General features: G+C 41.6%; 4 protein-coding genes across 6 annotated transcripts; 3 read left to right on the forward strand and 1 right to left on the reverse strand.

The window, feature by feature from the left end:
- Positions 1-6,487: 6,487 nt before the first annotated feature.
- On the forward strand, positions 6,488-14,395 carry mrpl37 (mitochondrial ribosomal protein L37). The gene is made up of 8 exons (XM_030075259.1): positions 6,488-7,023; positions 9,049-9,232; positions 9,772-9,887; positions 10,126-10,311; positions 11,097-11,251; positions 12,552-12,683; positions 12,981-13,055; positions 14,043-14,395. The coding sequence occupies exons 1-8, from the start codon at positions 6,639-6,641 to the stop codon at positions 14,118-14,120; spliced, it is 1,311 nt and encodes a 436-aa protein (XP_029931119.1). The 5' UTR covers positions 6,488-6,638; the 3' UTR covers positions 14,121-14,395.
- A 1,180-nt stretch (positions 14,396-15,575) lies between these two features.
- acot11a (acyl-CoA thioesterase 11a) lies at positions 15,576-31,009 on the forward strand. 3 transcript variants are annotated; one of them, XM_030075421.1, is made up of 17 exons: positions 15,576-15,787; positions 18,226-18,435; positions 18,639-18,708; positions 18,821-18,881; positions 19,599-19,703; positions 20,980-21,115; positions 21,659-21,750; positions 22,115-22,176; positions 23,527-23,646; positions 23,757-23,895; positions 24,803-24,858; positions 25,640-25,706; positions 26,529-26,612; positions 27,689-27,822; positions 28,607-28,774; positions 29,058-29,184; positions 29,569-31,009. In XM_030075421.1, the coding sequence occupies exons 1-17, from the start codon at positions 15,775-15,777 to the stop codon at positions 29,755-29,757; spliced, it is 1,833 nt and encodes a 610-aa protein (XP_029931281.1). In that variant the 5' UTR covers positions 15,576-15,774; the 3' UTR covers positions 29,758-31,009. The 3 variants fall into 3 exon arrangements, with proteins under 3 accessions (XP_029931281.1, XP_029931282.1, XP_029931283.1); XM_030075422.1 differs by having other exon boundaries at positions 15,578-15,666; positions 29,569-31,008; XM_030075423.1 differs by lacking the exon at positions 15,576-15,787 and adding an exon at positions 16,170-16,184.
- An 8,971-nt stretch (positions 31,010-39,980) lies between these two features.
- pter (phosphotriesterase related) lies at positions 39,981-44,623 on the forward strand. The gene is made up of 5 exons (XM_030075351.1): positions 39,981-40,096; positions 40,617-41,074; positions 41,789-42,054; positions 42,765-42,905; positions 43,110-44,623. The coding sequence occupies exons 2-5, from the start codon at positions 40,643-40,645 to the stop codon at positions 43,318-43,320; spliced, it is 1,050 nt and encodes a 349-aa protein (XP_029931211.1). The 5' UTR covers positions 39,981-40,096; positions 40,617-40,642; the 3' UTR covers positions 43,321-44,623.
- A 460-nt stretch (positions 44,624-45,083) lies between these two features.
- c1ql3b (complement component 1, q subcomponent-like 3b) lies at positions 45,084-46,179 on the reverse strand. The gene is made up of 2 exons (XM_030074708.1): positions 45,568-46,179; positions 45,084-45,263 (listed from the first exon to the last, which is right to left on the reverse strand). The coding sequence occupies exons 1-2, from the start codon at positions 46,177-46,179 to the stop codon at positions 45,084-45,086; spliced, it is 792 nt and encodes a 263-aa protein (XP_029930568.1).
- Positions 46,180-53,373: the final 7,194 nt, after the last annotated feature.

Genomic DNA, 53,373 nt, shown 5'->3' on the forward strand with positions numbered 1-53,373 from the left:
TTTTATGAATGAAACACATGAATGTCAGGAAGCTGATTCTGAGCTGATGGGGGCGGGGCTACCAGGGCAAAACTCGTAACTCGTGATGTCATGGGTCACAACATTATCATGGGTCAGAATTGCATAAAACAGCCCTTGGACAGCCCTCAACCGTCCCTAACCTTAACGTTAACCATGACTTCCACAAACAATACCTGCAGTCAAAACATGGAGGCGCTGGAACAGCAACAACATGTGATGACTTTACAATACAAGGCCTCTGAGGCAGGAGCATTTGTTCCCCGCCCAGAAAGAAAAGGCCTGTCCACACAAAGAAAGACAATTCATCAAGAAACAGAGGAGCTCATGCTCCGGAAAAAGAAGGCCCTGAGGCTCATAGCCCAGAAGGCCGAGAAGGCACCCCAGCAAAACCTGGAGGTGCAGCAAAGCCTCCAAAAAGATCTAACCTTGAGAAACCAGGAACTTTACAGTAAGCTCAAGGCAGAGATGGAGGAGAAAAATGCCATGGAAAAACAGAGGCAAGTGCTTCATCAAGAAATAGACAGGCTAAAAAACCGTCTGGCAGAGACAATCAAGTGCAACAATGAGTTCAGTATGAAACTCAAAGCAGAAATGGACACGAATGAGGACCTCTACTGGAAAAACCTTGTACTGGAAGAGAAGGTAAAAATCCTGAGAAAGAAAACAGGAAATAACAATGAAGAGCAGAAAGAGGTTACAGAGTCCACTGACATACACCAAAAAAAGAGAGAGGAGGTGGATAAACTCCAGGAACTTGACAACAACCTCAAGGCACAGATGGAGGAGAACCAAGCGCTCCACCAAGAAATGGAGAAGGTAAAAGAGATTCTGGCAGAGAAAACCCAGAATATAGAGAAGCTCAGTGTCAACCTCGAATTGGAGAAGGAAGAGAAAGCAGCTCTGCAGAAACAGATGGAAGAGCTCACTGACACTCTCCAAAAAGAGAGGGACATGAGCAAGAAGGAGCAGGCTGCCATGAACATGGCATTGGAGATGGAGGTGGCATTTCGTAAAGAGATAGGGGACCAGAAAATACTCCTTAAGGAGAAGGATTTGAAACTTGATGAGCTGACAACAAAACTCAGCACTGAGACAGAGGAGAAGGAGGCCATTGGCGAACTGAAGGCGACCCTCTGCAGACAAATAGATGATCAAGCCAACAGGCTGAAGACATCTGAAATGGAGAGGGAAGCTCTCAGTCAACAGGTAGCTGAGCTCCAGGAAATTAAAAACAAGCTCCAGACAGAGATGGAGGAGAAACAGGCCCTGGAACACGAAAGGCAAATGCACAACCAAGAAATGGAGAAGGTAAAGAAGATTCTGGCAGAGACAAGCGAGAGAATAGAGAAGCTCACTGTCACCTTCAGATTGGAGAAGGAAGAAAAAGCAGCCCTGCAGAAAGAGATGGAGGAGCTCACTGAAACTCTCCAAAAAGAGAGGGACATGAGCAAGAAAGAGCAGGCTGTGATGCACATGGCATTGGAGACGGAGGTGGCACTTCGTAAAGAGATAGAGGACCAGAAAATACTCCTTAAGGAGAAGGATTTGAAACTTGAAGAGCTGAGAACAAAACTCAGCACTGAGACAGAGGAGAAGGAGGTCATTGGCGAACTGAAGGCGACCCTCTCCAGACAAATAGATGATCAAGCCAACAGGCTGAAAACATCTGAAATGGAGAGGGAAGCTCTCAGTCAACAGGTAGCTGAGCTCCAGGAAATTAAAAACAAGCTCCAGACAGAGATGAAGGAGAAACAAGTGCTCCACCAAGAAATGGAGAAGGTTAAAAAGATTCTGGCAGGGACAACCCAGAGCAGCAAGAAGCTCAGTGTCAACCTCGAATTGGAGAAGGGAGAGAAAGCAGCCCTGCAGAAAGAGATGGAAGAGCTCACTGAAACTCTCCAAAAAGAGAGGGACATGAGCAAGAAAGAGCAGGCTGTGATGCACATGGCACTGGAGATGGAGGCGGCACTTCGTGAAGAGATAGAGGACCAGAAAATGTTCCTTAAGGAGAAGGATTTGAAACTTGAAGAGTTGACAACAAAACTCAGCACTGAGACAGAGGAGAAGGAGGCCATTGGCGAATTGAAGGCGACCCTCTCCAGACAAATAGATGATCAAGCCAACAGGCTGAAGACATCTGAAATGGAGAGGGAAGCTCTCAGTCAACAGGTAGCTGAGCTCCAGGAAATTAAAAACAAGCTCCAGACAGAGATGGAGGAGAAACAAGTGCTCCACCAAGAAATGGAGAAGGTTAAAAAGATTCTGGTAGAGACAACCCAGAATATAGAGAAGCTCAGTGTCAACCTCGAATTGGAGAAGGAAGAGAAAGCAGCTCTGCAGAAACAGATGGAAGAGCTCACTGACACTCTCCAAAAAGAGAGGGACATGAGCAAGAAAGAGCAGGCTGCGATGCACATGGCTTTGCAGATGGAGGTGGCATTTCGTAAAGAGATAGAGGACCAGAAAATACTCCTTAAAGAGAAGGATTTGAAACTTGAGGAGCTGACAACAAAACTCAGCAGTCTGAAGACCTGTGAAATCGAAGAACAACGGCTACAGAAAAAGTCAAAGAAACCCTCCTTCTTCAAAAGATGCATCAAGGCCTTGACTCCACGAAGGAAGAAGAAATCAGGAGAAAGACAGAAAGAAGAGCTCTCTAATCAGCTTAAATGTATGTACAGCAAGGCAGAGGTGACAAGCTTTGAAGAAGAAGATAACAGAGATGGAGAAAAATGCCATGAACAGATCCAGAAAAAGACAAACAGGCCCCCCTTCTTCAAAAGATGCGTCAAGGCCTTGACTCCACGAAGGAGGAAAAAATCAGGGGAAAGACAGAAAGAAGAGCTCTCTAATCAGCTCAAATGTATGAAAACTGAAGCAGAGCTGACAAGCTTTGAAGAAGAGGATGACAAAGATGGAGAAAAATGAGAGACCCTCACTTTTCACATCTTGCTACAAGGCCTGATTCCACAAAAGAAGAAACACAAACGGTTCATGTCCATCGGAGACACACTGACAGCTTCATATTCACTCCCTCCCTCAGTTACCTACCCCCCCCACCCCCCACCCACCCACACACACACACACACACACACACACACACACACACACACACACACACACACTTACCTCTGTTTTTCTTCAATTAAAAATACAAACAAATGCATCTCTAAAATAATTCACTGCCTATTGTTCTATGTCTGTCACTATATTGAATGGAATGAATGAATTGCATTAATTCAAAGTGTTGGGAGTAAAGCTTTACATAGGAATGTTTTACTACTACGACGTTTCATATAGTGGGGCGGCTTAGCTCAGTATATCACAACAATCGTTCATTTTGTGATAAAAGCCTAAAATTTGGTAGATGTGTTGGTGGATATATTTCAAACAAATCTTATTGGGCCATCACAAAATCACGCCCTAGTGGCCATAGCACACATTTGATTTGTTAAAATGAATAAAAATATTAAAATGATTCATTATTTTAAAAATGTAAATACACATTAAATTTAGAAAAAATACAGTTATACACACTCAGTATCTCAAACACTTTCTGCCCCACCACCACAACCACCACTGCAAGCCAGCTAGCCAACGAGCTAGCTAGCATATGCTTCCTGTGACAAGCAGTGCAGTGACAGTCCATCAAGGTAGGCCTAAACACTTTATTTCAACTGTAATAATTATTAATAAAATATGTTAGTTTTTGGATGTATACATTTTGAACATCATAGATAAAGGCTAAAGGGAAAAAGAATTATTGTGGGGAACAGTGGAGAGGTAAATTTTCAAGCTAGCAAAACTAGGTAGTTAAGCTAGGTCGTTAGCTTGGAGCATGTAGCTAGCTTGGAATGCAGCAAAGCTGAGTGGGAGAGTAAGACACTGTAAAATGATGTACTGTAGAATGTAGACATTTCAACAAAATTACATTTTGATAGATAGTACGGGTGTAAGAAAATATTGATATTCTTTGAAATGCTGTACTGATAATGCTAAAAAAAAAAAAAAAAAAAAAAAAAAAAGCCATGTCGTTAGTGACAGCAAACAAGCCATATTTATTTTACTGTAGCTTTATGACTGTTTGAGCTAAAAACAAATTTAAAAAAAAAAAAAAAAAAAAAAAAAAAAAAACAGTTCCTGAAAGCAAGAAACTTAATTTACTTTCATTATGCTTTTTTAGAACTTGAATGTCTCCTTTATACGGAAGGGTGGTGCTGCCACATCGAGAGAAAAAAATGGGGGCTCATTATCACGTAATTACGTGAAAGGTTTATTGTTATAACAATATAGTTTCACGATATAACGTAAAAAATATCACGTTATTTCATGATATGAAGTTTTCACGTTATAACGTGAAAGTATCACGTTATTTCAAGATATATTTTCAGGTTATAACGTGAAAATATCACGTTATTTCATAATAGGTAGTTTTCACGTTATAACGTGAAAGTATCACGTTATTTCGTGATAAAATGTTTTCACGTTATAACGTGAAAATTTCATATCTTGAAATAACGTGATACCTAATCATCCACGTCATACACGCCTCTCCTCAGTGAGCTTGAACATCGCCATGGACTCTCCACTGTCCAGATTTCTCCGAGGTCGTGGGGTGTCAGAGGACTGTCTCCAACGCATGGAACAACATGTAAACAAAAACACGTTTCACGAAATAATGTGATACTTTCACGTTATAACGTGAAAATTTCCTATCTTGAAATAACGTGATACCTATCACGTTATAACGTGAAAAATTCGTATCACGAAATAACGTGATACCTATCACGTTATAACGTGAAAAAGTCGTATCACGAAATAACGTGATACTTTCATGTTATAACGTGAAAGCATATCATGAAATAACGTGATATTTTCACGTTATAACGCGCAAAAATCATATAATGAAATAACGTGATAATTTCACGTTATAACGTGAAAATATATTGTTATAACAATAAACTTTTTACGTAATTACGTGATACTGAGCCTCTCGGTTTTTATTTTCTTGGTCTGGCAGCTCTACGCTTCCGTACCTTTACCCATGTGGTTCTTTTTTATTTCTTTATTTTATCACTCCATCACTGTCATACACCTCAGGACAAGGATTTTGCCCTTGTAGAATTTTTAAAATACAAGATTCATAGACTGTGAAGGGGAATGTGAGAGCCTATTAAAGTTTATGTTCTGTTCTGTTATATTGTAATAAAGCTTTTTCCCATTTTAAAATGTCTCTAAATTATATTTGTGGTGCTGAAAACACGAAGCAGCAGCTGTAGGGTAGGCAAAGCATTCCATGCCAGTAACCACTGGCGGCCAGTTTTAAAAATGGCTGCCACAGTCATCAGAATAAAAAATTGCAGTGGCCCAGTATCCAGATTCATTCAACATATATTCAGCAATGAGTGGACCAAATTTGGTGCTTTTATCACAAAATGAACGATAGTTTAGTTATGCCGCCCCACTAATAATAAAGCAACAGAAGAGATCATGTTTTATATGATGTTTTAATTTTAATTTTCAGTTATTACCTTACAGCTCTAATAACAGTGTTACTTCACTAAATACATGTTTTATTGTATCTTACACTGTCATACTGCTGTAGGAAAATGATATGAACTACGGAGCCTCCAAATATGACAGTCAAAAGATAACTCTTTTTTAAAGAATATTAATCATAATCATAACTATCATACGACAATAACAATAAAAACACTGATAATAGTCTAAAGAAAACTCTTGTTTCAAGAATATTAATTATAATCACAACTGCCACCATCAGGACTATTGGCTTGTGTTTGCATCTGAGGTAATCTGGCATGGGACTGGACCTTTGTGCAAAGTTTGGTGAGTTTTCGCGCATGGGAAGTAGGACTTCCTCGGAAGAAAGAAAGAACGAAGAAGAAGAAGAAGAACAACACGCAGAAATACAAGAGGGACCTGGCAGCTTAGGCTGCCTGGCCCCTAATAATAACTATGATGATAATGATAATAATAATACTAGGATGTCCACAGGACATTTTCTGAACATCACTGTTAGGTCCCAGTACACACTAATGATTTCTTGCTCTCTGCTGCCCTCAAGTGCTCCTTCAGGGCATTTTCTTCTCCTGGCAGCACCACTTAAAATACTCCCCATTAACTTCCTCTCTCATCCTACTGCCGGACAAAGCATAAACAGTGACTCTCTGAATCAGAGAATATATGAGATGAAAATCAGACTGTTTCATCAGTCGGCAGATCTGTCTGGCCAGAAGGGGAGGTTCACTCACTCACTCTCTCTCTCTCTCTCTCTCTCTCTCTCTCTCTCTCTCTCTCTCTCTCTCACACACACACACACACACACACACACACACACACACACACACACACACACACACACACACACACACACACACACACACACACACACATCTATAATCTGTTAGCGACCATGGTCAAAGAGTGGGGGTAAACTACGTAGTTCCACTCCTAACCTACTAGGGGCGCTCTGTCACGGAACGAAAACAACGGTGGATTAAACATGGCGGCGCCCTGCAGCCATATAATGTGAAGATAACTTAGGTAACAACACTGTTTTTTGTTCAACCTCCTGCTTGGCTAGACCCGGAGGCGACATGTTTCCCGAGACGGCACGGCGTCTGAAGACCGCGGCTCCGTTGTTTTGTCAGACTATGACACTCAACGAGCCGCTGCTGTCCTCCGCACATGGGGCGAGCCGCAGCGCCCAGGCCCGGCGACACCTCAATGTCAGCTGCTGTCGGACAGCCAAGGTCCCCCCGCGGCCCAAGCCCAGGGTCCGGGTGGAGATCCCCGGGCTCGAGCTGGTCACGTACGGGGAAAGGATGCACTTTGTGCCGGGGCTGTCAAAGCCCGTTTACCCCGCCTGGGAGAGGGAGTGCAAGGACCCGAGGTACTACAAGTCTCCCCCGGCTCAGGACATGCCGCTGTACAAAGAGAAAACATGCTACGTGTTCAACCAGAGGACTAACGTACTGGAAGGTATTTGTTTAATTAGCAAAGTGCAACCATTAAGTAAGTAAGTAAGGAAGCTTTTCTCATGCTGCATTCAGAAATCTACCAGAGCTGACATGAAATGGGCTCAAGATAGCTATACAGCACACATAAAAATAATTATGAGCATTATACTCAATATTTTGGGGAAAATCCTTTGCAATCTATGACTGCTTGAAGTGAGAACTCATGGACAACATCACCAAATTCCTCCCTCGGGATGCTCTGCCAAGCCTTTCCTGCAGCTGCCTTCAGTTACTGCTTGTTTGTGGGTATTTTGGTCTTCAGTTTGGTCTTCAGCAGGTGAAAACCAGCTCAGTTGAGTTGAGGTCAGGTGTGCTTTCAGTAACTCTTGGGCTGCTTTCGCAGGATGTTTTGGGTCACTGTCCATCTGCACTGTGAAGTGCCGTTCTATCAGTTTTGTGGCATTTGGCTGAATCTGAGCAGATGTTATAGCCCTATAAACATCAGAATTCATCCTGATTCTTCCATCAGCAGTCACATCATCAACAAACACTAGTGAGCCAGTTCCACAGATGTTTTCTGACTGTAGATTTGGACAGTGATACTCCTTCCTCCTCCAGAGGGTTTTTGATTTCCCTAGACAATGTGAATGGGTTTTTCTTCACCAGGGAAAGAATTCATCGGTCATCCCCTTTAGATGTCTACTGTGGTCTCCCAGGCCTTTTGGTGTTGCTGAACTTATCATTCCTTGCATTCCTTCTTTTTCAGAATATACTCAACCGTTGATCTGGCTACTCCTAAAGTTGTTGCTATCTATCTGATAGATTTTATTTCCTTTTGGAGCCTAACAATGGCCACCTGCACGTGCACCTCTTTGGATCGCATGTTGAAGGTTCTGATAAACAGCTACCAAATGCAAATGCAAACACTTGGAATGAACTCCAAATCTTTTATTTCTTAATTTGTCATGAAATATTGAGGGAAAAGGCCACACCTGGCCTTAAAACAGCTTTTTAGTCAAGTGTCCAAATACTTTTTAGCCCCTGAAAATGGGGTGACAATGTATAAAATTGGCTGTAGTTCCTAAACAGTTAATGCCATGTTTTTGTTCAACCCCTGAAGTTAAAGCTGGAAGTCTGCTCTTCAATCACGTCTTGATAACTCCATTTCAAATCCACTGTGGTGATGTACAAGGGCAAATGTGTGTCACTATCCAAATACTTATGGACCTAATTGTGGCGTCTAGGGGAAGATGTAGCTATAGACAACTGTGATGCATTTTAACTATAAATCATAGTCATACGCTTTTAACATGCCTCTCTCTGAGGGAGTTTAAAAGCAGTAGCAAACAGTGACACTGGCACTGACCAGATGTGATGTAAAATATTCTAAAAACAAATGACACATCATTAGAAATAAAGAAGCTCAGCTATAACAGGCCACAGCCACAAAATAAGACTCCCTGTCATCTATGGCATGGCCAACACAATTCTAATGAGGATATTTATGAAATTAAAAAAAAAAAAAAAAAAAAAAAAAAAAAAAAAAAATATATATATATATATATATATATACACACACACACACACATATATATATATATATATATATATATATATATATATATATATATAGTGCACATACTAAGTCAAGTACACTTGAAGTCTGATTGATTTAGATAGTCTGAGTCATGGCTTTCATTTTGTCCATTGTGGTCAACATCATCTGTCAAAGCTGCTGAAACTTTAAGGTCCATTATGGGACTGACACTCTGGTGATATTTTCTGTTATGGGTCTATCTGAATAAGCCCATCAGTGTTTTCAGTATAACCACAAACAATGTTGAAGTAGTAGCTCACACTTATTCATCTGGTGGTCCTGTCACTAGTATAATTAGAGTGAAGTTACAGCTGTAACACGAGGGAAAAGGAAAGGCGGTTCCCCATAGCTTGTCATCTTACAAAGCTTGATTCCCTTCACCTCCAACTCTGTCGTCCCTTATCTCACTGAAAATTTCAGGCAAAATGTCTCTCTCTTTCATTTTCTCAGGTGTGCGTCAGGCTCTGTGGTTGACCAAATCCAAGCTTATCACTGGTCTGCCCCCTCAGCTCCTCTCTCTGGCCCAAAGTCCCGCCAATCAAATCCCAGACCAGGATGAGCACGTGCAGAACGCCATCAAGCATGCTCGCTTCTGGGACACGACGGAGCAGCGGCCACGCAAAGCCACATACTGGTAACAGTACAGATAGAAATCTTATTACGTTTCATGTACCTGTCATATCATCAACAATCAACCATCATAATCACAAGAATTCCATGTTTTACCTATATGCATGGTTTTACTATCATATTATGAGATACTGTTTCAGGATTTGGACTTGGTTTTATAATAAACACATGCATTAATGTAAGACTATACTTTCCCTTTTAAATGTGCAAAAAGACAAAATAATTACTTCTAATATTATTTGATATATTAAAAAACATTGACAAACTAACATGCAATTTGTTGCATTCTATCAGAATTTTGAATGAATCAATTCAGGCCAAAGTCAGAGTGATTCATCCTGTTTATCAGTTTTTTTCTAACCATGGCGACAGAAAATTTTTCAAAATGAGTAAACTGTCCCTTTAAGGGAGTGGAACGAAGGTGCACACCCGGCAGGAATGGATATGCATCTGTGGTTCTTGTTCATCTAATCCAGATAAACTAAAAAAAACGTTTGTGTGTGTGTGTGTGTGTGTGTGTGTGTGTGTGTATAACTTCCCCAGCTACACTCTGCTGTATAACCTGCTCCATCTATGTGGCCGTCTACAGACCAGTCACCCGGCACTCGGCAAGAGGATCCTGGCAGAGAAATACACTCTGGCTGCTTCATGGAAAAGAGGTATAATATCCTCACTACTACTGCCACCCAGTTACAACCATATTATTGAGGATTACTATTCTCACCAACAACAAGTGTAAAGAATTAACATTGTATAGGTAAATGCTGTGAGAAGTACATTATTTGAAATGTTTAAATGTTTACATCAGGGGACCCCTTGGCAGTAAGATCAATTAATTTTAAACAGGTAATTTTTTCCACTTATGATCATTTATTTGTGTGTTTTTTTTTGCCTCAGGTGAGGACTTGTTCCAGGTCAGGGGTCAGAATGGATTACTGCTGAACAGCATGACTCCTCTGCCACAGCTCGCTGGAGGAAATGAAGTGGCCGGCACGGCGGATCACATCCTGGAGACTTTCTACCCCGTGTCCCCTGCCATCGACCTGCAGAAAGTGCAGCTTTACAAGATGGAGAATTTCACAGGTGACAAGACACCCAGTTATGGAAGCAAAGCGATGAGTAGTAACACCATGTAATGCAATTGTCTTTTGCTGTTGCACTTTCATGGTGTTTTTCTGCTCAGGAAGTGTATGGGAAAACGAAGAGTAGCTGGATTCTTTAAATTTTTTGCACCTTGAAGGGGCCACGAGAGACTAATCCTACAAGCAAAACAATGATTTTTACATGCTGATTTTACAATGGAAAATGTAACTGGTAGTTCTCTCTGTCAAATTTCAGGCCTACTTACATAAGTGTTAGTTTGGTTTCTTATCTATATAGTGGTATTTGTAACTCCATACAAGAGTAATAGATTCTCCAAGTCTGACTCGTTAACGCCATACCTCTTGTGAGGACAAGCGCTTCACTTGGACTGTTCTTCCTCAAAATGAATAAAGTCGATCCCGCCCAGTAAAGGGCACAATTTAGAGCAGCAATCTAAAGCTGAAAATATGTTTTCAAGGAAGCACAACACACATTTGTTTGGGAATCATTATTGATGCTCTTTTCTAGATGGCTTGCCAACTGGTGGAACTACTTTGTTTCTGTATCACTGTGCAGCAGCTCCCCCCAGTGCTCTGTTTGTCAACACACCCGCCACGTGAAGCCGTTGTTTAGTCATACTGGTCTTGGCCCTCTTATCCAATCAGGTTTCAGGCAGGACTGGACTGTTAGTACCGAATGATGGGACTCCTGTCCAATCAGATGTGAGGACTTACAGTTAGCAAGCGTTCAGTGCTAATGAAACAATGTCTCTCTCCTTCAATCAGGTTTCAGAGATGACTACCCCTACCCTCATGCACACACGCTTTATTTCACGGAGGCGCAAGATGGACCCTGTAAGCTTCTCCCAGAACAGCTCAGAGCCAAGATGATCATGTTCGCTTTTGGCAACGCTCTGGCCCGTGCCCACACACTTTATGGGGTAAGAATACACTCGTGTGAGTTAACTGCCTCAAGCTGAGGAGGCCCTGGGCCAGTAGCTAGTCTGCTGTGGAGCAATAAGGAACAGACATATCTATTGTATGTATTATCTCATAGTTACTAGTTTATAAAGTAGCTATTTACATTTCTTTTTATTCAATTAAGTGATGTCAGTTTTTGTTTTGCTTCTAAAAGCGGCTGTTTTTCTACCCTCTGCATACACACACTGCAACAATGTTGATATGACTTTCAGCAGTCAGTTCTGAGGTCACACCAAAAACAAAAAAAAACAGCCATAAAGACTTCTGATAATAATCTATCCTCAATAAGCACCTCCACACCCATTCACTATCTCGCCCTAAGACAGGTTCAACCACTCCGGCTCCGCTGTAACCCGTCCCCTTTCTTCCCCTATATCAGCCAGTGATGCTCTAACAACGGCAGAGCTTTCCCACAGTCACAAAAAAACAAAACAAAACTGAAGTCCTGTGCCCATCGGTCACTCCTGTACAGTCTATAAAAGTAGGCAAGGCTGTAAGTCCCACTGCAGGCGTGCTGGAAGTGCTGGCAGCCACAGGAGATGACATGGAAGATAGTGACCTTTTGATTTTGGGGGCTGACAGAGTTAGCAGCCACTTAGTTACTGACCGCAGTGGGACTGAACTGAATTCTAGTGCTCAGTAGAGCCCCAAAAGAATCATTTTGAATTATAAAAAATCAAGTGGAGTTTGTTTTTTTTTGTGTTTATGAACTGATTTTTTGTAAGTGAAGGGAATCATTTGTACTTGTAGGTGGACAGATTGAGTTTTTTGTTTTTGGACTGAGATATGGACTCTCATATGGACATTGACTGCATGGTTTTGGGGCATTTCTCAGTATAAAATTGATCAAACTCATGATCTATAATTGATCTAACTCATGATCAGCCACATATTTTTTTTTAGACTAGACATTTTCATTCTACCATTAAAGAATGCAAGAATGAAGAGTTTTCTCATCTGAGCATTCATACAGCTATTGCATCACCAGCAGTCAGATTTGCTCGGGTCTTTCAATTGAACACACTCAAATTGTGGATTTTTGCAGGGGCACCATTAGTCTTGGTGTGAATCTTTGATGTGATAATGATCTGAGGAGAAAAACCTCGTTCACCTGTGACTGATGGAGGCTGATGAAGACACTTTGTCCCTCATAGAAAGGATTATAGTACCTTGAATGTTTTGTCTGACGCCATTCTTCTGAATAAGTTCTCACTTCCTTCACCCTCATCCCCTCTTTACTGCCCTGTTTCTCTGTGTCAGACCAAGCCTCAGCCTGTATTAGACCGTCCTATCACAGTCCAGGCAGTGGGGACCAACGGCAGAGTGTTCCAGTTTGTCGTTTTCCAGCTCAACACCACTGATCTCTCACACGATGAGGGCGTCAAGAACCAGGTGCAGTATCACTCTGTTTATAGCTCTAATTTAGCCTTTGTGGTGCACTTTTGTGTTTTTTCCCCTCTCTCCGTTCTTCATCTTTTGATTTTTATTGTAAGATCAAAGAGAGGCTCAAAGTGCAGTGCAGCTCTCAGTGTTCAAATGTTGAGCTAAATGTCTCTGAAAATGAAAATGTTCCAAAATAAGGAGAGGTGTGGCTGATGCTTTTTTAAATCTGTTTTAAGTTTTAAGTCTGTTTTTCTGCCTCTGCTGTCTTGCCTGTCTGAGTATTAAAATTCTGTCTGCCACTGGCAGGTGTGGGTGGATGAAGATGCTAACCTCTATGAGTTTGCAAAGGTCCGACCGCTCATCAAGAAGAAACAAGTGCAGGTAAGACTTTGTGTCTACCTGGGCTGGTGCAGCCTCGTAACTGGCCCTAAAATCCCTGTCACCTGCTGCTCTACAGCTCTGATGTCTTCAGATCAGCTCTGTTGTGATGGATGAGGACTTGAAGCAAAAATTCAACTGTTGGGTTGGGTGTTGGGTTGTACAGTTACCTGGGTATAATGCTCCATGGTGGTGAAATATCCTCATTAGTTGCTCCACACTCCTCTTGGCTGCTAATCCACAATATTTTATTTATGTCTCTCCATTCTCTTACATAGTGAAGCAAAACAGCTCCCAAAATAACAGTTTTAGTGCATGAATAATCTCCAAAAATGCAGATTATGCCAGTATAAACAAGTCCCAGTACCCATTTTTTTAAGGAAATGATACAACTTTTTTCTTGTTATTGTTCTATTTGAATTAGAAAGAAGATCCGGCAGGTAGTATGTGCAGTAACCTTCCACATAGTAACGTTACGCTGGGAAGAAATGACACACACAGAGAGGACCCATTGTTTTTTTTATTTTTTTTTAAAAAAAATTTATTGGTATAATCCACTTTTTCCACTTTTTTCCATGTGCATTTATACACTAAAAGAGTTATTTTGGGAGCTGTTTTGCCACACTATGGAAGTGAATGCATACAAAAATAAGGTACTGTAGATTAGCAGCTCAGGGGAGACAGAGCAACTAAAGAGGATATTTCATCACCATGTGGACTCGCATTACATCTAGGTAACTATACAACCCAACACTCCATTGAACACCAAAGTTCAATTTTGCTTTAAACATGTGAAAGCAAAATAAGCCCTGATACTTTGTTGAAATTTGTTGTTAAATATAACCAAGATCATAGTGTCTTCTAGTAAATTTGGAATGCAAGTGGTTCACCACTGAGCACATGATAGCAATAATTTGGTGTTTACTGCTGGATTTGTTGTTGGAGGATGAGTGTGATTGGTCTGACTGGCTGCTGTGTGACTCCCTGTAGGTACCAGCCGGTCTGGCAGGATACCAGCCTGAAACATTCAGCAAGTTCCTGGCTCTGTACCTAAACGGAGCTGTTTAAAACCACATACCTGACTGTGTGTGCACGCGTGTGGACGGACGCTCTCTGTGCAGCCTGTCATCAGTCAGAGACCTGGAACAGCATCTTACCTGAAAACTGGAGCTGTGTTCACTGTGGTCTTTTCCTTTGACCTTTCAAGTGATTCATGATCTGGTCCATAACCTGCGGCAGAGGAGTCAACTCCTTCACGGACTAAATGAGCTTCTTTGTGTTCACATATTGGCTTCTTGCCGCTGTGATAGGTCACTCAATAAAACAAAGCTGTTCTAAATGTATACTAAAGTGTGCTAGAACTTTTTGTGCCTTGCAGTGATGGAATGTGAAAACTGTGTTGCGGACTCATCAGGATATTGGAAACGATCATTTCCCCGGGGGGGGTGGTCAAATTTTTCACAGATCGTCTAGTTTGTTATCAGTTGATGAGAAAATAGACACAAAATCACCCAAAAATCAAAGTTGTTACTCACCAAAGTTTCACAGCACTGGATTATGTGTCTTCATCATCAGCGAGGCATAACTTGTAAGTGCTCAAAACAGATGAAATTTTCAGAGTAAGTGATAAAATTGTGTCTTGAATGAATCCAAGTTTATCCCAACAAAACAAGATACAGCATATGACCATTATTTCACCACATAAGGGTGACTCTTGACTTCACTGGCATTTCTTAATCGTGCAGTGTGTCTGCAACTCCTTAAACAGTATTCAAATTTTTGAAATTCAAGTCATAAATAGTTTTAAATTTGTATTTACTTGGCCTTTTTGCAACATGAACATTTCATCCAGTTTAATTTATCTTTTTCTCCAAGGTCTTCAACATCGGATCAGCATGTTTTGTGCTGTTCTCTCAAGATAATCCTGCCTTTATACTGAGCTGCTGGAAAATGAGCCATTTCGGTTTATACTGACCTGAGACCAAGAAACTCCTTGGACTGACTGGTAAAAAAAAAAAAAAAAGTCCTGGTTTAATTTTATTTTAGCAGCAGCTGCTGGCTAACTGTTAGAATAATAACATTAACATTAATAACATATTTCCTCCTACAGCTGACCTTTATGCAGACCTGTGGTGAGGATTTGAATAAGAAAATGTTAAGAGTGATAAAAAAAAAAATCTTTAACCTGTTTTAAAATGGTTTTAAAAAGTATTAAATTTGACTCTGATACCAACAGATACCTTGTCTGGTATCCAGTGACGTACAACAGTCCACTCAGATTGAGTTTATCACATGAGTGTCTGTGGTGTAAAATACCACCACTAGGCAGTTTTTCAGGGCACAAAATAGGAAGCCCTGTGGTAAACTGACAGACTTGACTGTCAGCATGTACTTTTACAGTGTGGATGGACCGTAGCAGACATGAAAACACTGCTCACACCAATGTGGCAGCCGGAGCCAGTCCACGCCCTTCAGTACACTCAGAGAGGAGTGGCCAGCATGAAACTCACTGTCCAAACACACTCCTGCCCACACTCACTCTCTCTCACACACACACATTGTACACAGGACTTGGAGCTCCAGAAGAAACCCAAAGCATTAAACGACTGCAGAGGTAACTGAATATATCAGTTAAATTGTAGTTTTCTAGACTTTGGGGCTGCGCAGTGTTCATGAAGAGCGTCAAGCTAGACAGAGATACTGAAAAACACCGGAAGTACGGATGGACTTTCAAGGTAATGGACTTGGGTGAAGGCTTTCAGTGTATGCTTGGTAGCCCTACAGTATGGATTATAAGATAGATGCTGTTGAGGTATTTTCTGGCCAGTGAAGAACGGTGGCATGCTACTTAATAGTGTGTTGTGTTACCATTTTCTCTAGGAACAAATGCCATTCCAACATAAGTAATAACATGTTATCAAAAACCCAAAATATTAATAACAACGATAATTAATAATTAATCATTTGAAGTTTTTTTTTCTTTTTTCCCCTTTACTTAGCTACTAACACCTGACAGTTGACTATTTGCGTTATAAACAAATATGAACGTTGCAGCCAATAAGACTTTTATTTTGAAAAGTGACCGGAATTCGTGTCGTATATTCCGGCTCACTTGACGCTGTCGCGCTTCAGGTTAGTAAATACCAGGTAAATACCGATACGTGTAACGTTATGCTGTATGTTAGATTTAGCCTGCTGCATGTTATCAGAACTAAACGTTACTTTTATCGGTTTACACGGCTCGTCACTGAGTTCAGCCTGTGATTTCAACTAGCTGTTTGTGAAGTTGGGCTACTTATGGCACTCTGTCAGTGTGAGTTGTACCAGGAGTTGTACTCGGCGATGTGACATGGAGATGCATATTTGATTCGCTGCTGGCATCTAATCTACGTTTTAATCAGTCTATACAGCTTCCATATTAAACAAACATTTTTCTCTTTCGCTTGGCAGTGTCTTCACCTCCTCACCATAGTGTTTGTTAGTTGATGTTTTTTTGCCTGTCTGTTCGGTGGTCAGTAGTCAGGGGCTGAGGAGAAAAACTACTACTGGTCACACCAGGCTCTGTTTAAAAGTTGAAGTTTTACCGAAATAAGTGCTGCTTTGTGTATTAGGTTCATGCCGAAATAAAGATTTACCTTTACTGACTCCATATGTCTAAATTCGTGCCAAAGTAGTGCCTAGTTTTGCTAATAATCTAAGTAACAGCATAACGCCATATTTTGCCATGGAGTTTGGTACAGAGTTCTTCCGCTTCAAGAGAACGGGGCATATCGGAGGTATGACGCCGCAGAACGGGGCAGGGAACATGCTGCGGTGTCCCCCTGGGGGCAAGTGCAGTTTGAGGCATAGCTACATGTTGCAGCTTTTGATACCAGTTTGTCCTCAAGGTTGGAGACACATTCAAATCTTTTTTTTATGGTCCTGTCAGATTTTCAGAGCCGTTATCTATATTTCAATTCATATGTAAATCAGAGAAGCAGGGAATACTATAGTGGTACCAAATACCGCTGATGTTTAATAAAGACACTATAAAGTCACTACATAGTAATACATGCATGCTACAGGAGCAGTCTGTTTTTTCGCTTAAGTTGCTGAATATTAGGGCTGCAAAGTGGGGAAAAACGGCGTATTGAAGCTGAAATTAGGTAGTCTACAGGAAGCTGTAGCAATATTCTGTGTCGCCATCACTGGCTCTGTGACTGTAACACTCACAAACTTTACCAACTCAGTAAACTACCAAAATACTGCTGCTGTCTAGTGTACAGACTACACCCTCTGTACACACAGCTGAGTCACCAAATAACTTCTCAAAAAAAGTGGCACATGTTTCTGGTCAAAATGACAAGTCACTGAAAAGAAACCTAGATTTCCATCACTTACTCTAACAATCTTGCTTAAATCTGACAACAGCTGTCTAAAGCTAGAGATCAGTAACTGAGAGCAGTCAAAACATAAAATATGTAATGTAATCTATAATTGGAATCCAGCTTTGTGGACTCTTGTGTTCAAGAGCTCTTCTTCATTGCTGCAGTAAAATGAAGCACTGTAATACAGTAATATGTACTACAGATCAGGTTTAAGTCATATCTGCAGGCTTTGGTAATGCCCACCATGTAAATATCTTTCCCTTTTGTCAACTTTTGTGTTTCCTTGTTCATAGTCACATGTTGTATGAAATTCCAATGGAACACTTCACAGAAATCAGTGATGGCTCGATAAACATTGATGTCACTGTAAGTTGTGGATGGAATCTGTGGTCGGTTACATCACATCACAGCTGTTTTCACAAATCAAGACCAAGATCAAGTAGCATTCAAATACAATTTAAAGTGGACTCCCTTTTATTTAAGACTGGATTTGGTGTCAGGGTGCCTTCAAGTGCTGTATGAAATCTTGAAATAAGCAAACATTCTCCCACTTTTGAGTTAATCCTAGTTGCCTACTACTACTCAGTAGATTGTATGCTAAAATATTATTGTGGAGCCTGTTATTGCTCAATATTATTTGTGCTCACATATCAACATGGAGCCAACGATCCACCGGGGACACTTGGATGATTCCTGTGTTCTCGTCACTTAAAGGGTATTTTGACCAACACAATCTCCCCAAGGCTCAGTGAACTAAATGCATAATTTAGTTTGTCCCTAATTAATAAACACACTTCTCCCCACAGCTTCAGAGATGAGTGGCAGGACTCAGGCAGACCTGACGAAAGAGGAGGGAGTGGGAGAGGAGGAGGAAGAGGAGGATGAAGAAGAAGAGACAGTCAACTCGACTGAGGTGAAGATGAGTCAGATTGTAATGCCCTGCCACAGCAACCATCGGCAAGAGCTCAGCGTGGGACAGCTGCTCAAATGGATTGACTGCACTGCTTGCCTCTCTGGTAAGGAGTGTGTGTGTGTGTGTGTGTGTGTGTGTGTGTTCAGCTAACATAGCTGTATGACATCAGAGAATATTAGTCATGTTGAAATGCTGATGTTTTGTGTCTGTGTGTGTGAGGGTGATTGGACATGTGGATATGTCCAGTGTATGTCGTAACCTGTCTAATCAAACAGGAAGTGACATGTCTCTGTTTCCTGTCGGCAGCGGAGAGGCATGCTGGGTATCCCTGTGTCACAGCCTCTATGGATGACATCCACTTTGGACGCACCATCAGGTCAGTGTGTGTGGGAGAAGGCGTGGGGAGTGTGTGTGTGTGTATGTCTTAATGCTTACAAATCTTATTATTCCTCCTCTCTCTCTCTCTCTCTCTCTCTCTCTCTCTCCAGGGTGGGTCAGGTGGTGAATATCAAGGCAAAGGTCAACAGAGCCTTCAACTCCAGTATGGAGGTCAGAGTGACTCATACTGCATTCATTACATGTGCGCACACACACACACACACACACACACACACACACAATAAATCAAACACACAAATCAAGAAATCAAGTGTGCTTTGATATATGTTTTATAAGTTTATTCCTGCACTTTCTTGCCAAAAAAATTGTTTAATACAAAATCATCAGTTCTTCCATCAATTTTCCATCCCTACTTATTGCTAAGTAGAGGGCTGGAGCTGATCCCAGCGTGCCTTACATGAGAGGCAGGGAAACCCTGTGGACCAGATGCCAGGCATACAGAGTCACTTCACTGCAACTGGCCTCAGGAGTTAATACAGTGTTCACCAGATGTGGGCAAAATAAAACCTAAAAAAGATTATACTGTGTAATAACGTTATACAAAGGATTGTAAAGCAAAACACTGCAATATGAAATTCATCAGTCAACATTACTAAATATAATGCTACAAGGATGTAATTATTTTAACCGTAATGGTGACCTATAATTTGGTTTACATATTGGAATTACACTCCATTTAACTCTTTATAACTATTTGGTTAATAATTCATATCTATTTATCGAATGTTATCAGTGACTCCTGTGTTTACCCTGCTATTTCATGTCAAAATGGCTGCTGTGAAAAAGCTCCCTTGCACCGTGCCGTATAACACAGAGTAGTGGACCTTTGCGCCAACATGCATTTGACCCTGTTGTGATGGATTGCAGGTGGGCATAGTGGTGAGCTGTGAGGACTTGTTCTCTGATCGCCGCTGGAGGGTTTGTCGTGCCTACGCCACCTTTGTCACCCAGCGCACAAAGACCGGAAACAAGGTGGGGGAGTGTGATGTGTCTGCAGTGTATTAATTAGCACAAATGCTGATGTTACCCACTGAATTAATGCAAAGTGCTGTAAAATACATCAGCATGCTTTGGTGTCCTGGTGAGTCTGGGGCTATACGACATTAATTTGCACCATGAATGAGATGTGTTTCAGATTTGCACGGCTTCTTTTGTGATTGAATGATTAAAGTTAACTTTCTAACGAAGTCACTTACGCCTCAGTGATCAATATGGCATGAAAAAATTTTGTTTTCAGATGCAAACAGTGTAAGCGGCTTGCTTTATCTATTGACCTATGCAGAACCACAATGACTTGCCGATATTATTATGGAAAGGATCATGGTAACATAACCAAGAGCAGCAGCATTTTGTTGATTCTGGCACTTTTTTTTTCAGACAAGCCATTGATTTAACAGGGAAGACATTAATTACACTAATTTTCAAAGTTATCCCTTCTTTTCTCTGTTAAATAAATGTAGCATTTATAAATGTACCAAGAATATTAGTAGCAAACAACAGTCCATAGATTTTGACACAAAATTAACAAATCTATCCCATCCTCCCTCTTAAGTATCTCAGGCCCATCTAACTAATAATTTTCCTCCTCAGAAAAATCTAAACTGTGTATTACTCCTACCTTCCCTCACTTTTTCTGGCCCTGCCTTTCCAAAAATAATATATTTATATTGATATCTTTATTCTCCTGATCCACAATATGTCATAATACAAGTTATTCAGTGTGTATTTGCAATACAGAACAATTGTATGCACTCTGCACTAACTAATTCTTTGAAAATCATATACAAATGTGATACAAATGTGAAATCTCCTTCCATCTGCTGATCATAAACTATTAGTGGATGACACAAAATTAATGCTACATGGCAAACCAGGACATCACCTGCCTGTGGGCGATGATCTGAGCAGCCGGCAGTTGACGTTTGCATTGGTAGTGGTTAATACCATGATGGAAGGCAAATTATGATGCTTTTAGCTTTCCATAGGGTGTGATTGTGTAAGTGTGTGTGTGTGTGTGTGTGTGTGTGTGTGTGTGTGTGTGTGTGTGTGTGTTTGGTGGAGGTGAAGGGCCGTTTGGAAGAGAATTAACTCTTCATGTCATTACTGATGAGGCAAAAATCTAATTTATCTTTGCATATGATGTATGTGGAACAACTGAAGATGAAAGTAAAAACGTATTCAAACCATGCCTTTTAAACTATTGTTGAACTTTGTATGTATGTGTGTGTGCATGCGCATGTGATTTCAGGTGCTGCTGAAGCCCATCACAGCTCACACTCAGCAAGAGCAGGTTGAATACAGTGTGGCGGCCGAGAGACGGAGGATGAGGATGATACACGATGACATCATCAAGGATCTGCTCTCGGCTACTTCCTTCCAGCAGTGTAGGTCTGACACACACAGCGCCCTGATACCATAACACAACCCCGTCACCACTTTACATTCTTTACTATGGAGTAACTGAGAGCACCTGAGGACAAGGCTGTAAAAAAGAGGCTGCTGATGTATGAAAATGTGCTGTCAAACAGGTTTTACCACCATACTTGCCGTGACTTGATGGGATCAGTGTGAGTTTTGAATTTCTCAGCATGTTAATCTGGATAAAGTAACAGATATAATAACTGAACATTCAGAGGTGTAGGTCTAGATTTTTTTTTAAAGCTTAAATAGCCCTTTCAAACCTGAACAAACTCACTGGATTTCTTTCAAAAAGATGATGAGGAAATTTGAAAACAGCAATGACAAACAAACAGAAAACTTGAAAAGATTTACCAGAAAATTTGCACAAAAAAAGAAAAATTAAAAGTTTTTTTTTTTTTTTTTTTTTTTTTACAGTTATTAAAGTCAGATTATTGACAAGGGATTGACATCAGATTCCTTATGGTATTCAACTCTAATGTGTGTGTGTGTGTGTGTGTGTGTTGCAGCTGACAGCTTGGCTGTAGACAATGCAGTGGCAGCAGAAAGAACTAAAGTGGAGAGTGTTGAACTGGTGCTACCCCCCCATGCCAACCATCAGGTTACTTATTTATTTGTCTGTCTGTTTTTTTTTTTTTTTTTTTTTTTAAAGTCTAGTTTTTAAGATTTGGAATCACCAGATATTGCATCCTGATATAATAATATACTTGGTACTATAATACTCATGTTGTTGGGTTAATAATACAATATAATATTGTGTTTTGTGCCTTCTAACTGCAGTAAAAGCCTTATGGATGATGCATGTGCCTATAAATGTATAAATAAACTCTTAGATGAAATCCAAGCCTATGTAATATTGCTGGCACTCTTTCAGGGACTGTTTCGTTCCATTTCACATTAATACTTAATTCAGTGTATCGTGGGCTCAGTTTGTTATATCATATATCTCCTTGCCTTTACACCAGGTGAACACGTTTGGAGGGCAGATCATGGCCTGGATGGTGAATGTGGCTACTATTGCTGCCAGGTATCTCTCTCTCTCTCTCTCTCTGTCTCTCTGTCTCTCTCTCTCTCTCTCTCTCTCTCTCTCCCTCTCTATCTCTCTCTCTCTCTCTCTCACACACACACACACACACACAGAGTCATGCATGTACACACAATCACTTGCACGAACGTAGATATCAGCCATATATATATTTTTTTAAATCAGACATCATTCCAGTGTGGAGTGGTTTCAGTCTGTAACACCGTCAGTCAACTCACTCACCAATAATAATTCCATTAGTCTGACTTTCAGTGGAGAGTTTTATGTCCTATGTTGGTCTAGTGCTGTTTCAGAGATATTTCCACCATAACATTTTGGTGGAGATACTGAATATTTCCTCTTTTTTTAGTTTTAGAAATGAAAAATGTTAAATTTATAGCTTGGTGCAAAGGATCAACGTAAAATACAGATCCACCAAGACTAAGCAAGTCTCATTGAAGCTGGGCCGCTACAGATTGAATCACTGAAACATGTTTTACTATTGCGCATGTTCGTCTGTATGTGCACCAAAATGAAATTCCACGAGATCAAGTTTGAAGCAGAGACAACATTGCCTGCTGTAAGTTGATCGGATCATTTTAGCCCACCAACCAGCCCCTCTGCAGTTTGGTTACCTCCCTGTGATAAAGTAGAGCCTCTGAGCAGTGGGTGCATGTGGTCCTGTCCCAGGAAGTGTGGGAAGACGGCCTCCAGCTCCTGGGAATGCAGCCATTCTGTCCTCTACCAGCTCCCAGGACCAGAGAACTGTAGGAACTATACAGTTTGGACTGTAGTCATGCTATTTTTAGTGAGTCCTTGTTTGGCTTGTCTCTGCCTTATGAGCCCACCCAAGTACAAATAAACTGAACTGTTTAATCTCGTAAATTAATGCGGTCATGGAAAATACTGCTCCTGAATAAGCTGTAAATTCTCTCATCCGTACCTGAATACATGCCTACGCATCTGTACATACAAACTAACACCACACAATAGACGAAATTACAGCTTAACTCTTGTGTGTCAAGTTAATGAGCCAAATACATTTCAATCCTCAAGCTCATTAGCTTGATTTTCACAAATGCATGTTTCAATAGGAGGTCAGTGGTCAACAGAGAGGGCTAGGGACATTCAGCGTTTTTGGCTCATCGCTCAGGTGGTCCAGCTAAAACATTCATAACAGCTTTCATCAAATTCTCACCCTACTTAAAATAATTTTTGTCTTAACATAAAACACATTCATTCTTGCATTCTTGTAAGCACAATACGCTGATTTGACACAAATATGCAGTATCCCAAGCAATAGCTTTTATCTTATTTCTGCATCTGTCTCGCTGTCTCTCTTTGTGTCTCAAGTCGTTTGTGTCAGGCCATGCCCACGCTTCGGACCATCGATATGTTCACCTTCAGAGGACCATCTCAGGTTGGAGATAGAATCCTACTAAGGGCTATTGTCAACAACGCCTTCAAGAACAGGCAAGAACCATAAAAATACCTTCAAGGGTAGCTATAAACCTGCATAAGATGAGATAACATGAGATATCTATCGGGAAACTAGATTGTAATCGCAGGAAAATGTGTTGCAGTATGGAGGTTGGGGTACGAGCAGAGGCCTACGCAGGGGAGGGGCCTAACCGACACATAAACTCCGCCTTCATGACCTTTGAGGTGTTAGATGAATGTGGGACACCACGCACATTACCACGGATCCGACCTGAACCCCTGGTGAGTCCACCAACAGCGGGCAAGGGCAAAACGCTATACATGGCTAATCATTTTCCAGCTGTTATAAAGTGTAGTCATATTGCTCCGATGGTGTTTATACTGCCCCCATGTAAGCACTCTCACCAGATTTTCCGTGCTGTGATTGGAGAAGACTTGGTGTGAACAAAGATCAGAGCTGTAAATCTGATTCATTCAACAAGTGGGAGGAATCTGGGTGTCAAATTTCAAAACTCATAAAAACATTGAAGTGTATACACATGTCCAAATAAGCCTTCAGTGATTGAACTGGTGTCACAGAGTGTAAGATCCAGTGTAGAGCCTGCTAGTGTCCGCATGTTGGATTATAGATTGAGGAGTCCAACTGCAACCTTAAATATGTATCAGCCTCAACATCAGTCATGACTCAATTTTGTGACATTAGTATAATTATCCTAAACAATCAAGACCATTGCTGAGGGGACTGTAAGCTTCTAACAGCCTCTATAATGCATTTTGCATTGTGAACCACCAGCTCAGATTTGGAGGGAGATCTGCTGGATTGCTTTATGGCACAAAATGGGAAAAGGGTGCTGTTCTTCCAAAGCAAACAGAGCTGAGGGTTTCAATGATAGATGGTGGAAGGACAGCAAGTCTGATGGAAAAATCATTTCCAGTCTGTACTCAGGAAGGGGTTGGAAATGTCTTAATTTTGAGAAACATTCACATTACCACTGATGTCAGACAGAGACTCAGTTGTCTGCACTAGCACCTTATTTATGTCAATTAGACCAAGATACCAAAATTTATTTGAAAATGATACATTGATGTTTAAAATGTTTCACATAATAACTTAAATTGAAACGACAACTTACAGCGACAACTAACAACTTACAGATTTCATATACAAACATGAATTCTCTCTCTGTAGGAAGGCAGGAGGAGGTATGAAGAGGCCATAGCCAGGAAAAAGATCAGATTGGACAGGTAGACAAACTGTACTCTTGTGAAATGTATGTGCTGTGAAACATGGGGATTACTGTATGTACTATAAGGGGCTGTAACTCTTTATTGTTCACTGAGTTGTCTGAAACTGCTATCAGATTAAAGTAATAAGCCGACATTATAGCAATTCAATTCAGAGCCAGTGTATGAGACTTAAACTTAGAAAATCAGCTTTGTTTCATGCTTTGGAGTTCTTCCAGTGGATTTGAGATGGAGTCATCAGCTGAAAGTGATAGATCGGTTCTTATACATATCTTGATATTTGCTGCTCAACTTGGGTGTAATAGATCCTCCAAGTCTGACCCGTCAGCTCCTTCTCTGTTGCAAGAACAAGAATGACATACCTGGCCCAACAACAACAACAACACGCGTTTGTTTGGGATTCATTACCATTGCTCTCCTAGAGCTGCCACTGTATCAGTAAAGAACACTCCTATGTCTAATATTCATTCTCCTACCTGCTGTGTTTATGCACAACAACTGAATATGGGACGTAGCGCTGTAGTGATACATAGTGATACAGTCCTTTCCTGCTGAAGGAGTTGAATCAAACTTGGAGTGTCCATCACATTTGTATGTGGAGTTGCAAAAACCACTATGTGTAAGAACCCAAATTATCACTTTAAGGATCAGAGTTTATTTTTTAAATGTAGAGCACAGTGTTAAAACATGAAAAGCACCACAACTGCAATGGCAGGGTTTCACATAACCGTGCACTGTTCATTTACTAATTGCTCCTTTCTGGTTGTTGTGGTTGTTTCAGAAAGTACATCATTTCCTGCAAGCAGACTGAGGTCCCTCGATCTGTCCCCTGTGACCCCAGGAACCAGGTGAGGACAAGGTTTAGAAACACTTAACACCTAGACAACAATAAAACAAGTTACATTAAAACAATAAAACAAGTTACATTAACCGTGGGTTGGATTGGATTGGATTGGGTTTGGTGGAAAGTTCAAATAAATACATGCACATTTTGCTCCAGGGTAGGCCTGGGTGACATGGACAAAATCAAACATCACAATATTTTTGACCAATATTGTGATGATATTGTCACAAAATATTTACACTGTGACATTTTTGATAAACAGTCATTTTATTTTAGATATGATGTCTAAACAGTTGGAGACAAATTATTCAATGGCTATAACAGTTCAGAAAATTTCAGAAAATCACGCCATTTAACTGTAGTGTAGCCATTAAAACCAGGAAAAGACATCACTTGATTTACATCACATTGTCACGATTCTCATTTGGACCAGGATGTTATCAGTCAGTTCTACGAGCCTGGCTTTTGATTAAACATGGAAATCACTGCTGATAACAAGGTTCAAGAGAGCCGGTCAGTAAACTACTATAAATAATGCAGCCTTGGTCAAAGGTTTGTGTATGTAGTGATTCATTACCATGGCTGTTGAATATTTGTTGAAGCGGCAGGAGTCTTTTAAGTTTAAGAAGAGATTGGGAATGAATGACATGAAGGTCATTTTGACTGTGGAATGAAAATTGGAAACTGAATGGTTGTTAATATCATTATTCAACAGTATGCTCTCACAAATATGGTGATATTAGCATAGATGTTTGTGCATGTGTGTGCGTTTCTTTTGCTGAAAGTGTACAGTAATGCGTTTGTCCATGTTGCGTGTGTTTACCAGGTGTATCTCAGCTACAACAATGTTTCCGCTCTGAAGACGCTGGCTGCTAGAAACAACTGGCTCCTCAGCTCTGAGAAAGACAAGGTACGTGTCTGCTGTCCTGCTTTTTTATTTACTTTTCTTTTTCATTCTAATTGTAATTGTATGAAACTCATTCAGTCATGGGTTTATATGATCACTGGGTTGGTTTTTATCCTGAGGCTAAAAATTATGTTGAGTTTCAGGGTAGGGGCAGTGGTGGTTTAGCCTGGGAACCAGACAAATCTGCGAGCTCATGTTATTTGCTCTGGCAGATTTGTCTGGCCTCTCTGCCGTTCGGACAGATTTCCACCCAACATGGCCTGCGTCGGGTCAGTCACAACCGTTTATCTAATATGGGGCGGGACTGATGACAGGTGCACTGCTGAGACAATTTCATAAAGAACCAAGATGGCTGCCGCTGATGTGGAACTATCTGTTGAATCCACTATTGTGGCAGCATTAAATGAGCTGGACAGAAAATATTCCTGTTCACATTTTCCCGCCGCTCAGCACTTCGTCACACCAACTATATACATTTTGTAAAATTTTTACATTTTGAAATTTCCCCACTGTGGGCCTAATAAAGGAATATCTTATCTTATCTTACCTTGTAGATATTACGCTAAACTTGCAAAATCACAAGCATTGTCCTTCAAGCCAGAAAAGCAAATGACAAAGTAGTACTGTTTTTTTTTTTAACACACCCAACTTACAAAATATGACTGTTTGTTTGTTCAATCATTCTCTAATATTGTAATTGATTAAACACACTTTACATTGTAAGAATGTGACTTGTTCGTGTCAACTGCAGATTTGCCCACATTTCTGCAATTTCTACTAGTCGCCTATAAGGGTCAAATAAAAATAAAAATCACACCTCTGGGGCACCCCGGTAGCTCACCGGATAGGAGTGTGTACCACTTATTAAGGTTGTGCTGTCAAAAAAAGCACACTGACCTGACTGTTTGTTGTAAACATGTGGACATGTAAAGCCTTTGTGACGGTAAACAGTGATACTGGGCTTTAAATAAACTTGAACTTGAACTTCAGAGTCCATGTTGATCTTTAGTGGACAGAGTGGCTCTTTTGTCCTGTGGTCATTTAGGAGCTTTAGTTTTTATATAATTCCTTGTCACCAGGTTCATCTTTACACACTGGAGCAGAAATCCACGCTGTGTTTCAGAGTGGAAGCAGAGGTTGACGTTCCTGCCCACAGAGCCTTCTGTCTGCTGGCTGAGCTTCGCAACAGAACGAACTGGGACAAGCATTACAAGTAATGCTGATACACACATGATGGGCCACTCACATCATAACCCTGTCTCCCTGCAAATCCCATTTTATTTAAACTCACTTTTATTCTATTTCTTGTCTTTGCACTTTGTTTATAAATGACCTTTCTATGGATTTTGTAAAAGCTGTGACATGTACTCTTACATGTCTTAAATTTGATTTAAGCTTGGTGTAGTGTTGCTCTCATTTTAACTCATTCTGGATAAAAGAGCTACATGCTTAAAATTTAAATATATCAAAAGCACCTAACTGCTCCATGGTTGATACATTCACAGGTGTTTGTGGTTCCTTTTAATTAAAATGTGCTAAATGCACTGTTGGAGAGTGTTTTCTAATTTCTTTTTTTTTTTTTTTTTATTGTAATTAAATCAGTAGGTAAGCTTGTTTTCTCATAGTTTTCTCATTTTGAGGCTGCAACTGCCAATTATTTTTGTTAGTTAGACCTCACAATGCATTTATTTCTTTTACTTTCAAAGTTAAAATTCTATCTAAACCAGGTGTTGTTATGTGGTTCGGTTTGAGGTCTAGACTGTGAGTGTAAATGTAGCAGTGATGGATGTAGTATATCATCCAATAGACGTTTAACATGGTGATGAATCCAGATAGGCATGTTGGCATGGACTGGTTTCTTCATAAGCAGCGTCAGAGCACCGTCAAGACTGATGTCATTTTACTCAGATAAAATGCAGTTTTATTAACAGAGTCCTCTATGGTATCTTTATGGCCAGTTGACCTGTTGTTATGTCTATTCTCTGTTTCCAAACCAGGGACTGTGAGCTGATTCGCCGGATAGGTGACGATGACTTCCTGTATCGCGTGGTGGCACCATCAGTGGATCATGGAGGGAACACAAGCCCGGTCTCAGCCAATCAGAGAGGAGGGATTCTCCAGGACTTCATCCTACTGGCCTCCAGGAGGAAACCATGTTGCAAGGGGTCAGCACAATGTCTTTCTGCAAACTCTCAACTTCATGTCCATTTAGGTCGGCAGCAGACTGACGGTGTGGGGTCAAAGGTCACAGGTTTGAGTGAGGTGGAACCAAATGCACTGGGAGTAGAGGTTGTTTGGATGAGTTAAACCTTTTAGGATTCTAAATTCAACATTATTTTAATTGTCACAATGAAAAACCCATAAAAGTGGTACTCTGCCCATCCTGAATTAGCGCTGCAACAGTTTGTTTTGGGTGTGGAGCCTCATTTGATGTTTCTCACCTCTTAGAGACCCGTACATCATTGCCCTGCGCTCAGTATCCTTGCCTACCCACCCCCCCACTGAGGAATATAACAGAGGAGAGGTTATGTGTGCTGGATTTACCATATTGGAGACCGGGAACAACATGTCGCTGGTAAGACTGTTGACTGTCTCTCTCATTTCTGCTCTATACTTGCTTTTAGTTCTGTTTTGCTGCTGCTGTTTAGGAGCCTTCAGGTGTCAGTTTGTCGCTTCCTGTGCACTGACAAGGGCTACAGTGACACTAGTCCCTTCATGTGACGTCACAGACAGCAGGATTTTTACTTCAAATTATTGCCCAGCACAGCTTTAAGTAATAAGCATGACTGTTATGATTGATATGAATTAATTAGTGGTTTATCTGAATGTGATGTTAGGTACTTGCCGTTTTCAAACACCATATAGCACACATAGCGCACTATATAATCTACTGTCTAATACACTGCTTACTAATTTCTGTGGGATTACATAAAGTACTGTTGTGAACATCTCATTCCAGATCAGCTACTATAACCAGGCATCTCCCGAGGTTCTCCCCTACATCTCCACAGACATTGCAGGCCTGTCCTCGTCCTTCTACCACACCTTCTGCTCCTGTAGCCAATACCTGGTCAAGAACAGAGAGGAGCCCGCCCCTGACGACGCAACTGACAGTCTGGCATCCTCTGTCCAGGCCACTCACCTGTAGACTGTGGAGTCAAGAGCTCTTTTCAGGCCAGTTTACGTCAGTGAAGTGTAGGGTGTAGTTATACTGCTGTTTTTACAACAAGGCACTATGAACGCTGTCCCATTTGTGAGATACGGCGAGCATGCAAACAAGCGTACGCAGACACAGGAACAACAGAGAAAAAATACTGTCCTTAATAGTAAAGGCAGCCATTGAGGATACACTTTCTTTTGGCTAAAATCAATTTGTTTCAGGGAATCTTTTGTTACTTCTTAGACATTCACTTTAGAGGAAAAATTTGGTATTATTTCATCCTCCTATCCTCCACTCATTGTTACTGACAGGGTGCGTAGTAACACATTGCACGTGACATAAACGAGTAAATGAGAGGAACGAGTCCTCTTCATACTGTTAAACAGCTTCTTTTTGAATCACGGTGGGTTATCTTATCACACGGTTTGAAAACAGACTAAACTAAAAATGGAACTAGTACTCATGAGTCAAAGTAGTTTTTACTTGAGTAGTTTTCTTACAGGTGCAGTAACCTTTGCTCATGTTCAATGTACATTTTTGGATGAGTGACTGTACTCTTACTCAAGAGGAATTATTCTGTACTCTGCCCATCCCTGAGTGAAAGGCTGATTGAAAAAAATAATTTCCAACAGGAGCAACAGGGTTTTTTAGGAAACAAAGTCTTATTTTGAGAAACATTAGCACTAACAGTGTCTGTGGTGTGAGGCAGACTTTTGGCCATCACCATGATCTCTCTTTTTTTTTTTTTTTTAACATTCATGTCAAAGTGTCACAGTTAACTTAACAACAGTCTACTGATGATTCAAAATACTACACATGCACCTTTAATTCTCTGCTCTGCACCTTTAGCTACTATGTTTACAGTGTAAGTCTTAAAAATGTATTGGTTTTTCCAATGTCATGGTACACTATTAAACAAAAGGTAACTTCTACAGTTGTTTTATGAATGACAAGTGCTCATCATTAAAATTTTACATTTTGAAAATTCTTATTATGTGGAGCTGATAGTAATAAGACTGTAACATTCTCAGTGTTATGCTGGAAAAGAGCAAAATTATATTGCAGAGCCAGTCGCTTTTATAAAAACTTTTTTTTTTTTTTTTTTTAGTTTTTTGTGTATGTGTGAGTTTTTAACAAATGTAATAGGAAATTGACTTTTATGAGACATTACTATACAATAAAAATATCCTTTTTGAGTATCTTGATTCTGTATTGCTCACATCTTATTAGTCACCGTCTACAGTGGCTTCTGCTCGATTGTTGTCTTGCTACTTGGTGGTGATGGGCTGTTGTCCATCCACAGTTATGACTGGTCTTTGTGTGAGCATGGTGGCTGTAGATTAGTCAGATATAACATGCAGCCTTGAGTCAGTTCTCCCCATATGTTGGGTCAGGAGCTCTTTGAAGACTGATAAAGCTTCAGCACTGCTCCTTCTGTTTTCCTCTCTTCTCTCCTCCTCCACTATAAAGCCATTTCTATCAGTCACTCGCATGATCGAGTAAAGTGCCTCCTTGGCTTGGTAGGAACTGAGCTTTCAGATGCATGGCCAGTCGCTGAGGAAAGCCTCTCACTCCTGTTGGGATCCGAGGAGGCCGTTTGTCCTGCTATAGGATTAGGTTGACAGGAGGGAAAACTTTTTCTCCTGTGGATACAAATTCCTGAAAGAGAGGAATAAAAACAAAATAATATGAAGAGAATCCGCAGTGGACTAGAAGCAGATGGAAATACCCAAGCATAAATAGCTGTTCTCAGGGTAGACTAAGTGATCAGCTTGTCAGTGTTTTGGGTCTGAAAGAGGCATTTTATCACATTGCACATATAGCCCAATCAGTGATGTGCGCTGGTGAATCATTTTATTAGTAGTATTCCCATGATAACTGACCAGAGAAATGATTAGTTTGGGAGGATTTTACTGAACAGTTTGTAAATCTCTAATGAAACCTGCCCCAACCTGCGTTAACCTACCAAAAATAAATGATCAAATAATATAATATAATATAATATCCTAATGATGGGAATGTCAGTGTTTATCAGACAACTAACATAACATTACTGAGGTGAAACAGTCCAAAGACTAGTTTCAGCCTAATTGGCTTAGACATGACTATGTAACATTATAACCTATATAACTTATAAATTATATTAAAAATTATGCATTATGAGTATACATCTATTCTACACATATATATTCTATAGACATTTTGCAGATATATTTCATTATACATATAATCTATACAAAGGGTTTTCTTTTTTCTTATATTATTTGCATCGATCCACTGTATTTATTTTGTTATTTGTTGTGTTACATATTTCTCTCCAAGTGCTGAGAGGTATATTTTGTGTCTGTCTATAAGGTAAAAGCAGCATAAACTCACAATCAGAAAAAAATTAGCAGGGTCATTGTTCTCAGTCCTTTATTATCCGACTTCTGGAATTTGTTATGAAGACAGAGTTATGAGACGATGCCTCATTTTCTCCTGACCAAACAACCCATCACCTACATCAACTTCTGATACAAGCCTTTTCAATTTCAGCTTTTGAAACCTTCATAAAGATGGATGAGGTGAGTTTGACAGGCTCGAGTGTTAAGATGCGCCGGCCTCTCAGCTTCAACCGCCAACCAAATGAACGGCCTTTGCAGAGCACATGGTCGCATAGGCCTACACCACCTTTTGATTTCTGTGAACCTTTATTTTATCAGAAGCTTAATTCACAGAAACGACAAACAACTTTTCTCATGCAAAACGCATTTCTTATAAATTAAGAATACAGGCGGCAGATTATGTTCAGCAAACGTGTTGGAGAAATACGACTGGTGACTGAGCCAGCCTGAACGAAAGCATACGTGAAGACTAGCAGAAATGGGGGCTGACCCGTACCGACTGCACACCGGGCGGAGACAGCAGCTCCAGTCCGGTGAGCTGATGTGCTACGGGCCGCCTGGAGGTCAGGTGACCGCAGGTGAGCGCGGCTCTGTCTCCGCGGACGGCCCCGGTGCCGTGGAGCTGATGTGGACAGCACGGCTCGGTTCTGGAAGTGTTCGGTCGGTCCGGTCCTCAGGTGATGAGCACCAGAGAGGCTAATCTGACAAATCTGGGCTTTAGCTAATCCAAAGTGCTATTCTCGTTTTCACGCTTTCTCTGTGGCAGTGGCGAGGCTCGCAGCCAACGGGACACGCTCTCTTCGCACTGCAAAACATCCAACCAGGCATCACTGTGTACTCTGTCATAAAACTGTGGTGTTGGGGGAAAATGTGTAAATATTTTCTGAGTTTACATTTAACTTACCCTAACCCCTCCAAAGTTCCAGTCAAAGCCACAAGGTATTTCAGTGTCTTTTGTGTGGAAGTGAAAACAAGATGTGAAGGCCTAATCATAACCATAACCCACAAAACAATTCGCGAGGTAACATATCGGCTTATCAATATGTTATTATAGGAATAGACTACAGTACTCTATTTGGCTTCATCCTGAGAAGCATCCTATGTACAAAACAGCAGGGATGTTGAGAGTGTCACTCTTCCATTCACAGAAGCCATTCCGCTGTCGAGTAACGAGAACTCCTCTCCGCCGCCGCCTGTGGCAGAGGCGAGCACAGAGGACCATCCCTCAGGTGCCCCTTGTGAGGCAGCTGAGGCCACCTGCACAAATCCAGCAGAGACCCCAGGGTGCCCAGCAGCACCAGCCTGAGCCACTGTCCCGATCTGGGCCTCGGCAGAAGGTAACTCCTCTCCGCCGTCTCCTGTGGGAGATGCTGGTCCAGAGGACTGTCCCCTGCGTGCCCTCTGTCATTCAGCTGGGCCACTCTGCACAGACACAGCAGAGGCCCCTGGGTGCTCAGCAGCACCAGCCCGAACAACAGAACCGATCCAGGCCTCGCCAGAAGGTAACTCCTCTCCGCCATCACCTGTGGGAAATACAAGTCCAGGGGACCATCCCTGCACAGACCCAGCAGAGCCCCCTGGGTGCTGAGCAGGATGAGTGTGACAGTCAGCGTGATCCAGAGCTGCAGCGTCACCTGAAGAGGACCCACTCTGCTGCCCAGAGTGACACTGACGACGATGACCAGCCTCAGACAAAGAGGGCAAGGCCCTGAACTCAACATGTGGCCTGTTTTCTGCAATTAATTGCACTCGCTCAAAATGATCTGTTAACATTTGGCTGTCTGAGACCTTTTTGTGACCTTTGAGAAATATTTTATGAACTCATTGTGTTGCATTTGTGCCAAAGCAAGTTGGGTTAAGGTTTGATTAATCTATGTTTAAAGGTCAATATTTTGAGCTGAAACTTAGAAGAAGAAGAAGAAGAAGAAGATTTAACATATAGATATATTTTCAATTGGTGATTTTGATCATTTATTATTACACTTTAATATTCCGTATTCAGCATTTTCACATTGGCTATTTTTATGCCACAAAATTCAAATATGTGTCACCTACACTTTATATTCTTGCCAAGCTAGAAACATATTTTAAACAATGTTTTTCAAACCTCAGAGAATGTGACTTTGAGAATGTGTGGCAATGAACTGCGAGTGGTAGAGTTTCTATTTCTTAAAGATCCATTTTGATGCCAGACTGAATTGAGATGAACACATTAATAATAAAACTGATACATGTAAGAAACAAGATCGCTGCAAATAGACCAGAGAGCAGATTGCTCATCCTTGAGCTATAAAGCTCTGGATTCAGTCCAGAATAGGATATACTTCTGTATGTGGATCTGCTGCACCACTATGTTGATGAATACAGATAGACTGAAAAACAGCAACAACAAAAGAACAAAACTAAAAACACCAGCAATGCGTGCGCTGCAGGTAGAGGAAGCAGAGACTGCCCCTGTGCAAAGGAACCAAATGACCTGCTGGCTGTACCTGCAGGCACGTGCTGCCTGTCAGCCAGCTGAGCAGGGCTGACAGAGACGGTGAGAACATGAGGCAGCACAAAATGGTTTGGTTAGATGGCAAATGTAATCCCAGAGCAGATGGTAATACAATGATCACAAAGAATTCAGTCCTGTGGATTTATTCCCTGTGATGCCACCTTGGTTGATGCGTTCACCTGCTGAGTGTTGATTTCTGAACTGTAGCTGGCTCAACCTTTTCCTCTCATACCACGACAGACAGCATGCCAATAAAAAGACCACAGCTGTTCACAGTGTAGTGTACATAAATGTTTTATTTGAATTTTATCATACAAGTCATGTAAATTTTATTTTTAACCTTAAGCACATTCTTCCACTTAACATTGTGCACACCCAAAAGACCACCGAATCTCCCTTTTCCTTCTTTTCAGATAAATCTGAAATACAGATAAAGTCTGTATTTGTGTCTCTATTTTTCTGGTGTTTATAATAAAACTCGTGACAAGAGAGAAAAAAATATTCATCACATTTTTTTGTAAGAAGTAACAGTGGGGTTAAGGGTGGGCTGCTTTTGTTTCACCAAAAATTCTGACCAGCAGCTGCTGGTCTTTGTATTTCTGTATTGAATATCTATAGTTTGATCGAAAAGCTTATGACAGGACAGAAAGAAAACAACTAGAGGCCAAATTATCACTTCAATATGATAAATCTAACACAATGATGATGATCATTTTCTACAATATGTTGAGAGTACAGTTCAGATTTTGCAGGCAGTAAGACCATATCCGAGGCAGATCCACTCGTTGGTGTATTCTGTGAAGCCTGGAGCTTTAGTGAGTCCACTTCCTGCACAGACAGGAAATAGAGAGAATGAGAGATGAAAGAAACAGACAGCGGCGCACAGTCTCCCAATTTCTGGAATTATCTCTTTCACTGGTTGTACTAGCATGAGCCTTGATTCCCCAACCCCACATTAAATATCATGAGTGTGAGTCAGTGCAATCTGTTAGCAATCAAGCTCTCCTTCTCCTACAGCGACTAAAATATCATAGTTAGGTCTTGCTACTTTGTGACAGATTAAAAATACATCAGTGTGCATCTCTGATTATCCACCAGACAGCTGAAAACACCACCAATGAAATAGTGAGGAGATTATAAACAATAAAGTCACTTTGCACAGTGGAGCTACCTGGAGTAATAATAATAATAATAATAATAATAATAATAATAATGCATCGTCGTGGAGAGTTTTTGTTGCAAAGCCGGCTGCCAGAAAGACTGCAAGCCAGAAATCTGAACACCTGGAATTAACTGTTACTGGTCAATAATCTTATCAGATGTTGTAATAATCCTTTCATCTTGAGCTCCAGGGCAATAAAACTCATATTTATTACAACTTCCAGCCAGTGCTTCATGGGTAATTGCATCTATCAAATGTTTTCAAGCGTTGGCTGGTTCTACTATCGATAGTTGAAAGTCAGTAGCAGTGAGTCAGTTGCAATACGAGAGATCAGTGACTGTAAAGTTTGGTAAAACGTACCTTGGATCACATTGTAGAGATTACAGTAGTTGGTGCCATTGTCAAAGAGGCTGTACCAGAACGCAGACATGGATGATCCCTGAGCAACAACCAGATCAAACATCACGTTTCATCACAGTATTTAAGAAAAAGGGAAGAAAAAAGCTTTTACAGTCTATAGATCCCATATAATTTCTAAATTGGAGGGACTATTAAGCAAATGGTCTTGAAGAGGAAGTGGATGAAAATACAAAAGTGTCTGACTCACGTCGACATGGCAGCCCAGGCCCACGGCTGTGGGGAGAAAGCTGAAGTTGACATTCTCAACTTGTCCCATCATAGAAGTGTGGTTGGCCTCGATCAGGGAGCCGGTCGCCGTCCCGAGCTGGATTGAAATGCATTTGGTAAATCAATATGTATTATAGGTACATGGCATTCACTTTCAAGCTGTCAGAGATTTTAATTTGAGTTATTCATTTGTTTATTTATTTTATTTTTTTCTAAATGTTCCTCAGTTTTGTAAAGCTTATGGAACATGCTCAAAGCTTCCCAACACACACTGCAGGGGGGGACAGTCCCAGTTTCTTACCTTGTATTGGGTCATGACCTTAATCTGGTTCACGATGGCCATGTTTACATCAGAACATGGCAATCCAAACAGCCTGGGGACAGACAGAGTGAGATGAAACATTTTGTAATTTTATTCTTGATCGATTGCCTGGAGGAAAAGTCAAATTACTGCACCAACAATATATCAAAAATTCATGAGGTCTTACCAGACGACTTTGCAGAGAGCGCGCACCGGCTCTGTTGGCTTGCCAGTTGTGATGAGCAACAGTCCCAAAAAGAAAGCAGAGGCCAGAAGTACAGTCCTCACAGACATGATGAAGCTGGTTCCTGGCTCCAGAGGTAGTTGTGTTCACCAACAGTTGTGTGTGGACTGTGGATATTCTTGGGGATACGGGGCTTATATAGGACACTGCATGAAAAGGAAAAAATCTGAGGACCAGTGGCTTGTCATGTGAGCTGGCGCATCATTGATTTGCCTGACACCTCACACGATACACATCACACTGCTCAGAGGCACCAGCCTGAAGACCTCAGGCCTCAGAGATGGCCCTGTGATGATGCAGGAAAAAAACAAACATATGTATCATATACTTATATATTTGTTTTTTATTATTATTATTTTTTTTAGAGACAAATAACTTTTCATATCATTGATTTGAATAATCTCAGTTAAAACTAATCTTTTATCAGCTGTGCAGCCAGTCAGTTATTGGTACAATCAGCACTACAACTACTACTACAAATGACAAAAACAAACAAACAAACAAAAACAAAAAACAATGGCAACAACAGCAGTAAAAAATAATCTCATAATTCCCAAACAAAATCCTTTTAATCAAAGCCCAGTGGAAAAATAAATGTTTGAGTCGTTTTTTTCCTCATTTGGAAGTATGAATATTGAGTTTCAATCTTGACAAATATCTCTGAAATGAGTTTGCTTCCATCATTGCCTGAAACAAAATACTGCCCTTTGTCTGGTGGAGTTTAGTTTTTATTGGCTCTTTTAAAAGCAGGAACTTGCTTGGCCTCAGCTTATGTTCTGTGCACACAAAAACATTATAAAATCAATCAAAAAAAGGACTAAAGACAAAGACAAGAACCCCTCATCTGTAGAAGATCCTTCCTGAAGATATATGTTTACTCTGGATGTGCTTTTATGTCAAAAATGTTTGTCTTCTTCTTATATGATTCATGCCTTTTGCAAAAATGGACATTATAGATATTATTGTTGTCGGTTCATTCAGCTGACAGCAAAAGTCTGTATATGCTATAAATGGATGTCCCAGAAGCAGAGACGTTTTTGTTCATTTGTTTTAATGTTGCTTGCTTTCCAAAAACAAAAGTACAACGTACATAAGAGGTGAAGAACATGAAGTAGGTTAGAATCCCCACAGTCCAAACATGACTGCCTCACTTTACAGCATGTTTGAAGCTTGTAAGACTAATTTGGTATGTGTGCATAATCTCAAAAATGGAGCTTTTCGTTTCCCCGTCTATGTATAACGTCCAGCGATTCATCTTGTAATACATCTGTGAAAACATGTGCCTCAGATATAATGCCTCAGTTATTATGGATGAGCTTTACCATTCATAACGGTTCAGTGTTTCTCCTAATCAGTTATTTCGCCACCGTTTCTTGGCACATTTGTGTTGATTCACATGATGGTTTCTGTGGCTTTGGAAAGCTCGACCGCTACATAAACGAGATCAAGAGCAGAAACCACACAGAGAGGAGATCACAGTGAACCGCTGACTTTTTTATGACTATGAATTTCGTTTCAGCTGATTTGAGAGAGCGTTGAAAACATTACATCCATGTGATTCATGATACCTCTGCGTTTAAGTGTGCTACCACAAAAGTGTGTCTTGTTAAAAATATATATATATATATATAACAATGATAATCTGATATTTTAGAGAAGATTTGGTTCTATATCAGCTTGCAAAATAAGTTTGACTTCTCCCATCTGGTCTGCAGAGGGCACCAGACTATAAGCCAAACTTGACAGGCCTATCCAGCCAGAGTGAGGATGTAAAGTGCAATGACAGGCAATACAGCAGACATATACACTTATTATAGAGTATATTAAAGGTTATTATTCATAACATTTTATAGCAAACTCAGAAGTCCTTGTACATCAGGCCTGGCAGCAAGGGACGTCATGAAAACAAAACAGATGATGCGTCAAACTTATCCAAATGGGAAAATCTTGTTTTGGTTGTCACTCTCCTTGAGAATCTCCCCTCGGTTGTGTCTGTCTGAAACATGTCAGCCACACTGACAAATGAGAGTGACAGCCTTCTCCTGTTACTAATGAGGAACCCTGCAGTGGATGAGCCTCAAAAGCACCTCAGGATGGGACGCGAAGGCCCTGACCTCAAGTTCCAGGTCTCAGCTTTGTGTTGTGCAAAGATTTTTCCAGACCTTTTCACACGTAAGGAAATGGAGTAGAGGCCCTTCTCTTTCACTTCAGTGCTGCATTGTATCTGCCGGCCTCTCTATCCCCAGACATATCTGTGCTGTCTGCACCGATCTACAGAGTGAGCTGCTTGCCAGCACATGGATGGCACACTTATGTGCACCGTCCTTTGCTCAGCCATTGGCAGGGACGGCCACTGCAACGGTCACCGATCACAGGGCAGCCCTCACAACAGCAGACCAAATGCTGTGTGGACCATCTGCTGGTTATCGGAGCTGAAACCCACACAGAAAACTGGCACCGAGAGAGAAAGAAGTCCCTCTGTCGCTCAAACTCTGTGTCATCATCACATGGTACAGACGAGTTCACCATCCACAACCTCAGACAGTTTTGGAGGCACAGCTGTTGCGTCTCTTAATGCATGTGCCTGTAGATTTGTGCTTGGAGGATTTGGAGGACTGAGAGGATTTGTGTCTGCTGAAAGTAGGTGTGACTAACTAAGGTTTGTGTGTGCAGTCGCTGGTCAAGATATTTCAGTTTCAGTTCCCACATGCAGGCCTGGCATTTTTAAATAATGATCAGTTATTTGTTTTCTTTGATATATTTTTAATCCATTCACATACACCTACTGACATATAACCTGCACACATACAGTTGCATACAAATGTATACATACACATAGCCTACATATATACACATATATCTCTGTATGTATGCATGTATGAATCTTTCTGTCTATCTTAAATGCAATGATGTACACATGCACATACACAAATGCATGACCCATAAATCATGGACAGTTATTTGTTAAACATGAACACCAGCGGATCTTGTGAGGAAAAAAACGCTCTCAAGTTTCACCGATAATCTCGCGATACACAGGCTGCTTCCGGGACCTGTTGCTGTAGTCCTCAGCTGGGACTGTTCCGCTCGAGGAGCGAGAGGCTGGGAGAGGGTCAGTAATGTCTCGTAACGTTTCTAGCTTCTCAGTGTAATGAACTGTGGTGTGTGTGCACACAGCGTTTGCCTCGTTATGCTCTGTGCATGGTGTTTCTGGTCGTCTTGCCGAGTTCGCTCTGCACGGTCAACTTTGACCTGACGTGCAGAGTGGACTTTGTGCAGGGCTCACGTTCCCCCTGCACGAGGCTGCACTGCGCGTGCACCAAATCGGTGTGGAGTTGCAGCTTTGCATAGGCTTTACAAGGTCGACCATAACGGCAGTTCCCATATGCATGAAATGAGCTCCTAGACAAACGAGACATTATTATTTAAAATGACCACGAGAGTCTGTGTCACCCTGCAGCTCGGCCTCTGCTCACTGAGTTGCGTTTTCATGTGACAAATTAGATTTGCAGACACCCCCTGCTGACAGAGTCAGCAGGGGGTTGACTCAAGTGTTGACTCAAGCTCCAGCAGTTTTGAATGGTGTGGTGTTCAAGTGTTGAGCTCTAAAATATCAACAATCTCTCTTTCAGGTTGCTGATAAAGCCAAAGAAGAGCCATGTCGGAGCTGAGCGGGAAGGTCCAGACGGTTCTGGGCCTGGTGGATCCGGAGCAGCTGGGCCGCACCATGACCCACGAGCACCTGACCATGAGCTTTGAGTGCTGCTACTTCCCTCCGCCAGCAGGTGACGAGGCGGTGGCGGAGAACCCGTTCCAGATGCAGCACATGTTCTGGCTGAGGCAGAACCCGTACAGCAGCCACGAGAACCTGCTCCTGCAGCAGGAGACCAGCGCCGTGCGGGACGAGCTGCTGGCCTACAGGAAGGCCGGCGGGGGCACCATCGTGGAGAACACCACCACAGGCATTGATCGAGACCTGCCCACCCTCAGGCGGCTGGCCAAGGACACTGGGGTGCATATCATCGGAGGAGCGGGGTACTACGTGGACTGCACCCACACAGAGGCCACCAGGAGAACGACTGTGGAGAAGGTGGGGCTCACCTAGCTCACAGTGGCCAGTCCGGGCCTCCCACGCCAAATTATGTGAAATCACTGTTATTGTTTTTGCTCCTAGAATATGTATGACTTTACATCACCCACTTTTCATCACAAAAATTGCACTAAATCCTGGAAATCCCCTCAGATATGTTAGAAAATGTTCTCATCTTAGCCAAAAGATAAATAGGATTCACAAAGAGAAACCTCACCTCTGCATCAGTTTATGGAACTGACATTTTGATCCATCAGCCTTTCTCAAAAAGCTCAGTATTTGTTTGCACAGTTCTCCTCTAACCTGATGATTTGACCAGTGTTCTGATTGCTGCACATTGTGAAAATGTGTCATCATGCTCATCCCTATCCATCACACGGTTTTCTTGCATGTGTTTGTGTTGAATACAGTTTTGACCATGTGATACCACAGAAAACAAATTATGTACCTTTCAGTTTGATGGTACACTGTGCAAAAATGCAGAGGGTTAATAGAATCGAGGACCCTTTAGAATATAAACAAGTAATTTATTAGTGAGTCTAAAGATGGGAACCATGTAGACTCGGCCATCAAATTAGGTGTTTATTTCATTGTTCTCATTTTGTTGGTAACACTAAAATTTTGCATAGTGCACCTTTATAAATGTCTGTCACTGCATTTTTTCAAATACAAGCCTACATCATAGACATTTTAATATTTATTCCTGGCCCTCAGCTCACTGACATCATCATCAGCGAGGTGCTTCATGGGGCCGACGGCACAGACATTTGCTGCGGCGTGATTGGAGAGATTGGCACCAGCTGGCCAATCACAGAGAGCGAGAGGAAAGTGCTGCGGGCCACGGCTCACGCGCAGGCCCAGCTCGGCTGCCCGGTCATCATCCACCCAGGCCGCAATCCGGCTGCTCCCGCTGAGATTGTCCGCACTCTCCAGGAGGCCGGTGGTGACATCAGCAAGACCGTCATGTCTCACCTGGACAGGTAGGAACTCAGGAGCTCACATGGTGGGACTTGTCGTCATTGATAGGCTAATAATGGAGTCATTAGATTTAAAGGTGCAAGATGTAGCCTGTTAAACATCCATACTATATTCATCAATTTAATTGTGATACCTTTGGATAATTTCAGCAAACAGATTCGACTATGATGGAGACAGTTGGTAGCCTCTATTACATTCCAGAGTTTATTTTTATTTTTAAAAAACGCATATCTCCCTCTGACTTTTTTGATTTCTGTCACAGATGATGGTGAAACATGTTACCATCTGTCATGTGAGAAACTTGGAAAGCTTTAGCTCTGTGCACATGGGAAAATCGGGGGCTCTCTTCCTGTTTGGTGCCATAAAGCAATCCAGCAATCCACCATTCCACCATTTTCTGTGACCTCTGAGTTGGTGGCACACAGTGTAGCGGCTGTCGATTTTTTTTTTTCAGCAATAATCCTATTTGTTTACAGCAATAATACTTAAGTCTAAAAGGTGCACCGTGCATAATTCAGGTGGATTAAAGTGAGGATCACTAGACTCAACCTTCAAATTTTGTGCTTATTCCATTTCAGCCAACCCTCAGCAATTTTGCATGTGCCTTTAAAACTGTTTTTGGTAATTATTTTATTGATGTATAAATGTTGCATGTAGCACCACCATCTTGACTTGACCATTTTCTTCTGATGTTTCTGCTCTTTTACCGTAGGACCATATTCGATGAGGGCGAACTGCTTGAGTTTGCCAAGCTGGGCAGCTACCTGGAGTATGACCTGTTTGGAACTGAGATGCTGAACTACCCCTACAACCTGGAGGTGGACATGCCCAGCGACTGCCAGAGAGTCAAGACGTGAGTAATATGTTGCTTCTGGGAAGAGAGAGGGCCAACAGCTATGACTCACAATTTTCAGAATAAATTTAACAATACAGTATCTCAGTTTAGGTGTGTATTCGTGTTTGTGTCCACCTAATACTCTAATTTATCACCTGTGATGCATTTAAGGCCCCTCATTTGCTCTCTAACATCTCTTATGTGTCCTTATTCATGCCTCAGCTTGGCCCTCTTGGTGAAGGAGGGCTACGAGGACAAGATAGTGGTCGCACACGACATCCACACCAAGAATCGACTGACCAAATACGGCGGACACGGCTACTCTCACATCCTGAAGAACATCGTGCCTAAGATGCTGATGAGGGGAATCTCGCAGAACCAGGTGGACAAGATCCTCATCGAGAACCCCAAACGCTGGCTGACCTTTAAATGAGGAATGAAGGAGACCCACGGCTGTTTGATGTAGCCATTCTTTTATCTTAAAATGATGCACACGGCACACTTAATGCTTTAATGAACGCTTTTTTGCACTAATCACAGTTCAAACCGATTTCTAATATGGATTTTTGTACTCTGTGCCCTTAAAATATAAGCACAGCAAAATGTTTTGGAGCGTCATCCCTCTTTTGACAGAACAAGTTTTAATTTGAAGGAAAATAATTGCAGACATTTATTTTATCCATGAGAGCGGAAAGTTTTTGTAGAGCTGTGACTGAATCAAAACATAATTTTGTGTGTTTGATTCAAGTCTGCACAGTAAGCAAATTATGTAAACAAGCCTCTCAATAGCTGTCTTGTTTTGGTCCCGGGACAATGAACACTCATATCCAGAATGCTCCTTGAAGAGAGAGCAGTTCTTATATATGTGAAGAGATCAGAATGTAATCTAAGACAAAGAAATTTTTTCTTTGGGGATATTGTCGGCATTTTGCAGCGCTGCTCACAAATATGGTGCTAAATGATTATCTTGGACCCTCAGCTGCTTTCATTGTGTTTCTTAATGAAATTTCCACAAACAATTTGCACAGAATTGAAAAGGTGTAATTCTTGTGTGTTGCTTTGAGATCAGTATGCTGCACTGCTCTCCTAACACAAGGTAGCTTTGTCAGAGGAGCTGTACTGCTGCCCCTCAGTGGGTGTCTGGGTGTCTCTGGGAGGCTGGCTGGCTGGCAGACCCAGATGAAGGACATGGTCTCCTCTCATCTGGGAACAGGTGGCCTCACAGGGTGACTTCACCACATGATCAATGGCAGCACCACTGCAGCCTGTGCACTGCAAGCCACTGTGGGACTTTGACAAAGCGTCTGGGAAGATTAGAAAGTTACATTTCACATTTTTGACATTTTAGGCATTTCAGCTGACGATGGCATCCAGAGAGGTTTAAAATCAGCGAACAATTAGAAGTTCAGTGTCAAAGCTCAAAGAAAGTTCGACAGTATACAATGGCTGTGGTGACTATCCAGTTCCGGGATGGCCACACAGATCGCCGTACTGAGATAGACGAGTAAAATAAGCCACAGCAAAGATCACTTGGTGACAGTGCTCAAATCCCAACACCAGAATCAGCCTTTACTATTTTCTCTTTTGTGCAAGTGGTTATATGCTGCACATTTGAAATGTCACTTAATGTTTTTATAATCATGCAACCCTACATTTTGTAACATTTTCACTCAAAATGCAGGTATCAAGCATATTGAGTAATAAAGCACATCAACTGACAAATAACACATTGAAAACAGTGGTAATGATGTTATTATGATTTTCAGGATTCATTTTCGAGTCCTAAGCCTTTACATTACATTCAGTGTTTACATGTAACTGTCCCTGTTGTATTTGACACAGAATGAACAAACTAAATTGATAATGCTGAAGAATGAATCAGTGTGCAATAAAGACACAATAGTAATAGACTTGGCACATTAAACTGAATATTCTGAAGAATAAACCCTAATCATGACAGCAGTACATTTTAAATTCATAACAGCGTTTTAACATTACACCTTACAGTATGTAATCTCTTCACTACTGAAAAGTACAACTCCCTTCTTATCTCACATCGACCCAACATTTTCTTCATAAGTCATGTTAATGCAATGCATGGTGATGGTGACCTCCCTCTGATAATCCAGCCGTCTTTGAAGTGAGCGTGAGGAATAAAGCAGGGAGCGCTTCACGTTTGCTCCACGGCTGCAGGTTTCAGTCGGCGTACACCATGAAGCCAGAGAAGGTGCTGTACTTGTTGTTGTTGCCTCCGTGCGCCTTTCCACCGTCCAGTTTGATGTAAATCTCATCCCCGGGCTCCAGATGGAGAACAACACTGTTGCTGGCATAGTCGTAGTTTTGGTCGGCGTCTTGGGCGATGGCACTGGCTCTCACCTACAGAGCAAATATAAGTCTTGAAATCAGCACCACGGACAGCTCCAGCGCCTCAACTTATCGCTATCTCAGATGACACAACTTCAAATTAATTTAACCCTCAGCACTTAACTCTACACATTTTTGTCGTGTAAATGTCTGGTAAATCGATGCTCTGGGTAATACACCCATGCGCAAAACTTGTGCGTAAAACTGCCAGATTATGTCTGCATCGCTGACTGTAAAGTATGTCTTTCCAGAGTCTACAGGATAAGAGCGCACTAAACTATAACCTTGTTTAGCCTCATTTCGTGAAGCGTCTTACCTGGTTGTTTTTACAGAGGTCAGCCCACATACTGGTTCCATCCCCGCCTCGCATGAGCACATGGTAAACAAAGAAGTAAATCCCGGGTATTGAACAGGTGAATTTCCCTGAAGAAGGGTCGTAGTGGTTGCCAAGATTAGTGACCACATCGTCGAATTTCAGCACTTCATATCCCTCATGTTGCTTCTTCAACCCTGCATAAAACGCTATCTTCGGGACGGTGCTGTAAGTGGCTGCGCTGATGGCACCGGTGGGCCCATTTGCTCCGGGCGGGCCAGGGGGACCCGGTTCCCCTCTCTCCCCGGGCGGGCCAGCAGGGCCGGGTGGTCCGGGTTGGCCACTCGGGCCCCTCGGACCCATCCTGCCCATGCGCCCTGGCTCGCCTTGAGGACCCTGGATAAACGTCGGTAGCGACTGAACCAAGCGGTTGTCTTTGATCGTGTTGGTCGCCTTCGCCGTGGCCGTGGCCGCGGTCCCGTGGGAATCGCACACCATCTGACAGGATCCGAGCATCTCGTAGCGGGCTGGTGTCCCGGCGGAGTTCACCACGACCGGGATCAAAACCACCAACACCAGCACCAGGACGACGCCACAAACGCCAGTTGCGATCATCTGCGCTCTGCCGATCTGCTGTCTTCTCCGAAGTGGATGGTCTTCCAGCCTGCCTCCGGGCGAGATTTTCCCCAAGCGAAGAATCTGTCCCGGGTTGTACTATAATTTGACTTGGACGTAGTCGTATTAATGTTTATGCGTAAAAGTAACCATTCACAACTTTTACGCGCCGCAATATTCGTTCGCCTTGCTCATTTCCACACTTTTAAATCTTACCAAAAGAACGATAAAGGATTTGTGTGAGAATAATTCAGCAGTCTGTGTTACAGGGGTTATGCAGCACGAATTGAAGCACAGAAGTTTCTGCCCACCACGGTGCCACAAGAGAGAATGGGCTAGAATTTAACCGTTACTTGTGTCTGACTGCTTGGAGGAGGGGAGGGGGGCACTGATGGATAAGATACAGTCCGCTCATTTTTTTAATTCAAAGAAAGAAAATGAAAAATGTGGGAAAGTGGGAAATGATTATAAGGTTTGACACATGCTTAAAATGCCACGTAACTGGCCAAAGATACTATTTTCAAATCTTTAAAATTGGTTTCATTATTTAATACAGTTCCTTGTGGAGTTAAGGGAAATACCTTGTATTATCTCAGCACACTTTTATAGCGCATTTTCCTTAAGTGGATGTGATATCATTTCAAACTAAACAACTTGGTGTAAACATTTATCCAGCTATCTACAAAGGTCTTTAGCATAATTAGGCCCTTAAAGGACAAGGGCTGTGCTCCTTTGGCACCTGGTCACACCTCACTGGCTCCCCATGTCCAATTTATCATCTGGAGAAAATCTATAAATCCAGTGAAAGTAAGCAGGGAGTCACTAGGAGTTGGCAGTGAAGGATGACTCCACACAAACATGTACTGATGAAATGACTGAATAATCCTGCATGCAGAGGTATTTAGAATGAAGATAGGTTGAGATGACTTTATTAATTTCCTATACATAATAGGAATTATCCATCAAAGCATGCATTATCTATAGTATAATTTTAGTCATCTCGTAGGGGTTGTGGAGGAGAATCAAATTAAATAATGAAGCAAATATATATTTTTTTACTTTATTTCTCTTGCAAAAAGGCTCAAATGAGGCAAAAACAAAAGTTGTGGCATTTCAATGAAACACCATGATCCAAACAAAGCCCAGCTATTGCAGAATGAAAAAGTCTTGCCCTGATAAATACTAAAGTGATGAACTCTTAACCACGGTGGCTGCTGTAGGGTTTGAGTGATGAAGGGCTAATTCTTGCAGTCGAGGACAGATGATGACATGATCATGAATGCAGAGCATGTCACTCTGTGTCGATGGCACCTTACTCCTGTTTGAAGAGATGGATGAACAGGAAGGGAAAAAAACAGCTTTGTTTGTTTTGGGGGGAGGGAGGCTTTGATTGTAGTGTGAACGAGTTTCTAAATCACAAAGGCAGCGGCGTGTTTGTCATAGCATGATCTCATGGCTGGACAGAATTGCTGACACTCTTATTTAATAAGGCAATAAGAAAAAAAGCAACAGAGGTAATTAGATTCATTCTTCACCTCGAAATAGTGAAGATCTTATTCCCCCAGTTCTCTCTGTTCATGGTCGATGTAAGAAACACTTCCTTCAACTCCATGGCAACTCTCATTAGTTTACTCTCTCAATGGTTCATTCAAAGAGTGAGCAGAAAAATACAATGCAAAGGGGCTGTATAGATTTAATTGCTTTCCTTGTGATGCTTTTATACAAGTGCAATGGGAGATGAAGAGCAAATGGACAATGTTGAGCACTTCAACTACGAAAGGGTCAGAACTTGAGAAAATTACTATTTACCATTCAACACTGGAAAAGGAAGGTTCAAATCACAGCCACCACCAGAGACATCACTGCTTCACCATCCTCACCAGTTTACAGTTGCAATGTGGGAGGAAAAATTATCTCATAAATAAAATCAAATAAAGGTATTATATTCTTATGCTTAATGATACAGTAGCTGTTTTGGAAGTGTTAGACAGTTTTCCTGGCCCATCATCATCATCACCATCATCATCCTATTCAGGTTAAACAGGTTTGCTGATACCCAGTTGTGGCTAGTTGTACTCATTGTGTTTAAAGTTTATAGAGATGAATAAAACAGGACAATGAGTACCTCCCTGGTGTCTTTGGTATCTTTCTTCTCTACCAATAAAAGTGTAGTTTTCTTTTTTTCTTTTCTTGTATATGTGATGTGTGATAACTGGGGTATTATTTGAAGCTTGAAGACTTTTTGGACTATTGGTGGCACTCTGGTTGGCCAATCAGTTTGAAGTGGTGGACGCTGGATATCAGTGTAAAAAGACATAATTCCCCAAAGGTTCATCAGATTTGATCAAATAGGGTCATAAATATTGAATTTAAAGCTTAGGGCCCTGTTAGCCTGGTAGTCACTGAAGAGAGGCCTGTTGCTTCAGGTTTATATTCAAAATGCCTGACTCCAAATCCAGCAGGTCATTCTCTAATAAACAGCATTGCTGATCAAATTAAAATTAATGTGATATTGGCCTGGTGGCTTGTGTGAAATTGGACTGAAGCCACTAAATGAAGCATCTTTTTTTCACATGTTGCTGGTCATCTAATTACATGCTCACAGTATCATGCAAAAACATTTCTTGTGCTGTGCACATGCTTTTTATAGCACAATGTTTGACCACTACAGCACATTTGGTGGCGCTATAAAGAAATGCCATTACTTTCTGCTCAAGGATCCAGCCGCAGACTGATGACCTATGACCTATGCATGTCCAGTTTGTCACTTTAGTCTCTTCCTGTCTCTCAACAGATTGGCTCATGGCGCCTGGCTTTGGTTTAGTTGAAAACAAGCCTGCACCTGCCACAGCCAGCTGATCTTGTGAGTTCATTTTTGTTTTGACGCACAAAACCATCTGACTATGCTCCAACTGATGCACTATTGGAAACCACAGAATGGCTGGACCAATCACTGTCCTCTGAAGAACCACAGGTGTTACTACTACCTTTCCATTTCATTTTCATTTATCATCCATGGGGCCTCATTCTGTTTTTATTAATTTATTTATTGTTTTTTTTTGTTTTTTTTTGCAAGAATTTTCCAGTTTCCTCTCAGACCTGGTAACTCATTAGGAAACATTTTAATCAGTGGTGATTTCAATACTCAGATGAATAATGCATCCTTTCAGAGGGGCCCTGTCATTGTGGTGGTCCACAAATGAACACCACTCCTTGCTCCGTTCCTGAGCTAGTAGTTTTGGCATACCTTCCAACACTCTCAGATCATTACTTCATTAAATTCCAGTTTAAACCTCCCTGTCAGCACACTGACATGGCACCTAGCACCTGTGATCCTGATGCTCCAACGATTCCAAAACCCACAGATTTTCTGCCTAAAGCTCTTAGCTCACTCCATGAGCACTGACTATCAAGCCTCTCATCACAACAACCGATCCTTATCCACGGCCATGATGGAATATTTCATTTCTCTGCTGATGATACCTAAATCTATGTACCTATAAAAACCTAACAAACAGTTACAGTGTGACAATTTTACAAGTGTGCTTATATGCTGTCAAGAACTGGATGTCCTGTAACTACGGAAACATGAGATGGTTGCTGAAAACCCAAAACCCAGTGGTCTTGTTTTGCACACATCACTTTGGGGTTTGCCAAATCACCCCAAATTACAGTTAAAAATCTTGGCTTGACTTTTCAATATCGCAAACAAATTAAGTTTAATTAAGTTCAAGTTTATTAAAAGCCCAATGTCACCGTTTACAGTCTCAAAGGGCTTTACGTGCCCACAAGTTTACAGCAAACAAAACAGGATGACACCCCCTGAGTTAATCCTCACAGCGGGCAAGAAAAAACTCAGAGGTGGGATGGGGGGAAATGGCAGAACTCTTGAGAAGGACAGCAGAGAGAAAAGACCCCTTCATAGTCAGACAGGTGTGCAATAGATGTGCGTCATAATGCAAAGAAAGACACTCTAGCAGATAAAATAAGACAACAGAAGCAGCAGGGGGCGAGCAGTCGAGTCAGGCGTCACAGCCACAGCAGCACAAGACGATGATCAGCCACAGAGCCGCTGCAGCAGCCAGGACATGGGGGATGATGATGAGGCAGATGACAAGAAGGGATGAAGAGGACGGGGTTGGGGTGGTGGCATTTGTAAGGCTTTGTTTCATCAAAATCTGATTACTGCAATGTCCTGTTTTCTGGCTTACCAAAATTCATAATTTTATTTAAATCCTTCAGTTTGTATAAAAAATGCTGCTGCCAGAATATTAACCAGAACTGGAAGATTGGACCACATTAAACCCATTCTCAGCTTTCTTCACTGTCTCCCAATTCAAGCCAGGCGTTTCTACTAATACATACATTGCAACATCGACCACCACCACATGCACCACCAGCACCTCATCATCCTTTATGTTTCCCCTTGCTCCTTCCAATCACAGGACAGGATAATGGCTGCCATTCTGTTGGAATCACAGAGTAAAAAATCAACAGCCACCAGAGCTTTTTCCTGCTGAGACTCTTATCTTCAGAATCGTCTTATATTTCAGAAAGCTTATTCTGTAGAGACCCTCCAATCCAAATTGAAAACCTGTGTAGTGTCACTGTTCTCAGAAACTGGTGCACCATTTCTGCCTGCCTGGCAGCTGGGAGAAAGTGCTGCCTTAGCTTCTGTGACCATTAGTTCTGGTCAAGGTCCTGTTTCTGAAGTTGTTTCTCTATCTGACTGTGGACACTTGCACCAAACGTGGCATCATTTCTCTGCCGCATCATGTTTTTCTTGCCTCATGTCACTGTCCATTTGACCGCACTTTGACTGGACGTGAGGGATCCTTCTTTGACCTGGCCTGTTCGAGTCAAAGAGGTATTTAGGTCTTCTTCGGTTATTTTCCTTGCATGTGCTGAGGGTCTTAGGCTGGTGATGCCAGGTAGGCTAGACTATACAAGGATGACTAGACTTGTGATTCATTTTTCTGTGTGGAGAGCGGAGAGAGCAGAGAATGCAGTTTTTACTCGTGTGGGCTATGTATCATTCATAGATCTGTCTCCAGCAGCAACTGTCAGCCTTTGTCCAGATTTCCGTCAAGTACGAGGTAATGAGATCACTGGACAAAGATGAGCTTATTAGAGCTTTTGCAGCAGTCAGGGAAAGTATTGTGAAAATGTTCTAGACAAGGCAAGGCGATGGGTTTGCAGAATGGTAAAGTCTCTTTTGTATCATGAACAAAGTTTACTAACCTGGTTTGAACAAACACAAGTCATCACCATGGGCCAGAATAATCACACTTGTTCTTTCACACCCTATTGCAGTGCCAATGTCGCTACTGTATTGTTACATGCAGCCATTACGCACAGCAGTATGAGCCATAATAACCTATTGATTCATCACACTTGAGCAGGTCTAATTTAGGATCTGACTAAATTAGACAGAAATTGAACTGCATTGCGATGGTGCTTTTCCACTCAAAGTTCTTTACAGCATTTGTCTCATGTTAACCCACTCTCACACACACACATTCGCACACTGATGGCAGAGGCTACCATGCAGGGTGGAAAGCTGCCCATCAGGAGGAGTTAGGGGTTCAGTGTCTTGCTCAAGGACACTTTGACATACTCTCTGGAGGAGCTGGGGATCGAACCAGGAACCTTCAGATGACTGCTGTATCCTCTGAGCCACACCGCTGATGTGTGTCAGTCTTACCTCCACATTAGTGTAGGAGTAAATGGTGAGTATGGGGATGTGCGCTGAGCCTCTGTGACCTGTGAGGTGAATACTTTTTCCACCAGAACAAAGAGGGGGCGGCTCTGAGTTTGAGCCTCCTTTTCCTGTCGCTGGATGACAAATAGTTCCCCTCTGTGGAGCGCCAACTGCACACTTATATGTTTTTAGTTAGCGTGAACGTCACCCGCTCTGTGTTTGCCTCCCATTGGGATCTTAGACATGCATCACTAGGAAAGCAGTGAACATTAAAACTGGCTGTTACGTCTGGATGAAGCATTGCACAGTGGGATGCTCCGGGGAAGCGGAGCCCCGATGCAGATATTGTATTTCTTGCTCATGATGATATGTTTGGTATGAAGTTCACTGAACCAGCATGTCGACTAATGAGTGTTTCATCATCATCATCAGTAACATCATCTGCTTTGGAGTCTGTTCTTCTAAGACGCAAAGTCAAGCCTCTGGATCTCAGCTGTTTATCATGTGTGACTATTTTTAATGGAGCACACAAAATTATTAACTCATGAAAAGTTAAGGTACAGAAAACTGGAACAAATAAAATCCCCACCGACTTTTACTTTGAGACATGTTAAGTTACAGAGTTCCAGAGGGAGGTTCTCAGGTGAATTTCCCCTAAACAGGATACCTTTATTTGTATCCTAAAAGATAATATACTTCAGGTTTCACTTGCATATTTCATTAACCAGCCATACTATTCACAAATCAATGAGAACAGTAGCTCCAGCTCATGATGCCATTCATTCAGTCGATGTTTTAAAGGGGATTCCATGTAAATATGAGAGAATAGGGATCTAAATAAATCATGAATCATTCATATGTACAGCCAAACATAGCTTGCGGGTAATTATGGAGGAATTTAACTAACATTACAACAATCGATGCCAGTCATTGTGGTAGGCAATTCATTTATACATTCATCCATTTGGATTGTCATGGTGGCAGACGGTTTTATTTTATTTTATTTTATTTTATTTTACTTTTGATTGTATGCAATTTTGTGCATTTACTTCATTTTCTTTATTTTCATTTCATTTTTTGATCACTTTATCACGGCTGACAATAACTCTGGAGGGCAGAGTGTATGAGGTAAAAACCATTATCACTTAAAAATTAACACATTTTCTGTGGGATGGGTGCAAAATAAGAAATAGAATAGTATATAATATAATAATATGTAAACACACACACACATATGCACACACACACACACACACAGCAGGACATACTGTAGCGGCTGTGAGTCAGTAAGCACTTGTTACTGGTCAGGCTCTTCCCATCTTCCCAGTTGGCAGGGGCCTCCAGTGACTCAGAGAGACTGGACGACCAGGAGCCAGAGCGAACAGCAGTGTCAAAACACACACACACACATACACACACATAAAAACTGTGGGAAGAACACACAACTTGTATTAGAAGCTTCTCATGGCACCACACCGACCAAATCAGAGTTC

Source organism: Myripristis murdjan, chromosome 17, assembly GCF_902150065.1.
Source record: "Myripristis murdjan chromosome 17, fMyrMur1.1, whole genome shotgun sequence".
NCBI lineage: Eukaryota > Metazoa > Chordata > Actinopteri > Holocentriformes > Holocentridae > Myripristis > Myripristis murdjan.

What these genes read in the sequence shown, in the direction of transcription:
- mrpl37 (XM_030075259.1), top strand. Translation starts at nt 6,639, where the DNA reads ATGTTTCCCGAGACGGCACGGCGTCTGAAGACCGCGGCTCCGTTGTTT. An exon ending in ATGAGGGCGTCAAGAACCAG is followed by an intron (nt 12,684 to 12,980) that starts GTGCAGTATCAC and finishes TGCCACTGGCAG; the next exon opens with GTGTGGGTGGATGAAGATGC. An exon ending in TCAAGAAGAAACAAGTGCAG is followed by an intron (nt 13,056 to 14,042) that starts GTAAGACTTTGT and finishes GACTCCCTGTAG; the next exon opens with GTACCAGCCGGTCTGGCAGG.
- acot11a (XM_030075421.1), top strand. An exon ending in CACTTTGGACGCACCATCAG is followed by an intron (nt 18,709 to 18,820) that starts GTCAGTGTGTGT and finishes CTCTCTCTCCAG; the next exon opens with GGTGGGTCAGGTGGTGAATA. An exon ending in CCTTCAACTCCAGTATGGAG is followed by an intron (nt 18,882 to 19,598) that starts GTCAGAGTGACT and finishes GATGGATTGCAG; the next exon opens with GTGGGCATAGTGGTGAGCTG.
- c1ql3b (XM_030074708.1), bottom strand. Translation starts at nt 46,179, where the DNA reads ATGATCGCAACTGGCGTTTGTGGCGTCGTCCTGGTGCTGGTGTTGGTG. An exon ending in ACCTCTGTAAAAACAACCAG is followed by an intron (nt 45,264 to 45,567) that starts GTAAGACGCTTC and finishes TTTGCTCTGTAG; the next exon opens with GTGAGAGCCAGTGCCATCGC.
- pter (XM_030075351.1), top strand. Translation starts at nt 40,643, where the DNA reads ATGTCGGAGCTGAGCGGGAAGGTCCAGACGGTTCTGGGCCTGGTGGAT. An exon ending in GTCATGTCTCACCTGGACAG is followed by an intron (nt 42,055 to 42,764) that starts GTAGGAACTCAG and finishes CTTTTACCGTAG; the next exon opens with GACCATATTCGATGAGGGCG. An exon ending in GACTGCCAGAGAGTCAAGAC is followed by an intron (nt 42,906 to 43,109) that starts GTGAGTAATATG and finishes TTCATGCCTCAG; the next exon opens with CTTGGCCCTCTTGGTGAAGG.